This window comes from Eleutherodactylus coqui, chromosome 5 (genome assembly GCF_035609145.1).
Source record: "Eleutherodactylus coqui strain aEleCoq1 chromosome 5, aEleCoq1.hap1, whole genome shotgun sequence".
Taxonomy (NCBI): Eukaryota; Metazoa; Chordata; class Amphibia; order Anura; family Eleutherodactylidae; genus Eleutherodactylus; species Eleutherodactylus coqui.
Window position 1 is genome coordinate 164,746,756 of NC_089841.1, and position 60,967 is coordinate 164,807,722.

At 45.8% G+C, this 60,967-nt stretch overlaps 1 protein-coding gene and 1 long non-coding RNA gene across 7 annotated transcripts; both read left to right on the plus strand.

Moving 5' to 3' along the window:
* Nucleotides 1-15,859: 15,859 nt before the first annotated feature.
* PXN (paxillin) lies at nucleotides 15,860-54,581 on the plus strand. Of its 6 annotated transcripts, XM_066603655.1 has the most exons (16): nucleotides 15,860-15,993; nucleotides 37,983-38,197; nucleotides 38,282-38,355; nucleotides 38,448-38,587; nucleotides 41,067-41,262; nucleotides 41,336-41,471; nucleotides 44,100-44,828; nucleotides 45,096-45,359; nucleotides 46,362-46,820; nucleotides 46,956-47,033; nucleotides 47,248-47,373; nucleotides 47,470-47,646; nucleotides 47,728-47,901; nucleotides 50,524-50,605; nucleotides 52,623-52,771; nucleotides 53,369-54,581. In XM_066603655.1, exons 1-16 carry the CDS (start codon nucleotides 15,981-15,983, stop codon nucleotides 53,633-53,635), a joined length of 3,279 nt encoding a protein of 1,092 aa, XP_066459752.1. In that variant the 5' UTR covers nucleotides 15,860-15,980; the 3' UTR covers nucleotides 53,636-54,581. The 6 variants fall into 6 exon arrangements, with proteins under 6 accessions (XP_066459752.1, XP_066459750.1, XP_066459753.1 ...); XM_066603653.1 differs by having other exon boundaries at nucleotides 46,362-47,033; XM_066603656.1 differs by lacking the exon at nucleotides 46,956-47,033.
* A 36-nt stretch (nucleotides 54,582-54,617) lies between these two features.
* On the plus strand, nucleotides 54,618-56,377 carry LOC136628050 (uncharacterized). The gene is made up of 2 exons (XR_010792840.1): nucleotides 54,618-55,013; nucleotides 55,064-56,377. It is a non-coding gene; the product is annotated as an uncharacterized lncRNA (long non-coding RNA).
* The last annotated feature ends 4,590 nt before the right edge of the window (nucleotides 56,378-60,967 follow it).

A 60,967-nucleotide genomic window follows, 5' to 3' on the forward strand; every position in this document is an offset into this window, starting at 1 on the left:
GAATCTTTCCTTATATACTTCCCCTTTATGATCTTCTTTTGTCCTTGGCTTCAAATACTGAAGCAAAAGGTTACATGTGACTCTATCCCTTTTAGCCATGGATCGGAGTTTCTGTGGGTTTTGTCATGTTTTTCTTCCTTCATCTACTTCATTTTTCATGTGCTACTCACAGAGGCTGCACAGATATAAAAAGAAGCCAGACACATAGTTTACTGATAGCTCTACACATCTGCTAACCACATGGGTGTATTCGTAGTAACTGTCTGGTCGCAGCAATCCTTTACTTACTGTTGGAGGAAACCTTCTAAAATATGAAGACATTTTTCCCTATAGCTTTACTGGGATTTCACAGTGATAGATGTGTTTGTATTATAGTATCATAGAGGTTAAGTTACTAATATTAATAGCTGTTTGTGTGGTCTAGCCACTCGCCAGAGATGAGTGGGTCACGTGTCAGCGCTTCCGCACTATTTGAACCTATTTCAGAGGAGCCTAGAAACATGACATGTGCAATGCTGCTTACTGGCCAGAAGGCACAATGAGGGGATGGATGTTGTTATATATGATCATTTTTTTATAAATTCTTTATTTAACATTTTCATTATGGTTTACATTCAATCGATTTACCGTTAAATGGTTCCATCTGGGTACTAAAATATTTAGGTAACTTTGACAGGTATTACAGTAACAGCTTGTGATTACTCTAGCTGGTCCGAATTGTATTTCTGTTAGATATTGAGTCTTGTTCTCCTGGACCGAGTCTGTCTGAACTTTTGGTTTTCCAATAAACTTAGCTGTATAACTACTAAGGGTAACACCTTAATGAGAACTCACATTTATTGGGGGAGGAGGTGGGGCGGAAAGGTTCGGGGGAAGCGGGTGGGGTACACAAACGTCTCTAAGTAATCTCAAAGTTGGGCGAACTCTGTCGTGTTTTGAAATTCTATCCAATGGTACCAGGTCTTTCTAAATTTGTTTTGCGTACCTCTCAGTGTGGCCGTAAGGTCCTCCATCTCCATCGTCCAATTTACTGCGTTTAACCACATCCTTACAGTGGGAGGTTCTGTCTGTCTCCACATTCTGGGGATACAGGATCTCGCTGCGTTAATCAGGTGACGAAGCATTGAGTTCTTGTATGTAGAAATGGGTACCTCGCAGTGGTGCAGGAGGAAGAGGGCCGGTGTTTTGCTTAAGGTGTATGTGGTGAATTTGGATGTGATTCTCCACACCTCTGTCCAGTAACTCGTCAACAACGGGCAGTCCCAGAATATGTGCAGTAGCGTCCCCTGTTCTGATCCGCATCTCCAGCATAATGGGGAGACCGAGGGGAACATTTTATGTAGGTGGGAGGGCACCCTGTACCAGCGGGACAGGATCTTGTATCCTGATTCTTGTATCTGACTTGCTAGGGAGGTTGTGTGCGTCAATGTGTATATTCTCTCCCTTTCCTCTGGGCTGTATGTTGTATTTAGGTCCTCCTCCCACTGCAGCATGTATCTCGGGGGTGGGTTTTCTTCTTGCGTGTTTAACATATTATACATCCTTGACAGTGTGTGCCTAGAGGGACCTACTTCGCTACATGCTGTTTCGAATTGTGTCTTAGGGCGCGTGTACAGGTTGGCTTGGGGGAGGGATCGAAGAAAATGTCTTAACTGAACACTTTGCCAGAATGTTAGCCCAGCTAGGTCCCTCTCACTTCCCGGGTCCTCATCCGTACACCACTGGCCCTCTCTTAGGAAATGGCTTGCCCTGAAATTCCCTCTCACCAGCCTCTCTTGATATATTTTGCCCTCATTACCCGGTGGGAAATCCGGGTTGCCTAATATCGGGTACATGGGGGAGGGTCTAGGAGACACTCCCGCATCCTCCGTGATCCTTGCGAGACTCGTTAGTGTGGGGCCGATAGTTGGGTGGTTTGTCAGTTCTGTTGTGGCCAGGTTATTCCTCCATGGGAGTACCACTAGGGGTACCGATGTCGCCATCTGTTCTATGTCTATCCACTGTTTGGCTCCCCTGTGTCTGTGCCAGTCTATTATGCGTGCAAGATGCACCGCCTGGTAGTACCGGGGGAAGTTCGGCAGACCCATCCCTCCCTCCTTTTTTGATCTAGTCAAGATGTTGCGGGATACCCGGGTGGGTTTAGATGCCCAGATGAAATTAGACATGAGGGAGAGTAGTTGCCGAAAGAATTGCCTGGGTACGTGTATTGGTGGTGCCTGGAGTAGGTAAAGCACTCTTGGTAAGATGTTCATCTTAAATATGGCCCCCCTCCCGAACCATGAGAAGAGCCCCTTTGTCCAAGAATTCAGGTCTATGCGGATCTTATTTAATAGGTTTGGGTAGTTTGCGGGAAATAACTCTGTCACCTTGGGCGTCAAGTAGATCCCTAGGTATAGGATTTTGTCTCTCCTCCAGGGGAATGAAAATGCATCTTTGAGCTCTTCCGCGAGGGACCGTGGGAGTGAGATGTTCATTGCTGCGGATTTCTGGTAGTTGATCTTAAAGTTTGATAATTTAGTGTATCTATCGATTTCTGCTACTAAGTTGGGTAATGATATTCGCGGTTTAGTAATAAAAAATAGGAGGTCGTCCGCGTAGGCCGCTATTTTATACTCTGTGTCTTTAAGGGCTAGCCCCCCTATGTCTTGATTGGACCGGATATGGTTTAGGAGAGGTTCCAGACATATGACAAAAATCAGTGGCGATAACGGGCAGCCCTGTCTTGTCCCGTTTGTAATGGGAAAGGAGGACGAAAGCAGGCCATTTACCCTGATTTCTGCTGTTGGGTTAGAGTACAGACTCGCTAGCCACTGTGTCATGTGGGGTCCCGTCCCGAGTTGTGACAGGGTGGCAAATAGAAAGTCCCAGTCCACCCTGTCGAATGCTTTTTCTGCATCCGTTGACAGTATACACATGGGGGTGGATAATTTTTCCGCGAGATGGATCAGGTTTATGGCCTTTATCGTGTTATCTCGGGCTTCTCTCTGTGGGACGAAGCCCACTTGATCTTTGTGTATCAGTTGCTGCAGGTATGGGGATATTCGGTTTGCTAGTATCTTGGAGAAAATTTTTAAATCTGCATTCAACAGAGAGATGGGCCTATAACTCTGGCACTGCGCAGGGTCTTTCCCCTCCTTTGGGATCACAGTTATGTGGGCTCTCAGTGAGTCTCTGGGCATTTTGTGCCCCATTGTCAGTGAGTTGTAGGCCCTTAAGAACTGGGGTGATAGGATTTCTATGAATTTTTTGTAGTATGGTAAGGTTAGGCCGTCTGGGCCTGGTGCTTTCCCCGTGGGGGCTTCTGACAGAACTTTGGCTAATTCGTTCTTCGTTATTGGGGCGTCCATTACTTCTATTGCTCCTTGCGTAAATTTACCTAGTTTTGCTTGTTGGATGTACTCCTTGATCCGATTTTTACGTGATTCTCTGTCCTGCTCTGATTGGGGGGGGGAGAGGTTGTATAGTTTCTGATAATATTCCCTAAATGCCTCCGAGATCTGTTTAGGTATGTGCAGAGTCTTCCCTTTAGAGTTTGTGACTTGTGGGACATATGTTCTCTCCCTGGTGTTGCGTAATGCCCGCGCCAGTGTCCGGCTAGGCTTGTTGCCGAATTCAAAGAAGTTCCTTCTGCACTTTAACAAGTTAGTCTTCGCCTGGCCTAGACTTATTTTACGTACTTTGTCCCTCAATTGTGCTAGTTCCTCTCCTTGCGTCCTATCTAGTGATGATTTGTGGGCCAGTTCTAGGTTTTGTGTGCGTTTTAATAGCTCTTGTAGCTGTGCTCCTTTTTGTTTTTTGATGTGGGCCCCCAGGCTAATGAGGGACCCCCGTATAACGCACTTATGTGCTTCCCATACCGTCATGGGGTTTATTTCTGGGGTGTTGTTTTGTTCGAAGTAGTTTTGTAGAGTAAGGCTTAGTTTCTCTGCTACTGTCGGGTCTCTAAGCAGGGATTCGTTTAGTCTCCAATTCCATTCTCTTTTGTGTATAGTGGGGAGTGATAGTGTGAGGGTGACTAGGGCATGGTCCGAAAATGTGATGCTATCTATTTCAGCTGATATGAGCTGGGCCAGGGAGGAGTGGTGTACTAGAAAGTAATCGATTCTGGAGTACACATTATGTGGTGGGGAGAAGAAGGTATAATCCTTAGTGGTCGGGTGTAAGATCCTCCAAGCATCAATCAGCTGATGCCTGTGTAGGATCTTTTTGAACCTGCGGTGCGTGGATGTCGGGAGGGAGCTGCTTCCTCTTGATGTATCTACTTGTGGGTCTAGTGGCATGTTGAAATCCCCCCCAAGTATCAGGGTGCCCTCCTTGAATTCACCCAGGTCCTCCAGGGCCCTTTCCAGGAAGGACGCCTGGTTGGAGTTGGGAAGATACAAGGTTGCCAGTGTGACTTGTGTATTTGCGAGCTTACCCTTGACGTATAGGAATCTTCCTCCTGGATCACTGCGCGCCTCCCCATGTTCCCACGGGATGGTGTTGGATATTAGGATTGACACCCCCTTTGTTTTGGCCTCTGCGTTTGTGCTGTGGTACGCTTTCGGGAATCTCGCGTTCTCAAACCTCGGGACGGCGTCTGTGCGGAAGTGGGTTTCCTGTACAAAGACTATCTTTGCCCTTTTCTTCCAGAGGAGATGGAGGATGGAGGACTTTTTTTCAGGAATGTTGAGCCCCTGCGCGTTAATGGAAATCACCGAGAGGTTTGCGTGGTCTGTGGACATGGTCAATTGGCTAGGTAACCTGGAAGTCAAAGACAGTTATTAACGACTTGTGGTTAGTAACTTGGGTAGGTGTGGGGAGGGATAGGAGGGGAGGGTACAAAGGGGTGGTTAGTGGACAGGGGATTTGACAGACACAGTAAAAATAAAATATTAATCACTCTATACTTTAAGTTTATCCGGAGGCCTGGGCCCCCGTCCAAAGGGAGGCTGGGCCGAGGTCTCCGGCGCCCTATTTGGGGGATACGAGGTAAGGCTCTGGTCAGAGAAGAGGGCCGCTGGTCCGTTCTCTGTGGTGTTTCTCGGCAGTGTAGTCTTCACGGACCGGCGTAAGCGAAGGGTGGTTAATTCGCTCTATTATGGGTGTGAGCTGCTCCGCCGTAGCTTGTCTGTCCACGACTGTGGGGTCCCGACCTTTCAAGTGGGTTGTCCTTCAGCTCTTGGGCATGGCGGCTCTGATTGACGGGGGTTCCTTCTGTGGGGCCGCTTTATGCCCTTTAAAGGGCTATGTGAGTGGTATTTGCTAGGTCTATTTTCTTTGTGCCCGTTCGGGTATAGTGCCGAGTTCTGTGCTTCGGTGTGATATGACCCCGTAAAAGTTCTTTTTTTTCTTTGGGTTTCTGCGTTGAGGATGTTGATGATCTTTGTATGTCATGGCTGGTAACATTTTTCGATTGCTGGTAATTGCTGGAGTCATCGCCTTAATTGGATATCGCAGGTGAGTCTATTGGTTGTGTCCAGTCTGGGATAGGGACTGGCTGCTCTTCCAGGAATGCGAACGCCCCTTCTAGGTCGGATGGTGTTTTGACCGTGTACAGACGGCCTCTTTTGCGCAAGATCAGGTGGAAGGGGTGTCCCCATTTGTAGGTAGCGTCTGCTCTTCTTGCTGCGTCCAATAGGGGGCGGATCGTCCTCCGGCAATTTAAGGTAAATCTGGATACGTCTGGCAGGATGGTGATCTCGTTTCCCCTGAATCTGACCGGGCCTTGTTCCCATGCCAGTCGCATAATCTCCTCTTTTTGTCGGTAGAAATGTACCCGGCAGATGACATCTCTGGGAAAGTTCGTGTTCCGTGCTCTCCCCCCCAGTAGGCGATGGACTCTGTCGAGCTCTATCGCCCTGTCTTCTGATCGCTGTAGAAGTTTATTGAATATTGCCGTGACGCAGTCGTGCAGCGCTTCTGGCGGGACGTCTTCTGGGATGCCTCTCAGTTTTAAATTGTTGCGGCGGCCCCTGTTTTCTACATCATCTAAGTGCAGGGTTAGTTCTCTGATTTGTTTTTGCTGCTTTTCCATTGTTTCAGCAAGATGTTGAAAGTCCATACTCGGGGCGCCTGTTGTCTGTTCTAGGGTGTTGACCCGTTCCGTAAGTTCTTGTACTGAGAGCTTCACCGCTGATATGGCTACTTCTTGTTTCTCTTCGATACGCCTCAGGTGCGTTTCAAGATCCAACTTAGTGGGTAGTTCACGCATCATTTGCCATAGAGCCTTTAGGGTCTGGGTGTCATCTGACGGGGGTTCTTGCGGTTTTTGAGAGGCACTGGCTGGCGCTGTATATGCATTACTTGCGGTTGTGCTGCTCCCCACGCCCCTTGGGCCATCTGAGTATGGGGCTGCTGTGAGGATGGAGGGGGTAGTAGTTGTTCCATTTGCCCTGTACTCTGTGCTTGTTAGTTGTTGTGGGCACTCTGTGTCATCCTGGCTGGGGTGTTCTCTGCAACTAAGCCCCTTTCTCTGCATATCTTGAGCAGGTGCTTCTGCTTGCTGAGCTGTTCTCTTCATGGGGGTGCTCTGATTGCCCTCCTGCACTTGTGTTGGGCTGCCCCTGGGAGACCCTCCCGGTACCTGCGGTGTTGTGGAGCTTCCTCTGCCTGGTAGCGGTGACTGGCTCTCTCTCCCGTCTTTTCCCGCCGTCAGCTGGGCGCCTTCTTGTGTGGGGATGTCTGCGGGGACCTCCTCTGTCAGCGCTCCGCTCTTTTTCTTGTCCCCGCTCTGAGTCTGCGGCGAGGTCCGCGCCGGCGGCAGCGCTTTCCCAGCGGAGCTCGGGGACTGCCGCTCCACGTGTCTGCCCGGCGCCATGTTCCCTGACTTGCGGTCCGTCTCTGTGGCTCCCGCTCCTTGCAGGTACCTCCTCAGCGGCGTGTTTGTGGTTGGTGGGGGGTCTCCCCTGCGTCTTCCTCCCGGCATTTGGCTGGGTTTCTCCTTTGGGATGTCAGGGAGTTGTTCTGCTGCTGTTAACGGCGGAGGAGCACTTTCCCTGCTTCCTTACTCCTCCATGCCTAGGCCACGCCCCCATATATGATCATTTTTACTAACCCCTACTACTAGCATTTTGTTGGGGACAGCTCACTGTAAAACTGTATGAGGTTTACTGCACAGTTTTGGCCGTGTTCCACATAATTCTTATGTGTTTAGGCATCGTTAGAGCTTCTGTAACAATAAAAGAGCTTCAGGTATTTTGCAAAAATTTCCTCAGGGTAGGAAATGGTATAAAACAACAAAATAAATTACCCTTTAAAGGAGTTTTCCCCAGCTGCCTCTATCCCCCCCCCCCCAGTGTGTGTGTATATGTGTATAATATATATACACACACATTATATTGTAGAAGTGAGGTATACAGTATGGCCTGCAGAGGGCTACAAACAGGCATCCTGGAACCTGAGGGAGGGTTAACACTGTGGTAGAAAGTAAATATAAAAGTGTCAGTTCCTGCCACACTCAGCAGGAAGTAATAGCTCAGTGCAGCTGAAAGGGCTGCTAGCCTGAGGTTCTGTGTGGACCTGTGGAGGCCTTGAGTCAGACAGGTGCAACAACCCTTGACTCTTACCCTGGTGAGGTCCAGTGTGGACAAGTGGAGGCCTTGAATCAGACAGGGACGACAACCCTTGACTCTTACCCTGGTGGGGGTACAAATGAACTTTATGTGTATGATGTACATCTTTGCTGTAACGTGGAATAAAACTGGCAGGTGCCAGATTAAAAGAAAGACAAGTCTCCTGAGTGTTTCTACACATGTGGTGCCCATTTTCTGACAGAGAGGTTGGCGGTCTACAGGCGAGTAACCCCAGCTTGCCACAATATACTCTTTCCCTCACCCCGATGAGCACTTTATAGATCTAGCTCCCAATGTTCTCAATTTGTCAAGTGGGTGGTCCATACAACTCACACTTATTGGGTGACATCGGACTTGATTAATAGTCCATGTCACGAATTGAGTGAGCGGTAGGAACTGCCCACTTGACAGATTGAGAGTGCTGAAAAATGGAAGTGAGTATGCGGATCCTATGCCATAACATGTCGTCTTTAACCCCTTTTTCACATTTTCAACTGCAATATGTCAAATATGTGCAAACATACTGTACAAATTTTTGATAAGATATATATTTTTATCTGTTTACTTTATTCTGGAAGCACATTGGAAAAACTTTTTTTTTTTTTAATATCATTTAGGAGATGTATAAATTTAACATTTTGAGGAACATTTTGTTTTCCTACACCAAGTCAAGATTGCAAAGGCTCATAGGTGTCAGAATGATAGATACCCCCACAAATGACCCAATTAAAAAAAAACGACACCCCTTAATGTATTCATTGAGGGGTGCCATGAGATTTGACCCCACAGTTTTTTTTCCAGGAGTTAATGCAATTTAGAGGAGAAAAAATTTCCTATTTTTGCAAATATGTCATTTAAATTCCAGGTCCCGTTGCTCACTTATTGAGCCTTCAAGCTGCCAAAATGATAGAACGCCCCCCCCCCCCCCCCCCACAAGTGAACCCATTTTGAAAACTTGACCCCTTAAAGGGGTTGTCCCGCGCCGAAACGGTTTTTTTGTTTTTTTTAACCCCCCCCCGTTCGGCGCGAGACAACCCCGATGCAGGGGTTAAAAAAACAACCCGCACAGCGCTTACCTGAATCCCGGCGGTCCGGCGTCTTCATACTCACCTGCTGAAGATGGCCGCCGGGATCCTCTGTCTCCGTGGACCGCAGGGCTTCTGTGCGGTCCATTGCCGATTCCAGCCTCCTGATTGGCTGGAATCGGCACGTGACGGGGCGGAGCTACACGGAGCCGGCATTCTGCACGAGCGGCCCCATAGAAGACTGCAGAAGACCCGGACTGCGCAAGCACGGCTAATTTGGCCATCGGAGGGCGAAAATTAGTCGGCTCCATGGGAACGAGGACGCTGGCAACGGAGCAGGTAAGTATAAAACTTTTTATAACTTCTGTATGGCTCATAATTAATGCACAATGTACATTACAAAGTGCATTAATATGGCCATACAGAAGTGTATAGACCCACTTGCTGCCGCGGGACAACCCCTTTAATGAATTCATCTAGGAGTGTACTGAGCATTCTGACCCCACAATGTTTTGCACAAAATTATTACCAATTGTGAAAAATAAATAAAATTTTTTTTTTTCATAAATGTCACTTTCATGACCGTTTTCTTTGTTTGAGACACCTTTTTTGCTGGCTCCAGGTGAGGTTCTCATGTTGTTGTTTAATAAGGTCAATTGAAAAAAAAACAGAGAAAACAGGAAGAATCTAAGAGCTGCTTCTCCACAGGCACTGACGGACATAATGATGCTGCAGGTAGTAATACTGTGTGATTCTGCTACTACTTATTGGATACTGATCAGTGGGGGTTGAACACCAGATGTCACATGACTGGCAGCCATTACTGTGGAGTATACTATTCTGCTGTGCAGATAATGGTGACTAAGTTATATAAGCAGAATTTTACATACATGTATATAAGAAAATTGTATGATTTTGATCTGGATTATGATTTCTCCAGCAGGCTTTGGGGTATTTTGTCGCTTTCCGAATTGAGTATCGTGTGCACACATCGTCGACCAGAATCAGACACAAATGCTTGTCTAAAACCGGGAGAGTCTCTACCCTGTGTAGAGGCTCAGGCTTTTTATTATAACACATGACAACCGCCCTTCAATGGGCGTGCAACAGATTACATCAGTAACATATAAGATTCTCATTTGTTGGATCATATAGAATCCCCCACCTCTCTGCCCACCCCCTTCCAAGTGTTGAGGCAGCATGGACTTCGTCCTCTATGCAGGCAACCTTAAGCAGGTTCTGTATATGTGGCAACTCTTATCAACATGTGCTTAGGCTGAAGGAATTTCTTTGTTGTAGAAGATTCTGTGTAGCTGAAGTTATCTCCGTGTAGTGATGAATCATTGTTTACCTAGCTTCAGGATGAGAGTGGAAGGGGGCCTAGGTAAACACTCAGTATTGGACACAGAATCTACACATAACACTATGGCCCTTTAACTCTTAGAAACTGGTTGAGCAACTTCTATGTACTTAGAGCAAATACATCACCCATCCATTGGCTAGCAAATACCATGATTAGATTGTGTGTGTGTCCTTTAAACTCTTGAGCTAAAAGTCATTACAACAGCAAAATACATTTGGGTTATATTAATCGATAGACATTTTATAATAGCAATCATCATGTCTATCACAATTTCCTATTCTGTAACTTAAAAAATAAAAAGCAGAAGAGAGCAGACAACTCCTTTAATAAAAGTTAACATTTGACAACTAAAATGGTGGAGATGTATCAAAACTGGTGTAAAGGAAAGATCTATGAAGTTGAAAAATGATGCAGTGGTGGCATGTGCGGTGCCTCCCTTCTCCCTAAACCTGTGTCTGGGGCACATGCCCCCAAAACCACCCACCTAGCTATGCTCTGGATTCCTCTCTTACAATGAGTCTGAAATTTTGTGTGGTCGAGGCTTCTTTCCCACGAGCGTATATCAGCCGGTCGTTTTCACGGCCGGCTGATATACACTGTGATCTGATTAATTGGATTCCAATGCATCAGATCACATGGCCGTATTCCTGAGACGTAAAGGCACCTGGCGATTTTACATCGGGCACAAAAGATAGTCCTGGAACTATCTTTTGGGCCGGAATACGTCAGCTGCTGCATGGGCTCCTATGGGAGACCATGGCAGCAGCCGCAAGTGGGAGGGAGTTTAGCAGTGTGGCTGCAAAACACCCTCCCTCTGCTCTCCTCCCCCCGTGCAGGCTCATCTGTCCTCTCCTCCCCGCTGGCTCTCTACAATGGGAGGGGGCAGAACAGGGGCAGAGCTAAGCACCATCCCACCTCCTCCCATTGCTGGCTGAGGACAAGGGGCAGGACATGGGCGGAGCTAAGCTGCCACCCTCTCCCCGCCCCTTGTCCATAGCCATCAATGGGAGAAGGTGGGATGGGTTGGCGCTTAGCTCCTCCCTGCCCCTTCCATTGCAAAGAACGAGTGGGGAGGAGAAGATAGGTGAGCCTGCGATGGGGAGGGAGGGAAAAGGGGTGACGGTATGGTAGTCTCGGCGCATATGCGCCGGGACCCATGCCGTCTGAACAGGCGCACAAATGTTTGATTTGTTCGCCCGTTCACCAATTTTATCTCTCCCAACATAGCGTATATATCAGCCGGCGGTGAAAACGGCTGGCTGATATACTTTTGTGGGAAACAAGCCTCAAGGGTGTTTTCCAGGGAGAATGCTACTGATGACCTATCCTCAGGATGTCATCAATAGTTGAACAGCTGGAGTCCGTCGCTCGGGACCCCCGACCAATCAGCTGAGCTCTCATTGAAATAAAGGCGAGCTGTGCCTGCAGTAACAAGCGCCGGTCACTACACAGAGGTTGGGGCGGAGACTTCCCCTGCTTCCGCTCTGATCTCTGTGTATTTGAGACACTGGCAGTATGTGCCCACTCAGCTTGTTGGTCGGCGTCCCTAACGACGGATCCCAGCCGATCAACTATCGATGGCCTATCCGGAGAATGGTGATCAGTAGAATTCTCCCTGGAAAATTATATACCAGCTTCATGATTAGGTGGTTTCAAGCAGTAAAGCAAGTGTTTCTTATTAAGCACTTCTATCAGGCTGACTTCTTATATACTGGAATCACTGTGGGTATTCCGCAACTGAGTAAAAGCAGCAATTAGGCAAGAGTTTCACAGTGGCCAAATCCGCACCTAAAGGCTACATTCCCACGAACGTATATCGGCTCGAATTTCATGCCGAGCCGATATACGTCGTCCTCATGTGCAGGGGGGGGAGGATGGAAGAGCCAGGACCAGGAACTGAGCTTCCGCCCCCTCTCTGCCTCCTCTCCGTCCCTCTGCACTATTTGCAAAGAAAGGAGGCGGGATGGGGGCAGGGCTAAGTTTTGAGAATTAGCCCTGCCCCCATTCCACCTCTCCCCATTGCAATTAGTGCAGAGGGGCGGAGAGGAGGCAGAGAGGGGGCGGGAGCTCAGTTCCTGCTCCTGGCTCTTCCATTCCCCCCGCAGATGAGGACGACGTATATCGGCTCGGCGTGAAAACCGAGCCGATATACATTCGTGGGAATGCAGCCAAATGGTGCAGATTTGGCCGCGGTTTCACTTGTGTAACAGCTGCGGAATTCAACCTTTGGTTGAATTCCGCTGCATAAATACATGTGCTGCGGAATTAGGAACCTCAGCAGTTTACAAAAATACTGCGGATTGGTTGCGAAAATTTTTGCCCTATGTAGATGACTTGTACTGTAAATGCTGCGATTCTGATTCCGAAAAATCCACAGTGGATCCTGCGTATGTGAAGGGTAACATATGAGGGCTAGCGACTAGTGCCAAAACTCACAATTTATTGTTAATTTCCGGCTGCACCTGGACTTGCAACTTCATCCCGTCAGTTATGCAGGTATTATTGGAGGCGGTTCGAGTTCATGTAACAGTCCTGATTAGTTTAAGATTCTCTGTTCTCGTAGGAAAAGACAAGGATTGAACCCTTGTGAAGGCTCAGGAATTCTCCATGTGTGAAGTGTCTAGCCATCTATGGCCAACATCATAGCTGGCCACAAACAATAAATAGAAATCTCCCCTTAGGGTGCATTCAGATGACCGTATATCGGCCGTGTATTCACGTTGGCCGATATACGGCGTCCCTCTCTGCAGGGGGAGGAGGCTGGAAGAGCTGGGAGCAGTGCACTGAGCTCCCGCCACCTCTCTGCCTCCTCTCCACCCCCCTGCACTATTTTCAATGAGGAGAGGTGGGATAGGGGTGGGGCCAATTCCCAGAACTTAGCCCCACCCCTCTCATTGCAAATAGTGCAGAGGGGCGGAGAGGGGGTGAAGAGAATGCAGAGATGGGGCGGGAGCTCAGAGCACTGCTCCCAGCTCTTCAAGCCTCCTCCCCCTGCAGAGAGAGACGCTGTATATCGGCCGACGTTAATACCCGGTCGATATACGCTCGTCTGAATGCGCCCTAAGGGTAGGTTCACACAAGCGAGAAAATCGCTGATGCCCAAAAATAGCGGGAACAAAGATATGATTTTTCCACAATTTTCTCGTGGCAAAATTGCTAGCCCCTGTGTGAAACTAGGTGTAGGCTACCTACACACAGGTGAGCATATCAGGCCATGAAACTTGTCCCGATATTGCGCCTGTGAACGTGCGATTTACCCACAGATGCGAGGCATTTTTTAGGCGATGGAGGATCGGAAGTGTTGCATCGCACTTGCATGCACATTGCACGGCAGAGGCATAACTTGAAGCTTCTGGGCCCCAATGCAAAACCTGTAACAGGGCCCCCAACTATAATGCTTTACAAATAGTACTGGGCTCCCCATATGGAGCGGAGAGCCCTTATGGCCATATTTGGTATCTTCGTGTTCGTAAGTTTGAACTATTACAATATCACAATATCTATCCTGCATGGTGAAAGCCAGAAAAAAGTACTGAATGCAATTATTGCAGGTTATTTTTGTTATCCTGGCTACGAAAAAAGTTCAGTAAAAAGTGTTCAGAAACCTATTGTGTATCCCAGTATGGCACGAATAAAAAGTGCAGCTCGCCCCGCAAAAAATAAGCCCTCACACAGCCCAATCAATGAAAAAAATAAAAAGTTATGTGTCTCGGAATATGGTGACACAAAGCAATTTTTATTTTTAAAAAATTACTTTTTAAAAAGCAGAGAATTTTTAAATTTTTTTTAAACTATAGAAATTTGGTGTCACTGTGATCGTAATGACCCACAGAACAAAGTTCATGTCGCTTTTACTTTAGGGCTGGATTCACACGAACGTATATCGGCAGGGTTTTCACGCCGAGCCGATATACATCGTCCTCATCTGCAGGGAGGGGGGGAGGATGGAAGAGCCAGGAGGGGGAACTGAGCTCCCGCCCCCCTCTCTGCCTCCTCTCCGCCCCTCTGCACTGTTTGCAATGAAAGGAGGTGGGACGGGGCGGGGCTAAGTTCTGCGAATTAGTCCCGCCTCTCCCCATTGCAAATAGTGCAGAGGGGCGGAGAGGAGGCAGAGAGGGGGCGGGAGCTCAGTTCCTGCTCCTGGCTCTTCCAGCCTCCCCCCCGCAGAAAGAGACGACGTATATCGGCTCGGCGTGAAAACCGAGCCGATATACGTTCGTGGGAATCCAGCCTTATGCTGTAAAAACTTAAAGGGGTTGTCCCGCGCCGAAACGTTTTTTGTGTTTTTTTCAATAGCCCCCCCCGTTCGGCGCGAGACAAACCCGATGCAGGGGTTTAAAAAAAAACCCGGATAGTACTTACCCGAATCCCCGCGCTCCGGTGACTTCTTACTTACCTTGCGAAGATGGCCGCTGGGATCTTCACCCACGGTGGACCGCAGGTCTTCTCCCATGGTGCACCGTGGGCTCTGTGTGTTCCATTGCCGATTCCAGCCTCCTGATTGGCTGGAATCGGCACACGTGACGGGGTGGAGCTACAAGGAGCAGCCCCATTCAGAAGGGAGAAGACCGGACTGCGCAAGCGCGTCTAATCGGGCGATTAGACGCTGAAATTAGACGGCTCCATGGCGACGGGGACGCTAGCAACGGAGCAGGTAAGTGAATAACTTCTGTATGGCTCATAATTAATGCACAATGTACATTACAAAGTGCATTAATATGGCCATACAGAAGGGTATAACCCCACTTGCTGCCGCGGGACAACCCCTTTAAGTCCCAAAAGTGGTGCAATTGCAATTTTTTGAATAAATCCCACTTAACAATTTTTGAAAGTTTTTTAGTGTGTTATCTGGTACTTTAAAAAATACAAGTTGTCCTGCAAAAATACCAAGCCCTCCCATGGCTATGTCATTGGGAACATTTAAAAAAATGTTTTATGCCTCTTGGAAGGCCGGGACGAAAAAGGGAGAATTTTTTAAAAAGGAAAAATATCTGCAGTCCTGTTACATCACATAAAGAGCCCTAAGCCGCCTGCTGACGGACTGAAATTCCACGGTGGGAACAAACGCAAACCTATGCAGACGGCCGCGGTTTGGCCACGCGAAATCTCGCGCGGCAAACAAACTGCGGCATGTTCTATTTCTGTGTGCACAGAAACATTACTCACCGGCCGCCGGCTCCACTCTGCGCCGGCTGTCGGCACATGAAACATCTGGAGCTACGGGGCGCGGGTGAGTACGCGCTGCTCTCTGCAGGCACTCGGGCCGGGCACTGACGTTTAAATAGCACATGCTGCGGTTTGTTTGCCACGAGAGATTTCGCGCGGACAAACCGCGGCCGTCTGCCTAGGATTGTGTTTGCTAACGCAATCCTATGGCAGCTTCCAAGGGCGGAAATTCCGCGGGAAATCCCGCCGTGGAATTTCCGCCCGTCTGCAGGTGGCATATATATATATATATATATATATATACACACACACACACACACACACATACATATATATATATATACACACACACACACACATACATATATATATATACACACACACAAACACTACATGTGTGATCTGTTCTATCATTACACTCCTACAGTGCAGTACATGAACGTTGTGTATTGGTTTCTCACCTCTAACACAATATATTTGACATAAGACTATCAGTAACCCTCCGCTACACGCTTCTACGGCCGGGGACTGACTCTCCCGCATGGCAGACACGTGGTGCGGGCAGCCCGGCACATGGAGGCCGCATCCAGCACTGTCGGGCACCGTAGCGCATTTAGAATCCATTTATACAGTTATAATGGACGGACAGGGAAGGCTTGGACATGTAGTTCTACAACTGGTGTAGCACAGAGGAGTGTGCTAGCGGGTACGCGCATCCTGCAGACCGCCTACGAGACGCGGGGTCGCGCTCAGCTCGTGGGGTGTGGCTCGTCGGGTGCCGGGGACGCGCACGCAGGAGGCGGAGGCGCGTTCTTGCGTTGAAGTCAGAAAGTTGAGTCCGACTCTCGGGGACCGCTCCGGCTGAGCGGCGACATGGACGACCTGGGTGAGTGATGGTGGAGGGACCCGCGGAACTGCATGCAGTGGCCGGGTGTATGCGATGGGAGCCGCGCTGTGTGATCAGCCGCTCTCACTGCTCGCCATACAGCGGAGCTCGTAGTGCCGCCAGCCCGAGCTGTGCGCTAAGTCCCCCGTGCAGTGCGGAGTAGAGCAAGTGTCCCCCGGTGCAGTGCGGAGTGCTATCAGTATGTGGCACTGTTCCGTGCGGACATGTGGGCTGTATGGAGTATATACCCGTCCTGGAGGTGGCGCTGCGCTGCTATACAGTAACAATGCATAGAAGTCTGTAGAGTCTGGCAGCAATCCGTCTATAGAGGGTGATCAGTGAGTGGAACAAGTTGCCACGGGAGGTGGTGAGTTCTCCTTCAATGGAAGTGTTCAAACAAAGGCTGGACAGATAGCTGTCTGGGATGATTTAGTGATCCTGCACTGAGCAGGGGGTTGGACCCGATGACCCTGGAGGTCCCTTCCAACTCTACCGTTCTAGGATGTCAATGGATTTGTTGATTTCGTGCAACGTTCCCATTAAGCTCTATGGGTTGTAAAAGAGAAGTGTCCTCAGAACCTCACAAGTGTGCCCAGCTGGGTGCGGACGAGGGCCAGCCGTGTGATGCCACGGGACAACTGACATGTCTCTCTTGGGCTCATATCTCATGATCTTTCTAGAGGTTTCTTTGTAACTGACGGATTCTGCACAATGGAGAAGTGTGACCGCGCTGGTGGCTAGTGCGGCAGAGCTGCTTCACTATATTGCATTATGTCCTGAGTCAAGTGTTGCACAGCGAGTATGTGTCGTGTCTTAAAGGCTACTGTCTTGTACTTTTCCTCGATCCTCTTGGACTTGTTTGATGCCAGACCGCCCGCACAGCGCACAATGGAGGATTATGTCTAGCAGATAGCTGGACGGCTATTGAGTTGCCGCTGATGACCAAGTCACATTCTTGGTGTATAAAGGTCTCCGCACATCCTGTATCTGACGGATGGGAGTTACTGTTGGCATCACAAGTCTACTAGATAGTGTGTAGATGACAGGCGGGCAGTGTATACAGCGCCCGTGGAGGGAGGGCTGTGTATACAGCGCCTGCGGTGGACGCACAGTATATACAGCGCCTGTGGCGGGCGAACAGTATATAAGGCGCCTGCCGCAGGGCGACGCTTCATCCCTTTCACAGGAATCTATTTATAATTTGCATTTCTAGGAATATGCCCGCTGCCGTCATCCGTTTACGGCCGGCCTGGTCTCCTTCCAAGCACCCAGTGACGCTGGCACTTATTTTGAATCCCTGATGTTGTTTTTGTTAAAACTTATGCTTTCTCTGATTCCCTTAATTCCTATCTAGGGGGTCTTCTCTGGGTTTTACAAAAAAACTTTCCCGTTCTCTACCCTAGTGGTCCAGCACTTACTGGGTGTTCGTTTACTTGCAGTACTATTGGCATCACTGCTCATGATGTCAAGAGTATGTCGTGCGGCTACTAGCCGTATGAAATGTCACTGCTGGCCACATAGATGGAGGCCACGGCAGCTGCAAGTGTTCAATCACCAGGGCAGAGAACGGGCGAGTACCCTGTTGTGTGTTTTTAATTTATTTTTTTTGGGTGGGGAGTTGCTTTGTCTAAAATGAGATTTTTGTACTGAAATTCCTCCCTAAAATGCTGCCCACTAGGGGTCTCCCTGCCTTCCGATTTGCTGTCCTCTGCCTGTTGTCAAATGATCCCATCTCTAGTGACTAACAGGAAGTGGAGGAAGGTAATGTCTCATGATCCAGAATCCCCTGACCAGTGGCGCTGCGCTCACTACAGGCCACTGGGTGAAAGGCTACACTAATAGTGCGAAGAATTGGAAGGTGAGGGGAGCACTGGGTACTGTTGTATTATGTCTCCACCAGAATAATGAGTGGAGACCTTGAGTGACAGCTAAGGACTAGGTAACGTCCCCAAAGGTCCTGATTGGCTGGCTGCTGCAAGGTCCTAGCAGTGTGGGGATTTTGTTATGGCTGGGATGGAGGGTTAGGGTTAGTTTCAGTGTTGGGCTTACATAATTAGCTGTGAATCGTTCCATGTTACAGCGGGGCTGCAGTAACATGGAAGCATTTACAGCTAATTATGTAAGCCTTACGCAGAAACTAACCCTAACTGTAACCCTCAATCCCAGCAAAAAAATGTTTCCTGACGCTGTGAGCAGATTGCTGGCCGTGGATTGTGACACTTTTAGCACTGACTTTGCAGTGGCATCCGCCTGCTTCATGTAGATTGGATTCTGCAGGGTATCCAGCGCTAAAATTGACAAACTGCGCCTTTAAATTCCACGTTGCATGTCCGCTTCCGTACAGGCTTTGTGCAGCCATATTCTGCAGCATGTGGATGAGTTTGGGAATCTCCTCTGCTGGATTGCCAGTGTAAATGCTATGTATTTTCCACACGGGTCCTGCGTGGATAGCCCCGTGGCAGGTGATCCTTGTCCATTAGTCCAGTGTCTTGCGCAGCACACTGATGATTGCTGTCCTCCATAGTGCTAGCTATTCTCTGCACTGGCTGATGGAGGGGGTGCGGATCAGGAGCCTCTCTTCTACTTAGAATTTCACCCCATTTGGTCACACATTTAATTTTGACATCCCATGTATCCCGTTACAGTGATTGCAGTCTGGCCAGTGGGAAAGGTCCAGGGCTTTACCCAATGCCCGGGGCATAGAGAATGTCATCTGTAATAGGAGCCAGAGCTCGGTGTTATTTCAGGGGACGGCTTGTATATTTCTTGGCCTGCTGCTTCGTGTTTGTTTTAAGTAAAGCGTAATGTAGGCTTTTAATCTTGGCAGGATCCGCCGCTGCTCTCAGCCATGTCTGCTAGGTGCCAACCTCATGTAGTGCTGTGCGCAGAGCGCCACGGTTTGGGGAGGATTCTCCCTTTGGTCCGTACATATTCAGCTTGTCATTATTTTGTGGTGAATTTACACACATTCTCTACATCATTTACAGCCGGGTAATTACAGAGCCTGACGGATCCTAAACCCAGACCTGAGAATGGAGGGGAACGCGCTGCTTACCCCAATATCACTGCATTGTCCCACTGACACTCTTCTAGGTAGAGCACTATGTGGAGCCCACAGGAGAGCTGCTGTACCTCTGGCTGGGGTTAAATCCACATCTGAGCTTCCATTTGAAGCCACCTTCACTGATTTTTGGGGGAAACCCTGGACGGAATTCGGCAGCATGTGGCACTATGGACAGAGAAATGCCGGAATGGAAGCTGAATAGACCCCATTATAGTCAGTGGGTTTTGTTCGGCACCATTTGGTTTTGTCATAAGACGGATCTGTTTGGCCAGTGGATTCTCTTTTCCTGCTCTCCTAATACAAGCCCTTAAAGAGCTTCACCATTTTTTTGCACCCCTCTCAGGACAGCATAATGTAGAGCCTGTCACACTGATTCCAGTGATTTGTCTGTTGTGTGGATCTGTGCAGTAGTTTGGGAGAAACCTGCCTTTTATTAGTAGCAACACATGCATAGAGGACTACTTAAGGTAGTCCTGGATATTCATGAGCTGCAGGCTAGCAACGCCCATCCTGGCTTTCAGCCACTGATTAACAGCTGTCTGCCTATTACTGCGACTAGAGACCTGCCAATCATTGGCTGGAGGGAGGTGTGGGTGTGGCCAGCCTGCAGCTCATGAATATACAGGACTACTTCTGTTTCTCATGGTGCTGTCAGTGAGGGCTGCAAAAGGATGACCGATTTCCCCTTAGACCGGGCTCACACCACTAAGTGTAAAATGCTGCATGTAGCACGCAGCATCTTACCACTGCAGGCCTGGCCTATGGCTGCGCATGATGGCGTATCTCGTGCACGCGGTCATGCGCAGTCTTCCTGGCTTCTTTTTTTAGTTTGTTTCCCGCTCTGTCGTTTTGTGACTGTGCATATAAATGCCGCACATACACAATGTAATTGCATATGTACAGCGTTGATCATGCACCCATAGAGAACAGTTGCAGTTTTCCCACGGCTCCGCTACATTCACTGCGTGAAAGGGTGGAGGAAGGGTCGCCAAGGAGAGTCACAGCGGTCCGCTACAAGGCAGCGCAGGTGACAGCGGGACCAGCAGCAAAAGCTGTAAAGCCGAACAAGGGCTGCCAGGGACACGGACAGTGACAGCGGGCCTGCTGGGACGCCGACTACAGTCACTGCAGGGAAAAAAGCAGGACCTGTGAGCACGAAAAAGGGGATAATTACCTGTAGCCAATCAGGAACAGGGGGCGTCAACCCCCTGTCAAACACCTTGTGTCTTGGTTCCACCAGTACTTCCGTGGCGTCAAGTTACAATAATACCAGAGAATAATAGGGCTCTAACGCGCGTAATGCAAGGTAAAATAGAACATACTGCATTCTTTTTTGCGTGTATTATACACAGTGTATATTCACATGTGACTAGATCAATGAAAATCAATATACTTTCACTGACTCCATTCACCACTTAATACGCGGTGAAAATACACTCGTGAGCCCGGCCCTAAATGTTTAGTTACCAGTGATTTTATATGTTACTTTTCTGTAACTTGTGAACACTAGAGTTGCTGTTTTGTTCGGCTAGATTCACACGGCCAAGTGTGATATCAGGCTATGAAACTCGGCCCAATATCGCGCTCGTGCGATGTCCCTGCGAATGCGAGGTTTGTTGTGTCAAACGCCTTCCATCGCTTCAGTACAGCGCGGCTTTCCTTGGGGCGTGATGGGCTTTCCTTGGAGCGTGCAGGTCCTGGCAGGGCACTAAGGTTCTCCCTAACCATGCAGCCCAGGCAACAATCTATACAGACGCTGCTGCTGGGACCTTACACAAGTCACCCAATCGGGAGCTAGGGGTGTGACAGGGGCGTTCCTCCATGCAAGTGCTGTCAAACCCCTAGCTTCCTGGTGGTGACAAGATACAATAATACCCTAACGCACTTCTACTTCAGTTCTAAACCCCATCTACCCACCGGTGACAGCAGCTTAAGTAGAAGTAGTAGACGTGTAAGAGGAAGGTAGAATCTGGCTTTGGTTATTGACATTCTCTACTCTTTACCCCTTGTAGTAATGCCAGTGCCTGATCACACATACGGGCTGCTCTTTCAGTAAGTGATATTTTCCATGAATCGTGTAACTGATGTGCCAGATGTTTCCGATGAATGTGCTTAGTATGGCTGCCATCTCTTACAACTGTAAACCAGGGAGTATAGCTTTAGCTCGCACCATTCTAAGTCTTGCTGATGACTGTTCACATGCATTTCTCTGCACATTTGCCTTCCCATCGGGGGTTTTGGTGTATTTTGGCAACAAGAATATAGTCTGTAAGTGCTGTCATTGCTGTCAAAAATACATAAACGCTGTCCGTTTCCTTTACGGGCCTTTAAATGCACTTGAATATGGTTGATCACAGCTGCTTATGAATGATGGCTATGATATGTGAACAGAGCCTACCATTGTCATCCTGTCCTCCGTCTGCCTTATCTACAGTGGGGTAGGATGTTGTCAGCTGGTTCTGGGTCTGAGTATAGTGTACCTTTAAAGGGCTATTCTAGAGAATAGGAGAAAGTTTCAAACTTTCCCTAACATTTCCATTTCTTGCAATTATTACAAACATCCGTCCAGGTCGTCAAACTGAACTCCAAGTGCTCTTTTTTTTTTCTCTTCTTTTTACCGCCCTGCGTCACTGCTGCTTTCCAACCAGCTTCAGATTTCCGCGTTATTTAAAGTGGCCGCCAGCTGTAGAAACTGTCGTCATCACAGAATGTGAAGGCACTGAGCATGCCCGACTAGCAGAACAGCGGAGCGTACAGGTCGTACAGGTGGATACCAATGGAGAACTAAGCAGGGTCAACCACAGGGAAAGTAATGTCTCTGCAGCCTTGTAAAACAAGTCTTACTATTGTATTGCAAAATTGTTTTCGCCTTATGCAGCCTATAACTTTCACTTTGAATAACCAGAATACTGCTTTAAGGTACCTTTTACATGGGATCACTGCCAATCTGTAGTTCTGTTCTTTCACACAGCAGCCATAGTCCTTCAGGGAATGAAGGTTTAGTGGTCAGAGATCTCTACCGCCTCCATTCCCTGTGAACAGGCAGTTCATAAATGAGCGACTGCCTGTTTACACAGGCTGATGGTCGCTTGGTGTTTAGGTGAACTAAAAACCAAGCAACTCCCGACAAGTGAGTGATTTCTCGCTCTGTGCCATGTCTGTTCGTGGCTGTATAAAGAATGACTATTGCCTGTGCACAGGTAACTTTTTAAAGGGTTTTCCCACTAACACATTTGTCACCTATCCATAGATGATACATCTGACTGCTGGAACACCCCGGTATCACAAGAATGGCATCCCCCTAGTGAACGGCACAGTGGTGTGCTTGTGTGACCGCCACTCCATTCACTGTCTTTGGGGATAGCGAAGTGCTGCGCTTGCTAGTATATGCCATCGTTTTATGATCAGTGGGGGTCTGACCTCTAGGACCCCCACGGATCCTGAGAATGAAGGGGCTTCAGAATTTATTCAGTTTCTCCATGAACAGTGGTGCTTCCTGGGGGACAGAAGTGGAGCTCCATTCAAGTGAATGGTGTTGGCTGCGGTTCTACACAGCGGTAGTAGTGTATCTTGACGCCACCAGGAAGTCCTGTTGGCGTCAAGATACACAGTGGGGTGACGCTTGCTCAATGTGATTGGCTGCACAAGTGCTTTTGGCTGTAGGTCCTGGCAGGCCACTGAGCTAGGGGCATAAGGAGCAGCATTCAGCGGCGGCCGCAGTAGGCAGGGAGCCCCAGTCTTCAAGCCTTTTCCCCGCTGGGCGTCTGACAGCAGAATGGCCCTTTCCTTCCCCTGATGACCTGTTTAAATTTGGGCCGGCAGCAGAGCGAGCCATGCCCCCCTCCCTACGATGTGATGTACAGCTCACTGGCCTCTGCAGGGAGGCTAAAGCGGCAGCGGAATAGTTGGGTGACTGCAGAGGAAACGCAGCCCCCTTCCACAAATTTCGTGCTGTTCGGCACCCTCAGCAGGGAGGCAACAGCGGCGTCCACACAAACATTGCTAGCCGCTGGCAGAGCAGTACAGCAGCAGTCATGGGATGGCACACAGCCGCCGGAACATCGGCAGGAAGTGCGTGCAGGGGAGCGCCCGTCACCGACCTCAGAACCGCTGGGCTGCAGGGAGCAGCCAGCCGCCGGAACACAGTACATCAAGCTGCAGTGCGACCGGGACTGAGTCTCCATCCTCCGCTTGGCCGGAAGGGCAGGGCACAGAAGGCACGCAGGACCCAGCGGTGAGTGACATCTGCAGCGTCTCCATAGCTTGCAGCCGGCCCTGCTTCCTTACACTCTGGGCCGGCTGCAAGCAATGCACACTGTCCTGCTAGCACCTTACAGACTTGAGCCAATCGGGAGCTGGGGGTGTGACAGGGGCGTTCCGCCTGTCAAACCCCTAGCTTATGATGGCGTCAAGATACACCAATACCCTACACAGCCTGGTGGCCAGAAGCGCTGCTGTGCAAGAAATAACAATGAAGGCACGCAGAATCAGCGTTACAGCCCCATTGTATTCTGGGTCAGTGGGGATCTCAGAGGTCGGAGACCACCGATCACGAAGTGATGGCATATTGCTCGGAGATGGGAATAACCCTGTAACAACCTGTTGTCAATACAGAATGATATATTGCCATCTATATGTAAAATTGGGGTCCGTGCACACGACTTGCCACTTTACTGCACCATATTGAGTTCCCCCTGTCTGTATTACAGACCCCTGGGTCCTCTCTTGGATTCTGCGCAGTGTCTCTGTGAAGTACCGTACACCCCTTAGATGCGGTGCTTGCAGGCTGAATACTTTTTTAGTACAGCTTGTGTAAAAGCTCGTCAGACGTTTTTATACCTCCTTCTATATAAATCTGACAAAAATCTGCGTTCCTCCATGTAAAATCATTGCGGAGACCTTTTAGTCCTCCCCCGCGGTGAAATATAACTAGCGCTATTCCGTCGTGGCCATGGACAGGCTACCTTAGGAAGAGCCCTCTATGGATCTATTCCATTTAGCTTGAAAGCTCGCTATAACATCATGTATTTTGTTAGCCATTAAAAGGTATCATATCTACAAGATTACTTGGTTTCCCTTACTGAGAACAATCACAATTTGCTCTACTGGCTAACATCGTACTAAACCTTTTTTTCTTTCTAGAAGGGACTTGTGATGCCACTTCCATAGCTTCAGCTGCCCTCTTGGCTAGCACCCACCTATAAGTATGACTTTTACCCACCAGATCAGATGACCGATTGGCTTGCAAATTTTTTTATTTTTTGTGATGTTGCGTATATTATGTGCAACGTTGGAGATTTTAGCTATACTGTACAAATGGAGAAATCTGCATCCTTTCCAGATCAGTGTTATAGGGTTATTCTGTGAAGAAGCAGTATATCCAAGGCGTACAGAGGTACAGCAAGGTCCCATGTGAGTCTGTGGGAGCCCTATAACGGGGAGCTTGTACAGAACTGTGATATGGCCGTGTACGGGAGTCTTACTGCCTTTGGTGCAGAATTTCCATGGCAGATCCTCAGTAAATCTGCAGCATGTGAATAACCCCCGAGAGCTCCAGCGTTCTCCAGACTCGGAGCGTGCCTTTGTGAAATAAGGTGTGTATGGGAGCTGCGTGACATAGCTCAGAGGTGGAATTGTAGGGGGAAGGGATTTGGACTGCTGATAGATGGGTGTGGGAGGAAGGGCCTGCTTCCTTACATTGCTTAATTTTGCTTCCTTTCATTTCCAAATGTTTGCCCAGATGTTGAACCTCCAGGAGTTTCCTTGTCGGGACTGCTGCATTTTATTACGGCGTATACTGGAGATATATCTGTGCAATAGAGGAACAATGCCCTGTGCTTGTGAATGCTGACTGTCATCTCGCTTGTATTCCCCGTAATTGCATGTGGATAAATGCCTCCAATTATCTGCCCCCTAGCAACTACACGTCACTGCTGGCATATGCGCCCTTCTGCCTGGCACAAGCTGAGGATACCCGGTGCAAACCAGAAAACTACATTGTTGCTTTCAGAGTCCAGAGAATTAATCCACCACCTTACCGATGCAAGTTATACAATAGGCCAATCAATATGCTGGAAGCACATCCCAAATCTCAATGCTGGATAGACTGCAGATTGGTCTGTAAATTATTGAAACGCCAATCTGGCAGATCAGTTTTTGGATAATTAGTATCCATTATTGGGGAAACGAATATTTGCAGGAGTACCTGTGGCAGGCAAACCTAATCTGCTCTTATAATATATGCATTATCCAGTATTGCATTTATGATGACTGCTGATTTAGTACAGGTCATTGTCAGTTTGTAAGTGTTCAGCAGCTGAAGGATTACCAGCCGCATCTTGTCTACTTCCTGTGCCTTCTGGTAAATAGTGATTTGTCCTTCCATCCGCTGGTCTTCTCTGTTCTATGCAGTGTATAGACAGCCGTGCCATTCCTGTTACTCACGGAGTGGATGAGGTTACACTGGATTGGATTAGGGCTGAGCGTGGTGTGGGTACGAGGACACAGGGGGCTCTGTCTCAGGGCTGCAGGGCTCCGCTCTCTACAGCTGGATCTTATAAACAGCAGCAGATGCTGCAAGTTCTTCAACTCAAATTGATGTTCGTCGGCTGCAGTTTTGCCAATTTCACATTGATGCTTGTCATGTTCCGCCCTGAGTCATCTTAACCATGTGTTCACACAGTAGCCTTTTTATTCAGATTTCGTCAGACAGAAATGTGAAGTAAAAGGATTCTCGGGCAGATCCCAATAATATCACATAGAGCCTGATGCAGAATACTTTGTAAAGTGACTCGTATGTCTCAATTAGCAACGTACTTCTCAAAGTGGTTCATGTTTGCTAGCCATACACGTACGGGTCTGTTCACACTTGGTTTTTAGTTAGCTGTACGTCTGCAGAATTTCCCAGCATATGATGAAGATATGTTGTTGTACATGCGTATATTGATGGCTATTGCCAGCCATAGTGTAAAAATGCCATGTAGTCAACATTTTATGGTGTCTTTGTATAGAATAGTGGACTTGTGATTTCCTTTTAAAGATGTGTTCACACACAGCATATTTTGTGGTACAGATTTTGGCGCGGATCCGCACCAAAATGCCCATCAAAACCTGCTTGGTGCAGAATTTGATGCAGTTTTTAATGCAAATCTACAGCAGATTTCACTCTTTTAATTGATGGGCTGAAGTCTGCTGTAGATCTGCAAGGAAATCGGTACCCGTGGTGCAGATTATAACACCATTTTTGCTGAAGGATTTGCTTCTATTGGCGCAGATGTTTCATTGCAGAAAATCCACACCACTATGTGTGACGTACCCTAAGGCCTCCCTCACACAGGGCGTTTTATACAGCGTTTAGCGCTGCCTTTTCAGCCCAGCGCTAAACGCTGTACAACACTCCCATTCATATCAATGGGGCTGCTCACACAAGGCTGAAAACGCAGTGCCTCCCAATGCTGCGCTTTGACAGCGATGCAAGTTCTATTTTGGGGCGTTTTCAGCCCTGCGTCGCCCATTGAAATGAATGGGCAGCGGTTTTAGCACTGCTGAAAACGCGGCAACACTTGGTGCCGCGTTTTTGGCAGCGTTAACCGCTCGACGATTTTCGGGGTGAGGGCTTCCAGTAGAAGCCCTACCCCGAAAATCAGTCCCAGCTAGGTAGAGGAAAAAAAAGAAAGTTAATACTCACCTAGCCGCTGCAGTCCGGGTCGCGGCCGATGGTCTCTGCCGCTGATTCGGGCTTCCCAGGTTTGAGAACCCCGCCTCCGGCAATAGAGTGCTGTGATTGGTTATCGGCACGCTCGATGCCCAATCACAGCCCTTCATTGACTGTCTCAGCCAATCAGCACCGGCAAGCTCTGATTGGCTGAGACAGTCAATGAAGGGCTGTGATTGGGCATCGAGCAAGCACCGACAACCAATCATAGCACTCTATTGCCGGAGGCCGGGTTCTCAAACCTGGCCTCCGGCAATAGACTTGGGAGTGCCGAGGAAGCCCGGATCAGCGGCAGAGACCAGCAGCCGCGACCCGGACTGCAGTGGCTAGGTGAGTATTACTTTTTTTTTTCTTTTCAGCATTCTTGGCTGCATTTCCAGCCGAGCTGAAAACGCAGCCAAAGCGCTGACATAAAGTATGTCAGCGCTGCTGAAACGGGGCAGAATCTGCAGTAACGCAGCGTTGAAAAACGCTGCGTTTCTGCAGACGCCCTGTGTGAGGGAGGCCTAAACGAGTAAATGATGAATGCCCTATTCTCAGGATAGGTCATCAATGGTTGATTGGTGGGGTGCGCCACTCTGGATTCCCACCAGTCAGATTATTGAAGTTGCCGCGGCACCTGGGGGAATGTTGCCGCGGCACCTGGGGGAATGTTGCCGCGGCACCTGGGGGAATGTTGCCGCGGCACCTGGGGGAATGTTGCCGCGGCACCTGGGGGAATGTTGCCGCGGCACCTGGGGGAATGTTGCCGCGGCACCTGGGGGAATGTTGCCGCGGCACCTGGGGGAATGTTGCCGCGGCACCTGGGGGAATGTTGCCGCGGCACCTGGGGGAATGTTGCCGCGGCACCTGGGGGAATGTTGCCGCGGCACCTGGGGGAATGTTGCCGCGGCACCTGGGGGAATGTTGCCGCGGCACCTGGGGGAATGTTGCCGCGGCACCTGGGGGAATGTTGCCGCGGCACCTGGGGGAATGTTGCCGCGGCACCTGGGGGAATGTTGCCGCGGCACCTGGGGGAATGTTGCCGCGGCACCTGGGGGAATGTTGCCGCGGCACCTGGGGGAATGTTGCCGCGGCACCTGGGGGAATGTTGCCGCGGCACCTGGGGGAATGTTGCCGCGGCACCTGGGGGAATGTTGCCGCGGCACCTGGGGGAATGTTGCCGCTACTTAAGTCCACGCAAGGCACAGCGCCGTATCTTATATAGTGGTTGTACCTGGTGTTGCATCTCAATCCCATTCACTTCACTAGAACTGAGCTGATCTTGGGCCATGTGACCAATGAACACAATGTCACATGCCTGAGAAGAGGCTGAAGCGCTCAGTCAATCATCACTGCCTCTGTGGGTATACCAAGCGTTCACTGCAACGATCAACTGGCCTGTCCTCAGGACAAATCAATGGTTTTAGTGATGGAAAAACCCCTTAAAAAAACTATGCCACCCATGCCAAAAAGACATGTTGTCCTACTCTGGGTACAAGGGAGCCTATAAATACGTTTGGCCTGTGCACCAGGAGTCGTCTTGCGATATATGTTGAAGTTAAAATGTGAACAGGCCCTAAGATTAACTAAACACTTGTTCCACTGACTGTGGTCTCTCCTGACCTCCCCATACACACTAGACATGGCTGATCTTGCAGGGGTTTTTTTCAAACGGGAGGTAAGTCATATGCTTCTTGTAGCAGCTTATCTCTTAGCTGAGTAAAAAGCCTTCTGACAGATGTTGATTTTGAACTTGCTTGAGAGGTCCTCATACAAATTAGGGTATCGGCGACATTACTACGCCCCGTGTTCTCTGATTCCTATACACATACTTGCATTATATGTTGTGTAATCCACGGCTTCTCCCGTTGTGTTTTCTGAGCTGTTGCGGAGGTGCAGCGAGTGCCAGCATGCAGGGAATGTCAGGATTCCTTGAGACAGTACTTGGCAAGCTACACATTTTCTCCTGTGATAGGAACAGGCCCCAGGGCAGTACTGCAAGAATCACTGGGGAATGTGATATTACTGTATCCTCCATCCTCTACTAATGAAATGCTTGGGATTCGTTCACATGCCATTAGTTTGCTTGGCAAATTCATTTGTAGAAGATATTGAGATGCAAGGTAGTAATGCAGATGTTAGTTGAATATTACCGCTATTGAACTATGGCACATCATTATATAAAGGAGAATCGCTGACATGTCCATATCCCAGAAAATTAGCAAGGCTTAAAAAGAAGTTTTAGTTGCCTCTAGTTGTGAGCCAAGTAATGTCTGTAGGTAGGCTTCATGGTCATCAGCGTCTTGAGCCACACTACTTCTGACTACCTGATGCTGACTGTTCATTAGCATACATCAGTAGTCTAAGACACTGCATGCTGATCTGATTGGCCAGCACTGCTCACATGGGTAGCACTGGCCAATCAGAGCAGTACTCTACTGATGTAGAGTAATACACAGTACTAGATAGCCATACTCCTCTAGGAAGCCATAGGAGAGCGTTGCTCAAAACAGCATCACAGAATAAAGAAATGCAAATAAGGAAGATGGAACAATACTTCTGAAGCGCCACCTATTGGATGGCAGCATTCCTTCAAATCAATGTACGACTTTTTAACAATTCTTTAAAACAATGACTGGGAATAGGAAACCAAGCCAGAAACCATACACTAGAAGTCCACAATTCTGGTTAGTTATTCACTCGTTAGCTCGTGTTTAGACATAACGCTAATCGCTAACTTCCATTCTGAATTTTCAGCGCCAATTGTTGCATGTAAATGGGCTATTAGTTCTAGGTCTCCAGTCACATCATAATGGGCCACCTATACATTCTAGTTATTTAACTCTGTGAGGTTCTCTTGTAGCAGCAGACGCCCTGTAGGTAGGAGCAACCGTCTGTCAGGAAGTCCTGCCTCATTCAGCATGTTATGTGCTGTCTGATGCTCTTGTATTATAGGGGATGCCATCCCTTGGATGTTGCTGATTGTATTCTGGCTCTTGTGCTCCAATAAGTTGCTGCAGAGGCTAGAAAATGCTACATTGTAGTGAATCTCTGTTCACACAGTGTAGCTGAAAACTGCAGTCTTCAGGGCGGGCTGCTACAGTGTTTCCCCCAAAAAAGACTGGATCTCCTTGTATTTTTTTTCCCCCCGAAAGATGCTCTAAGGCTTATTTTCTGGGGATGCCTTATTTTGACGCGGATCAGCTGAGTCCCTTATCCAGCAGGCTCTGTGCAGGTCCTTCCCGCTGCTCTCTAGAGCCCCAGTGCGGTTCCCTCAGTAGCCCGCAAAGTATCACTTCCTGCTTACGGGATTCATAAATCCCACCTCCACAAATCGATAGCTGTGATTGGCTGAGCAGCTCTTGAAGAACCCATCACATCTATGGCTTTGTGGAGGCGTGAAAAATCATGCTAGGACTTTTTTGGGGGGGCAACACGGTATGTATCTTCCAAACCAAAATGTAGGTGAGATTTTTCCTGATCTCCCTTGTTTTTCATGTAACATCTGCATGCTGCAGTTTTCACCCTGCAAGCTAAAATGAAGCAAAATGTAAAGAGGCCTTTGCGTGACTGTGGCTCATCCAGTAAGAGTGGGACAGGGAAGCGATGCCTGCAGGGTGTTCTCATTGGTTTGTGTGTGGAGCTACAGACTGGGAGGACAGATGTATTGAATTTAGTTCTGCAGCTGTCAGAGGAATGTTAGACTGATTAGTTTCAGAACTCTACATGGAAGCCGGCTTCCTTCCAGATCCCACTACTTCTGCTTTTGTGGTTTTCTGCTGTTCTCATGAAAGGTTTTTCGGTTTAATAACTATTTTTAAAGAGGTATGCTCATCTGGGCCTCCGACCCCCATCCTGCTTTCATCTCGCCCCGCTGGCCTCAGATATGACTGGGTACGACCCCCATCCTGCTTTCATCTCACCCCGCTGGCCTCAGATATGACTGGGTATTACAACACCCTGCACAGGAAGCTACAATGTCTCCCTGACTTCTGAGTTGCAGAAACAACGAAGCTCATTTCGTACACTGTTCATGTAACTCCCATTCACTTCTGTGGGAGTTCTAGAAATGGCGTAGCACAGGGGTGTGGTGGCTCCGGAGGAACGGGTGGGCTGCTTTGTTCTAGAGGTAGGTGGGATTTTCCCTTTTCGGACATTTATGGCACATTTTGTGTATAAATGTCTGAGATCTGTCATATAGAAGCTGCAGTTCAATATCGTGGCTCAGTTTGGGCTTAGGAGTCCAGTAGGTGGACCTGTTTAGTGATTTGCCAGCCTTCCCTGTGTGACCGCATATAGACATAGTGGTCAGTCACTAATCCTGACTAGCTGCCTGCAGATTGCACTCCATTTTTAATTGGACACGATCACTTTAGGAATCTTTGCTTTTGATATGAATTTCTGTTACACTTAGTTTTTACTATCCATCATCCAACTTCAGCTAATGAGCTTGTTCACAAATGGCTTCCTTCCATTTTTCACATTTAATATTCAAGTGGCTAAATCAGGGCGCGCCTGCATAACTTAAGGCCTCAGACGTTTTAGACATCGATTAGCGGTATAACGCTCCCATTGTTTTCAACGGGACCGCTAAGGCAAATGATTAGAGTTGTGGTGTGATTAGATGAACAGTCTTGCCACCTGAGACCCTAAAAGTGTTCCACCCTTGGCCTATAGAGAGGCTCTGAGGCTACTTGTGTGTAGTGGACCTCTTTTTCCACTTTTATGTAGCTTGTTGACCACTAGACACCTCTGACGCAACTGAAGAGATTTCTCCCACTTATGAGAGGGGCGTGTTATTGGGATGTGATAAGCTGGAAGGTCCTATCAGTGAATTGCTCACCACTGGTCCGTTCTGACCGGACTGTTAAGAGGTGGTGGGACCAGTGGATGTGTGAGGATTCTTATACATAGTGACGGGGCTCAAGGCGCCTTGGACAGACCAGCAGTGGAAAGGATCGTCTGACAAACACGAGCAGATCCATCTGTTTCGTTGTCTGCCAAACAGACAGGTGGCGCCATCGTTACAGGCTCCTGTAGGACATTTGGTCTTAGGGCGCCCATTACATGTACTGACTTTGACACCCACCATCGTCTCCTTTGCAGTGGTGTCATGAATGATGAAACTGGACTTCCGCAATGAATCCAGGTTAGTTTGGGCACAGATGATGTCCGTGTTTGAGTCTGGAGAACTAGGGGTCAGCGCCTCAATCCTGCCTTTGCTGTGGAGCGACACACTGCCCCCACTCCTAGTGTGATGGTCTGGGGGCCATCGCACACGACAGTTGGTCACCCCTAGTAGTGGTACGAGGGACAATGACAGTCAGCGTTATGTTCAGGACATCCTGCAGCCATGTGTGTTCCTCTCATGGCGGCTTCCATGAGGCATTTCCCAGCAGGATAATGCTCAGGCGCGCACACAAGGGGGTCACAGGAGCCTCCACAACATTGTCACACTTCCATGGCTGCCCGGGCGCCAGATTTGTCACTAATTTAAGACTGCCTGCATACACGCAGGCCAGATTCCACATACGGAATCCCCCAGCGGAATCCGTCCCTAGCAGCAGCGGTGTCTGCACGTACCTGCCTTTCTTTTTCTTCATCTGTACTGTGGATTGCCCTCACAGCTCTTGGAGCATGCAGGAATTTTTCCTCCACAAACCGCAAGCATGTTATGGATGGTATTTGCTGCGGAACCCAGAGGCGGACACCCACTCCAGATTCCGCAATGCAAATCCGCCATGTGCTGGCGGACTTGCATATATGGGACCATCTGGGACAGCCTACAAATTTACACGATCCAGAGGCTCACTTGCAGCAAATGTGAAAAGATATTCTGAAAGATACCATACAGTAGCCCTCTGAGCTAGAGGCGATACAACAGGGTACTAGAGCCTCCCTAAAGTGTTCAGTTTTCTCCTGCATAGTGCAATATACATACCGTATGTATATTAAACTAATCTTTGGTATTTACATACATACCGATATGTAATATACATATTAACCCACATTTAATTTTTAAAAGATTGTTAATAAAATCATCACGGCAGTTCATTTTTATGTATTTCTGGTGAGTAACTACAAAGGAATCCACAATCCGCTTTCCCACCCAAAACAAATAAGAGCTGGGGAATGTGCTGGTAGCCGGGAAATTGTCTTGGAAAGGGTTAAGACAACTCCTCCTAGGTGTCTGGTATTTTTTGACAATGAGTGTATTTCCTTAAACCGACATGACAGGAAAGCAGAAAGGTACTTGATACCATGGCGAAAAACGCAGTGCAAAAAAGGTTTTGTTTTTTTTTTACTCACAGTAAAATCACCTTCACTAGTGGTTACAGAAAAACCAAGATCCTGTTCACCCTAGGCAAGTCATACGCTGCCTACAGGAGCGGAGCTGATCCTCGTTGTGATGAGAAGTATCCCTCAAAGAAGCGGTAGTGTCACGTGGCCCTCCACAGAGATTCTAATGGCGACCCATCCCTTGAGGCATTTATGTATTTCCTGTGGCGTACGTTATGATGTACTTCTGATTTTTCAATGATTTTTGAGCCAATAGTAGAGCACTTTGTGGGCGTGTGAATACCCCATTTTTGTTCTGCTGAGCATATAGAGGCGCATTAAACTACGGCCTGATAATGGCGCCATTCCCATCGAGTCTGCAAACGACTGGGTGATGGCTGTGTAGATGGAATGAAAAATAAACGACAAACTATGAGAGAGCGATTCATCGTTCAGGCGTTTACCATGTTTACACTGAACAAGCATTGTCCGTTTTTACGCATTTAAACGATTTTTTTGAATGATAATCGTACTGTGTAAAAGGACCTTAACCTGTATCAGTGGTGCGATCACACATGTAAAGTTTCAGGTGATTCCCACCACTCCTTTTCCATGCAAGTACAAAATATATTGGGACAGGCATCCTGATGTGACTTGTAAATGCATAAGGAGAAAGGCTGTTTAAGTACCAAATGTTTTGGCACCATAGGGCCTTTAATGGCATCTCTTACAACCCGGGTGATGGGTTTATGTTCTATCTCTAGACTTTGATATAACCCAAACCTGCCATCTGGGCTGTAGGATATACCGTTGACTAAGGCCTTATGGGGGCGAAACGTTTGGTATAAACCCCAGTAATTTTGGTCATCTCCTTTATTGTATTTTTCAGTAATAAAAGGGGAAAATGTAAAGGAACAACCTCTGAAATGTGAACATCCAGAAATGACGTTGGTTTCCATCTGTAGTTGTGACGCACAGTTCTTAGAACTGACTCGGTGACGGTAAATATGTTTGGCCCCCGGCTGTAGGTTTGCCTTTTATGTGTCTCCTTGGAGTTTCCTGGGTGTGTATCCAGTTGCTGAACTTTCCTCTTTGTCCTGCTATCTCTCATATCATTATGATTTGTGTGTGTGGCAGTTATGACTGTCCGGAAGTCTGATGAAGTGACTAACTCTGAGAACTGCGTGACTGGCTGTACACATATCAGCCATGTGATATGTGTCTGCATGCAGTATGTCTGCTCTGCGGCTGCTAATCTAGTATGACAGAAGAAAGGCCTTTTACTAAAACATCAAAGGTGCTACTGAAGAAACGGGCTTATTCTTTTCTGTACTTCCTCAGTTTGCTGATTCTGTAAAGTTAGTGCAGTTCACAAACTCCAGGGTGGAAAGACATGAAACTTGGATCAAACACATCGGTGCCCAATGTCTTTATACATTTGTGTCCGCATCTTTGTTTCTTTAAGGCCTCATGTGCACGGATTCCGTGTGGGGAATCCCGAATAGAAGCTGCCCGCTGCTGGCGACCCTGCTTAACTGTCATTTCTTCTGTATCGCGGATGTGGCGCAGTCGCTAGGGGATGATGCGGATCCCGCAATGCTCGTTGCAAAAGTGCCGCGGGACGGACTGCTTCAATTGACCTTAATGGAAGCCATCGCTGTGTATCCCACTCTAAAATAGAGCATGCTGCATTTTTTATTTTTGGCATGTTGTGTCCGCAAATAAAATCCCCTTGTGTGCGTGGAGAGGGGAATCTCCACGCAATCTATGGGCAAATTGAACAGCGGATTGCCCGCACCGATGACAAGTGTGGGATCCGCAATTTAATTTGCCCTGTGTGCATGAGATCTAAACATTTTCAACCATAGGTCGCGTACAATGACAAAATTGTTCTGCGCACTCATACAGGCGGTCATGCGCAGAACTTTTTTTTTTTTTTAAATTTCCCGCACCGATGCTTAGCGATGATGCCCATACGCAGTGTAATTGCTTATGGCCTGCTGGTACAAACGTGACAATAGAAAACAAAACGTTCTGTCGCATATGTACGTGGTAAAATAGAACATGCTGCACTGTATTTTCCGCTCGCGATTCCCGACACGCTAATGTGAGTGGAATTGCGTAAGGTAATGCAATTTGATTGCATTCGAGCTACCACGCATCACACGGACGGACAGAGCCCATAGAATATGCAATTCATACGCGGTCCTTTGAGCCGGGCCCTACTGTATCTGTAGCGACAGCTGTTGGCACAACTTGTATTACGATTTCCTCCATAGTATCAGGATCATAGTATCACAGTATCATAGTATCAGAGCTTGCCGATGCTGATTGGCTGAGACAGTCAATGAAGGGCTGTGATTGGGCATCGAGCAAGCACCGACAACCAATCACAGCACTCTATTGCCGGAGGCGGGGTTCTCAAACCTGGCCTACGGCAATAGACTTGTGATTGCAGAGGAAGCCCGGATCAGCGGCAGAGACCAGCGGCCGCGACCCGGACTATAGCAGCTAGGTGAGTGTATTCCTTTTTTCTTCTAACTAGCTGGGACAGATTTTCAGGGTAGGGCTTCTATTACAAGCCCTCACCCCGAAAATCGGCGAGCGGTTAATGCTGCCAAAAACACGGCACCAAGTGTTGCCGCGTTTTCAGCAGTGCTAAAACCGCTGCCCATTCATTTCAATGGGCGGCGCAGGCCTGAAAACGCCCCAAAATAGAACTTGCATCGCTGTCACAGCGCAGCGTTGGGAGACACTGCATTTTCAGCCCTGTGTGAGCAGCCCCATTGAAATGAATGGGAGTGTATAAAACGCCCAGTGTGTGGGGGGGCCTAAGTCAACGCCTATGGTGACAAGTATTCTCTGAATTACCACATGGGCCGCCCCAATGCCCATCAACACATTGTCTGATCCTATGTGAGAGGATCCATCGTTAATACTGCCTGTATTCGATGGACGCCATCTGCAGGGCAGTAACGCAGGGAATCTTATTTTCTTATCGGAGTAACTTCTGTTTGAAAGACAATGACCACCTTACGTCTCGTTCGCATCAGTGTCTTCGTGCATGGAACAAGAGTGACTCTTTTTAGGGCCATAATGTCTTGAAAAAGCCTAGCGGTATTGGGTTTACTGGCACTAACCTGGCGCACTTGTGCCAGATGGCAACAGCTCTATCAGGGGCTTGCATGGTGTTCTTTTATGATGGGTCACGGCTGTATTAATGGATAAATGGTAAAAAGCTTCTTGGAGGCGTTTTCAGTGTTTATCTAGTCAGCGCCTTCATCAGGATCTCTGTTATAGAAGCAGTGGGAACTGCAATAGGTTGCAGGTCAAATCTATCAGACTTTACAGGAGAGACAAAAAAAATTCCCTTTTTGCGCCTGTCTTGATTCGTGCCTATAGAAAGAGAGGGAATTTGTTTCGCATTGGTCTGTTGACATATAACATATTGCAGTTGGTGTAGTTCACTAGATTGGCCACTAGGGTGAAATAAACCAAAATTTGATTTTTTTTACTTTATTTTTTTTTAACTACATACCACCTATTGCAGTTTCCACAATGATATGCTGGAGGCCCGCAGCACCTGACAGACCCCATTGAGTATAATGCTTGGTCTGGTTAACCTCATGGTGTCTGGATTTTGGTGGGAAAAAAATAGTGCTGTATACTGCGTTACTTTCTTCAGTAAATTTAAAGGAGATGTCCCGCGCCGAAACGGGTTTTTTTTTTTTTAACCCCCCCCCCCCCCGTTCGGCGCGAGACAACCCCGATGCAGGGGTTAAAAAAACCACCCGCACAGCGCTTACCTGAATCCCGGCGGTCCGGCGTCTTCATACTCACCTGCTGAAGATGGCCGCCGGGATCCTCCGTCTTCGTGGACCGCAGCTCTTCTGTGCGGTCCACTGCCGATTCCAGCCTCCTGATTGGCTGGAATCGGCACGTGACGGGGCGGAGCTACACGGAGCCGCTCTCTGGCACGAGCGGCTCCATAGAAGACTGCTGAAGACCCGGACTGCGCAAGCGCGGCTAATTTGGCCATCGGAGGCCAAAAATTAGTCGGCACCATGGAGACGAGGACGCTAGCAACGGAGCAGGTAAGTAAAAAACTTTTTATAACTTCTGTATGGCTCATAATTAATGCACAATGTACATTACAAAGTGCATTAATATGGCCATACAGAAGTGTATAGACCCACTTGCTGCCTCGGGACATCTCCTTTAACAGAATCTGTGGCTCCTAACAGAGTCTCTGACTCTGATGTGAATGAGGGCTAAGGTCCAGTATCTTCTCGTTAAACAGTTTCTCTTAACTAGAGCTCTTCAGCTTATTTTTATCCATTAGGCTTCTTTACACCCGTGCTGGGGCTCAGTTCAGGGTTTCCATGTCTTTGCTTCATTTTTGGAGGAGAGAATCTGAAATGAAACAGGAAAAAAAAGAATTAGGTTCCCCCCACCCCTACCCCATTGATTTTAAATGCAATTTCAAAGAAAAAACAAAAAGAAAACTGGAAGGAAATGAAAAAAAAATCAGTTTGCTTCCGTTATTTTTTATTTATTTTTTTTACAGAAAAGTAGCGCAGTCTAAAGCGTTTTTCTTTCCCCCCCAAAAAAGAAAACCTGATGCAATGGAAGCATTTCCTTTGCTTTCACTTGATTGTTTTCTTTGAAACCCCACTGAAATGGAAGGGGGGAATTGAATATTTTTTAATTTTCTTGTTTTTTCCTGAACGGGGTCCTAACATAGGTGTGATGGCAGCCTTGCTCCCATTGCTTTCTGGCACTGTTGCGTGGATGGTCATACATGTAGGAGCACTTCCACTCTTGTGGAGGGAGCTGAACTGACTCTTTCTGCGTTGCTCTGCAGGAAATGTTCCCTAAGTATAAGTTGTGTAATACTGTAAAATAGGTTGGCTGCAAATGCATCTAATTTTGTGTTCTTCCTTTCTGCAGATGCATTGCTTGCTGACCTGGAGTCCACCACATCTCATATATCCAAGCGCCCCGTGTTTTTATCAGAGGAGACCCCATATTCCTATCCCAGTGGTTGCCATACATATCAAGAAATTTCGATACCACCTGCACATACCAGTGAGTCTCTCAATGGCACGGTTACTGACCCCCTGGATTCCTGGACTACCAGCTCCAATAAGTTTTCCCAGCAGCAGGTGAGCATCAACTGCAAGACGTTTGTATTGCATATTCAAGACTTGTGACAGCGGAAGGCTCATCCTTCTACTGCTCTTCAACAGAGTCCCGTCCTCAGTTCCATTGTGAAGGAGAGTGTGGGGTCTCCCACTGCTGGAGAAGAGGAACATGTATACAGGTAGGCCTGGTGCCTCTTTACTGGCATTACATGCACTTTCAGGTTTCAAAGTTACAAAAAGTTTTTTGTTTTTTTGGGGTTTTTTTTTTAAGTTTTCCCAACAAACAGCGATCTGCTGAACCTTCTCCCACGGTCATGGGCTCCTCTCTGGGCAGCAACTTATCTGAATTGGACCGCCTGCTCCTGGAGCTAAATGCTGTGCAGCAAGCCCCATCAAGTAGCCTTTCTGCAGGTAAAGTGTGTTACATGTGTATTCCTTTACGATACGTCAGAAACATCTAGATTAAATAAGTTAGAGCTCCATCTTTGCCTGCTGTTCTGTAAGTAGTATAAATACAGGGATATTACAAATTATCTTCCCGATTTGAAACCTACAACTGTTTCATGGCGCTCTGGTACATAAATTTGATGTTAATGGAAACAAACTCTTTCATTTAGAAAAACTCACTAATGGTAAGATGTCCTTGTTGTCCATAGCAACCAATCGCAGCGCAGCTTTCGTTTATGTAGCTGCTGAGGTAAAATGAAAGCTGCGCTGTGATTGGTTGCTATGGAGAACAAGGACATCTTACTCTTAGTTTTGCTAAATAAGGCCAAAAGGTTTTATTTTGCTGTACTTGTCGCTAGGGGGATAGGAGACAAAATGGCTGCTAGCGAAGACCGCGTGTTTTATGTCCATAACTTTAACGTCTACTAGTTATTGGTGAGCAACGTCCTTATCGGACAAATTTTGGAGAAGATCCACCCCGTGGGCACATAATTCTTAAGTGGTATTCCAATTTTAAGCAAAAGGGTTGCATTTGTAAGTGAAAATCATCCACCCCTCCACAGTGGAGCGTGTCCATGCAAGTTTCACACACAATCCTACAGATTCCCACCATCAGAGAAAGCAGAGAATTGGACGTCCTGCAGGTGACGGTGCAGATACTGCGCAAACGTTTGTGATGTTCTCCCTACAGACTGCAATTATGACAGTCCCTGAAACCAGACAGCAAAGCGAGGCGACGGTGTTTCTGCGAGAGAATGCAAACTGTAATGGAAAATAATGGTTTTATGGAATGTAAATGGAGGGTAAATCCACATGTCTACATGGAGCGTATGTGCGACTCCCCCAAGGTGAGTGTGTTTTGCGCTGTAACCTGTAGGACAGTGTACGACCCCCTCATTTTCCATGGGAATTTCATACCTGGACGCTACAGACATGGCTACTGCCACAGCTTGAACAGGAACTCTCGGTTTCCTCTTCCAACAGGACGGAACAGCTCCCTATTATCAATGAAGTCAGACGTAAGCTCAATACGCGACTACCAAACAGATGGATTGGTCTTGCAAGTTGTGGTGATAGTGAACTTCCTCCTTGGCCTCCATGTTCCTTGCACCTTATGCCTTGTAATCTTTTCTCTGGGGGGCATTGCTCTACATGCCACCCTTACCACCCACCATGCATGATCTGCGAAAACGCATCACAGAAGTCATGCATCAGTCAATCGTGATACGCTACAACATGTATGGCAGGAACTTGCAGGCTTTGTGTGTGTCGCATGACAAAGGGGGCTCACAGTGATCAGCTCTCATGTGGAAAACATTTTTGATGTTGCACAACAAAACTTTTTGTTTCTGTTTCCACTGATATCAAATGTATGTATCTGAGTGTCTTTAAATGGGAGTTATGAGTGTTTCAACTTTGGGAGATCATTTGTAATAACCCTGTATGCCATAATTGTCATATTTATCTAATTTTAAAAGTGGCTCCACACTGGAACATTGCTTTGACTTAGTATCAGTTTACACAATATTTTTCCCATGCGGCCTGGCACAAAAAAAAAATCTAGATTTATGCTGTCTAGCAGCCCTAGACGTCTGAGTCAGATGTATACCAAAAGTGGCATGCAGTTGTGTATGTTTGGCTATCTTTGATTGCATAAGCAGTATAATTTTTTTTTCTCAATTAGCCCTTTAAAGACCAATGATGGATATATAAATCACTCATGGGTCACAACGGGGTTATGAAGCAGACTAGGGAGCAAAGACTACTTTATACATGATTGATATCGGCTGCTTCTGGCAACTGACAGCCAACGCCATTGCAGCTAGATGAGGTTTATGTCAGAGTACCTTAGATTGCATGGCCAACTTCACTTTCTATGACTGATCTATGCACCATATGTTTGGGGAAGGGAGGGGACCAAGCTCACTCCATACCTGGTAACTATTAGCTTTTTCTGACCATTTACAATGGTCGCTAGAGAAATGCCAACCTCAGTATGTAGGCAGCTGGTCAGAATAGGTGGCCCTATGACAATCCCATTGTTCCCCCTCCACCCGTGACATGATCACAGGCTGCAAATGAGTTGTCATGACTACTTATAGGGACTTTGCATTTTTAGTATTTTTCCTTTTTAATATTGAAAAAAAAAACCTTTCCTAAGATCACGGTAAAAAAAACAAAAACAAAGCAATAAAAAAAAACAAACCAACATTGATATTAACACATACATAAAAGTGCAAAATATCACATCATTCTCAATGAACATGGTAAGAGGAAAAAAGTGATCAGAGTTGTATGTGCCCCATACTAGTGCCAAATAAAATTACAGCTCCACTGACTAAAAAAGTTATGTGGGTCCGAATATGTTACCACAATTGTGACCCAGCAATCATAAGAATTCAAGAGGTGTGGATTATTTGTGAATGTTTGATTCTACTTGCAGATGACTTGACTCGAAGCATCTCGCAGCCAGTGCCGATCCCTGTTTCTATATCCAGTATTTCTGATGGCCCCGGAATGAAGATTGGGCAATCCTCAAAGGAAAAACCTAAGCGAAATGGCACCCGGGGTATAGAGGATGTCCGGCCAAGTGTAGAGAGCCTTCTAGATGAACTTGAGAGCTCCGTACCTACCCCAGTGTAAGTACTGTTGTATTTAATTCTGCCACATGAATGATTATCTTTGGTACTGAGCATTCTTTCTCTTGTGCAGTCCGTCAGTCACTATATCTCATGGAGAAATGAGCAGCTCTCAGAGGGTCGCCCCCAGCCAGCAGCAAACCCGAATTTCTGCCTCCTCTGCCACACGTGAACTGGATGAACTTATGGCTTCTCTGTCTGATTTTAAGGTATCTGATCTTGACCTACGCGTACCTAGGGTATGAAATGTGCTTTCTATAGGTGATACATTAGTGGCTGGAGTAATTTGTGTGAGCAAGAACACAACTTTTGGTGGGCTGGCTACTTCTCTGCTGGAAATCCTCACCCATAAGTGGATATATATTTGACCTGTTCGTCCTCTGTGACGTACATGTACTTAAGAGGTGCAGGTTGGGTATAAAGCAGGCTTAGCAACTGTGCTGGCCATTTGCAAACTACAATGATCAGAACCAGCACTGATCACGGCTCATGCACGGTCGTTCCTGACGTCAGCCAGCCCTCCCTGTGGCTCACCACTGGCCGCCTGTGATGCAGTTGCTAATGCTGAATAGCTCTGGGCCTTTTCAAGGCTTCCAGGGTTACAATATATTTAACCCTATTAAAGTGAATATTAAAAATACAATATAATGCAATACCGAAGTACTGTAGCATGTTGTAGAAGCAATCAAATTAGGACAAATTCAAGTCATCGACGGGTACGAAAGATATAATAAATAAAATACTAAATCTATTTTCCCCACAAAACAATCTAAGCTATTTATGAAAGGAAAAAAAAGGTATTGTCGCATCTGAAAAAGCATGAGCTATCTAAGAATTGCATTGTTTATCTCGCACAGTGAACGCTGCCAAAAAGAGAACTGCATTTTTTTAAATTTTTTTTTCTGGATGTCTTGTCTCCAAATAAAAAATTCGAAAAGTGTTTAAAAAGTCATATGTATGCATGTATATATCCAATATGGTACCAAAAAAAAGAAAAAAACTACAGCTCTCCCTTTAAAAAGAGTCCCCTTACACCCCCATCAATGGAAAAATAGTTATGGGGATGAGAGTATGGCAGCAAAAGAAATTTTATTTTTTTTTTCCTAAGGGTTTTAAATTTTTAAAAGTGGTAAAATGTAAAAATAATCTATACACGTAGTATTGCCGTAATCGGCGCTCTTTTTTAAATTATATACCTTATTTGAATTTTCAAGAGAAAGCAGCAAAAGGCATTTAGGCTCCATTTACACAAAACTATTTGAACGAGGGAACGACATCAGAGTTCGCTTGCGCAGTCTGCTTATACAGATAGATACATCTGTGTGCAGCTGGCTTAAGTGAATGAGATCGGCTGAACGATCTGTATTTAAACCAAATGATTAATGAACGAGCTAACGATTTTTATGTGATTCGATCATAGACTTGCATTGAAAGATTATTGTTCGTTTTCACTCATTTGAATGATTCTTTGAATGAGGATGGTTCCATGTAAAGAGGACTTTAGGCCTCTTTGGTTCCAAAATGCTTTTAAGCCTTGTGGTGTCTAATGATGAGTGAGATAGTTACAGCCCTGAGTTCTAGGTTTACATTCTGCTTTTGGTATTCTTGTTTTTGTTCTTCCTCTTGTGCTGGGTGCGATTGTTCGCTATCCTCATTTGAGCAAAGCACTTGTCCTCCATTATGGTGCATGAACCGTCACAAATCTCAGGTCTCAACAATAAAAATGGTGGGCAGACTTCTGCACCAGAACATTTAGGGAGTTTTGTCTTTTTTTTTTTTTTTGTTTGTTTTTAAGTGAGAGATTAGAAGAAAGTTGTGTTGGCCTCATATAGTTTTGGGTAAATTCCTGTATATACTTTAGTATTAGCCGACCTGAGTATAAGCTGAGTCAATGAGTTTTACCACAAAAAACTGGTGAAACTTATTGACTAGAGTATAAGCCTAGCTATACTCAAGTATATACTAGGTAAAAAAAATAAATAAATAAAAATCAATACCACTCAGCTAGCGTCTGTGTTCCCGGCGTGATGTCCCCGGCGGTGCGGCAAGCTGCTTCAGACTTCTCCCCGGTGTCATTTCCCTGGCTTGGTTTTGAATTCCCCCGCTGTCAGGGCTGTGTAACAAAGCGCTGTGATTGGATCGAGCGCCAGCCAATCGCAGCCAGCGCTGATAGCAGGGGAATTCAAAACCGAGCTGTGGGGAAACCTAAAGCAGCTTGATGCATCGCGCCAGGGTCACAGACACCGGCTAAGAGGTGAGTATTGGGTTTTGGTTTTTTTTTTACCTTGAGTATAAGCCAAGGGGGACTTTTTCAGCACATTTTTTTTTGTGCTGCAAAACTCTGCTTATACACGAGTATATACAGTACTATAATTTTATTGGCAAGGGTTTTTGTTTGAGGGTGTTTCAGACATCTTGTCACTACTTTTACATGGCCCAATCCAGTAAAAGTAGTTTATTTTTTAATGAAAATATTTTTATTATTGGCCTGTAGCTACAATTGTGATAAATGACTTCAGCCGTCTAATTTGCCCTCCCCAACCCCATTCTGGCCGTAAGTGATGGTTGTGATTTACGGAAATGACCAAGTGGGCTTCGCTATGATCCCTTTGCTCCAATAAAAGTGAATGGGAGTTGCTTTGACAACATAAGATTGCCAGCTCGGCTGTTTCCGTAACTCCTCACCAATATATCTGTGCTTATATTTGCTTCCTACTTGGCTAAACTTGCAGTTGTTTGATAGATTTTCTCTGAACAGTGTGGTAACCCAGTTACATGTATATCGAAGGCATTGTCATTTTTGTAACCTATTTCTTGGGTTTTTCTGCTTCTAATAGACATGTCATAGTTGCTCTGAGCCTCTTTCCGAATGGTGTAAGAGTAGCCCTGCGTCCCCTCCAAGCTCTGTATGCAGCACCCCTCTGTATGCAAGACCGGAGAGTGCTTATGATGCTGTCTCGCCTAGTAGTTCTGCCGGTTTCCTACACATCCATGAGGATGAAAACCCAACCTTCTCATCCCCTCTCAGAAAAGGCATTGTCCTCCCCAGTCATGGTTTACAGATGGATTTGGCCTCTAAAGATCCGCCAGCGATCACTCCATTTAATGCGTATAGTCAGAGAACAGACATTTACCTTCCAAGCTTTTACAAGAAGTCTCAGACAAACCAGAAGGAACTTGATGATTATCTTGCGGAATACTCACGAGTGCCACATACTGTCCAGTTAGATGATCTAACTGATGGCCACGCAAGGCATGAAAAAAACTGTTCTGCTATGTGGAAGTCTTGTGAAAATCCAAAGTTGAATGAAGAAAAGCTCTATTCTGAAATGGCCCATGCTCCGGGTTCAGCCAATGAGATGTCAGAAGTCGCCCTAACCGCTACCGACAAACTTGTGATGGATGATAAGTTTACCGTATTTTCAGGAGGAGCTCCAAATGGACACTTAAAAGAGAGTTCAACATTTGGACTTCATCCTGACCCAAGTACAACTGACAGCTCTGGGATGGAAGATTCACATGAAATGACGTATCAAGAGGTTCCACGTATTTCTGCCTCGCGTCAGGCAAGCATGTTGTGTGGATTTGGTCCTGTGCATGGAACCAGTGCATGTCCTAAGTTTACTGAAGGTGCATGTAAATATGTATACATCATTGTAAGGTCATCTGGAAACTAGTTCTTGGAAGAAGTTGATTCTAATATGTTCTGCTGTGGTTTCTAATAACCAATTATGCCTGAAGCAACGAGTTGCACCTTTCCCGTGTGGTGGTGAAGTGTAAACCAGTGGCCGTATAATGCAATTGCCAGTGACAAGTAACATTTTGTTGTTTAGATGAAGTCTGTGATTAAAAGAACTAAAGAGACACCTAATGTACATCCCATGTCTCGGGACCTCTCTCCTCGTCGGAAGTTTGGACCCGCTATATACAACAAGAGTCCATCCCAAGACCGCCTCATTGAAGAGCTACATGGGCGGTTTGGCATAGACAAGCAAGAAATTAGCAAGATTCCAGAGGATAACTGGCTGACAGAGGGGGTGATCATTACAGCTCAGCCCACTAAAAATGTGCCGCAGTCTGAACAGAGGATAGAGAAGGTATAATGAGGGCAAGAAGAAAGTGATGGGTCTGCCCAAGGAGTGATGGATTCCTGAATCATTGGGGGATTTGTGGATTGCTGCTTGTCATTATGCATTTTATATCTACTATTTAGGCAACTTTTCCTAGGCGGTTTTACGCTTTACATAATGCACACTTTATTTAGGGCATGTAATGAACGACCATACTCTGCTGAATCCGCTGAAGGTGGATACCACCCTTTTGCAGTGGAGTCCATTGATGCATAATGGTGTCATTTGGGCTCAGTCATGGTTTTCATCGTTTTGACAGGCAGAATGAATTAGCATACTATATTATTTTCTTCTGCCAACAGAGGTTCCAAACTGACCTTATGGCAAGAGCCTAAGAGTAATCTCTGCTGCACTGTTTACTCAGTAATATTTAAAGAAACTCTGTTCCCATCTTTTTGCACCCCTCTCTGAGTGTAGCATAAGATAGTAAGTCACACTGATTACACCGATATGTCTGCTGTGTGGATCTGTGCAGTAGTTTGGGAGAAACCTGCATTTTATCAGTAGCAGCACATTCATTGAGGACCACTTACAGTAGTCCTAAATATTCATGAGTTGCAGGTTAGCTACATCCACCCTGCCCTCCAGCCAATGATTGCCACCTCTCTGCTTAGTACTGCGCCTAGATAGAACTGCCAATCATTGGCTGGAGGGCGGGGTGCGTGGGGCTAGGCTGCAGCTCATGAATATGCAGGCCTAGTTCTCTGTCTGGCTGCTACTAATAAAATGCTAGTTTCTCCCAAACCACTGCACATATATACCCAGCAGACCCATCACTGCAACCAGTGTGACTGTCACTACCTTGTGGAGTTCTCTGTGAGGGCTGCAAAAAGATGGTGACAGTCTCTTTAAATATGATTTCTCCAGTTCATGTTACTTTTATCCTTGTACTATATGCTAGTACTTATTTATCGCTCTTAAACATATTTTTTTTTTCTTGCTCTTCTCTTTTCTACATATCCTATTTAGATAATTATCCCTCCAGATTCTCCACAGCTCATGAGAAAAACTTTAATTACCGCATCTCCTCCTGGTACATTGCAGCTAACGAGGCTTGTGTCTAAATCCACATCCCCAGCACTACCACCAATACCTCCGTCAGTCTCTTCATTATTCCCACCTCCAGCCCCTCCTTTGCCCCAAGTCATCTCTCCCTTGCACAACATGCCTACATCAAGTACACTTCCGCCTCAGCCACCACCTTCCTGGAAAAGATACAGTGATGATTACCAGGACTTGTCTAGGGCTGTTTTTCCTCAAGAAGAATCTAGAAGTCCTTGTGCGGATGATCCCGCTATGCCTTGGATAGTGACCTCTGCTCCACTGAGAATGCTGCCTACGCCAACATCTTATGTGTCTGTGGGCTGTCAGACAGAATATAATCCACTCTTTCCACCTATTCAGGCAGGGAACGAAAATGTGTCCACGGTTAGTTTGTGTAGTAGTCTGTTACATAGCAGAGCGCTCGGGTCTCTGAGTTTTTGTCTTTGTGTTGGACGTCTTTGGAGTCGCACATTAATTTTTGTGATTTGTACTATAAGAACAACTTTAATCTTCTTGCAGATGATCTCCCCTGCTGCTTACTCTGGTGGTAAAGCGCTAACGGCACGGCCTCCTTTAAGCCGCTCTTTTTCTGATAAGGCAGGTTTACTTTTTTGTGTGCTGACAGTCTTATCAATGTTATAGTACAGTCTAAAGGACTTTGGTTTCTGAATCCTTCCCATTCGCATAGGTTGGACAGATGGTGCATGAAAACCGGCAGTGCTTTGTGACGCTTACTTGCATGCTGAATGGGCATACTGTGCAGTGAGGTAGTTGTCCGTTTTAAGTTACAACTTTTTGTATTGGTCTCCAGTCACTGGTTCCTTTCCCTCCGGCCTTTTCTGCGTGGCCTCTACAAGAAGACAAGTCTTTCGCTCCTGACTGTGATTACCGCAATGTCAACTCTAGGTTCCTGGCTTCAACAAATGAAATCCCTTTGGTATTTTAATTGGTCTGATTTTGTTTAACATTATAACCTATTAATTGGGAATATAGCATTTAATGTGTTTTGGCTCTTCCTTTTTGTCTTTAATAGTTCATGGCCCAGGGCCAAGGAAAAACGGTCAATAGTTCACCTCCTTCAAGTGCGCCAAAGCCTGGCAGTCAGCTAGACAATATGCTGGGAAGTCTGCAGTCTGACCTGAATAAGTTGGGCGTGGCAACAGTGGCTAAGGGCGTATGTGGTGCTTGCAAGAAACCAATTGCTGGCCAGGTAACTGTCATATTGTGGTGATGGGGTCAAAAAGCATTGATTTAATTGCAGTATGTACTAATAATATTTACTCTTATGCAGGTGGTTACAGCCATGGGAAGGACTTGGCATCCAGAACACTTTGTGTGCACACACTGCCAGGAAGAAATTGGATCGCGCAACTTTTTTGAACGAGATGGGCAGCCATACTGTGAAAAAGATTATCATAATCTTTTCTCCCCACGGTGTTTTTACTGTAATGGACCCATACTGGATGTGAGTTCTCTCAAATATCAGTGTAGTATGTTAGTATTTTCATACTTTAAAGCATACCACACTTTCAGATGGCTTTTCAAAATAAGCTGCCATGTGTGCTCATGAGGAGACACTATGGCATATGTATATGCATGTATTGCATAGGGGACGTTTTAATCAGTTTTTATAGATTTGCAGGCTGCGTCTTTAATTCTCAGTTTCATCTAAGTTAGTGGGTGGAGATCTGTTAGGTCTCCCATACACTTCACATGGAGAAAAGAGCAGATTATGCTCCCTAATGCTCGGTAGTGCACACAGAGAATGCACAGCTGTACTGAGCAGTGCTGCTGTGATTTCAGTAGCTGCAACACAGTAAATTACCATTAGCTGCAGCAGAACATCTGTGAGTTTCTTTGCCTCTGTCCCTCTATCTCTTCATAGAGTTCTATTGGTAACATAAATTGTCGCTCTTCTCCACTTCCTATTGTTGGACTTCACTTGATGACAGGCAGTGGACAGCAAATTGGAAGAAAGGGAGACCCCTAGCAGCTGCCACTTTAGAGGAATTTTTCATCACAAAAAAATGTTTTGTCAAAAAAAAAAAAAATCAAGCACCCAGAAGGAGTTGTCATTTTGCTGTAAAACTTGACATGCAGTTACATCTCAAGAAGATGTACAAGTGATTAGATGAACAGTTTTGCCATCTGTGGCCCTAAAAGTGGTTCCGCCCTTGGCCTAGAAAAAGTCTCTCGGAGGCTTCTTGTGTGTAGTGACCTTTTTTCTCCGCCTATGTAGCTTGTTGACCACTAGATGCCTCGACAGCGCAACTGAAGAGATTTCACGCAGTTAAGAATATGAGAACAGATGTAGTATTGGAATACGAGAAGCAGAATGGTCATATGGATTTACCGCCCGCCGCCTTAGCAGTTCTGACCAGACTGTTGGGTATTGGGACCACTAGATGTGTTGTGGGTGCATGCGCATAAGACAACTGGGCTCAGGATGCCTTCGACAGACCACCAGTAGAGCGTATTGTCTCATCATCTGTCCAACAAGCGTGATCCGCTCTAACTGTTCTGTTCTCGGTCACTCAGAAACAGGTGGCACCATGGTTACAGGCCTCTGTGTCTGATGGAACCATTTCCAGCTGCTTGACTGAAGGACATTTGCCCATTACATGTACTGCCTTTGAGACCCACCTACCACTGTCCCCGTTTGCCATGCTGTAGTTAACGAAGAAACTGGACTGCTACGGAGCGGAACTAGGTTGTCTTCAATGACTAATACGGATTTGCTTTGGGCGCTGACAACGTGGTGTTTATGAAGACTTAGGGGGTGAATGCTTCAATCCTGCCTTTGCTGTGGAGAGACACACTGCCCCTACTGCCGTTGTGATGGTCTGGCATATGACGGCCACCACAAATTGTGGTACAAAGGACAAAGACAACTCGGCAATATAGTCCGATATCCTGCAGCCACATGTGTTCCTCTCATGGCGGCTTCCAAGAACATTTCCCAGCAGGATAATGCTTAGCCGCACACACAAGAGTGTCACAGGATTGTCTCCACAACATTGTCACACTTCTGTGGCCGGGTCAGATGGCAGATGTATTGCTAATAGAACATATGAGACCATTTGGGACCCCAATATCAACATCCCACGAGTTTGTTCGATCTATAGGCTCAGTTACAGCAAATGTGGAGTGATATGCTGCAGGATACCATACAGAACCTGCATGCCTCCATGCCCATCTGTATCACATCTTGTATCCAAGCTAGAGGCGGTACAACAGGGTACCAGAGCCTCCCATCAAGTGTTCAGTTTTCTGCAATAAAGTATCCTTTTCCTTTGATATCGTAATCACTTGTATCAACGTTACAATCACAGAGAAAGATTGAATGTCATTCTGACAACTCCTTATAGCTACTTGATTGATTTTTTTTTTTTTGACAAGTGTATTTTAGGTAAATTGAATTGCACTTTTGCTAGTTATCACTTTTGTGATCATATTAATACAAGTTGTCTCAGAGTGTGGCGACAGTTTTAATAAATTTTTCCTTTTTAAAACCATACTTTTTATTATATGTTGAAGAATAATGCAAGCTTGTCATAATCCAGAAGAGAATATAGTATGAAGTCCAGTGTCCACGGGCGGGTTTGAATTGCGGAATCTGCGTGGAACACCTGCGCGGACAGTCCGCAGTTTAAGCCTCCCATAGGGAAGCAGTGAGCGTCGGCACTTCAATAAACGCCTGCGGATTTGATTTGCGAATGCCACACATGGAAAAGAAATCGCATTATGCTGCATTTTACCACGGATGGGCTCTATGGAAGTGAGCGATCCGCAATGCATCCACAATTCAATTGCAGATTTGTAGGCAGATACCTCACTGGTTGGAGAGGAGGGGAAGGCACTCACTTTGAGCTTGTGATTTTTTTTTTTTTTTTTTCTTCCCTCTCTCCTCTCTCCTCTCTTCCCCCCTTTCCCCCGCAGTGCATCCGCAATTGCCAGCAAGCATTTAAAATTTTCCGCACTGACACGCATGTCTTCTGCTTCGGGAATTTGCGCGCGCCGTGGACATTTGGCCATAGTCTGTCACCTCTACTAAAGAGTTTTATTTTTTTTTTCTTTCTGTTTTCAGAAAGTTGTGACTGCTTTGGACAGAACATGGCATCCAGAGCACTTCTTCTGCGCACAATGTGGGGCATTCTTTGGACCTGAAGGTAAAGCTGTCATTGTGCTCAGCAGGAAAAAAAATGATTTGCAAGCAAACTGCACAGTTTTTTTTTTTTGTTTTTTTACTTGTTTGTTGAGAATGAAAGAACATATCAAACTATATTACTCAGTAACAACCCATGGTTCAAGTATACGATGAAGAATCTTGTTGAGTTCAGGATGCAATTAGAAAAACCTATAAAGAACTATATAGTACTTGGAAGGGTCGAAGACCTCATTTGGTCAACCAGTTGCTGAAATGCATTTTAAACTGCACTGTTAAATAGAATTGGCATGTGTATATATTTAAGGGGTTATCCCAAAATTGACTTTATCGCTTATCCATAGGATTGGTAAGGGCCTCACTGCTGAGACCCCCTACCACTTCTAAGAATTTTGGTCTTGAGCCCCGACTCTTTTTCTCATTGCGGGCTCACTGCACCCACCTGCAGTAATGTCCACTTGAATGGAGCGGCTCCGATCCATTTGTTTTAATGGAGCTGATGGAAATAAAGTACGAGCTCTGCTATCTCCCTCGTCCCCCTTGAAGATAAATGGAGTGGCACCGCGCATGTGCGACTGCTTCTCTATTCAATCTTTTCCTCACTATGGTGGGTGCAGCAAGCCTGCAGTGAGGAGGAGGGGGAAAACGGGATCCTCATTCTTGGGGTCGGGGGTCTCAGTGGTGATATCTTCAGCGGTCAGAATTTTGTCATCTCTCCTATAGAGAGATAATTAAAAAGCAATTTTGGTACAACCCCTTTAATATATATTTTGTGTCACACTTAAGGTGAATGCAGACATTCACTGCCAGCCAAAAAATTTTGGATGACATTTCCTAATTGCCCATTACATGCTAGAATGTTGGCAAGGTGCACTGGTAAATATATAGTTTCAAAACACCTTTAAATTATACACAGGGCTTGGATACTGAAGCCCAGATGGATGCTATCAGAACACAGATTTTAGACAGATCTCTTATGATCTATTGTATCAGCAACATTCAAAAAGAGACCCTGTAGAGGAAGGCACCAAAGTGCTGGTCAGGTCACAGAACTGCTCAGCAAATCCTGCTTAAAACTGTGACCTTAAAATGCTGATAACTGTGGCTTAAACTGCTGATTTAGAAGTATCAGAATTACATTTGAATCTATGGCAAGGGTATTGTTTGCTCTTCGTGTTGACCGAGAGATCTCCGCAGCAGAAAGACAGCTTCAAAACCTGCACCGTTTGTCAGGTTTGAAGCGTCTTGTCCGCCTCTGTTCCACTGCAGGAATCTCTTCCCATAGAGAGGAGAGAGTCCGAAGCGGAAACGGCGATGAAATTGACTTGCCGCGGCTTTGAACTCCGCGCGGCATGTCTGTTTCAGCGTGGCTTGACCGCAGCGGACTGTCCGTAGCATGTGGATGAGATTTTTGCAAGTCTCTTCCACTTTGCTGCTTAGTCTCAGGTTTAAGATTGCAGGTAGGATTTCCGTGCAGAAAGTCCCCACTAAAATTCCACGGCAATTCCGTCCTGTGTGAACCCAGCCTTTAGAGTTCAGTTTTAGATAGCTGTAAGGCAATTTTGGCCATATTTACGATCACTGAATTCGCTAACAAACAAATTTCAAAAAGTTGATAGGAGATTATTAATGTAAAATTATATTTTAAGGGTCTTAATGGCTTCAGACCGCAATACCATATATTTTAAAAGCGCTGACCTCTTCAAGAATATGAGAGAGTAAAAAATGGCTGGTGCACATTGGGAACAATTGATGCAAAAATAGTGATTTAAAAATTTCTGTACATCCAGATGAAAACATAATAGCAACATTTTGGGGGGGAAAAAGCACTTTATTAAGCTAGGCAGCTCTGTCTTGGACTCTTTAGTGCATTGATTGGATGGACTTTGCAACATACGTTGGCTTTTCACTTTGTGGACTTCATAGGGCCACAGATGGTGTGGCTCTGCTGTTGCATGTTATCTGGGGGTATTACTACCAATATTTTTTGTTTATCAACTGTATGTTTTCTGATTTTACAGGTTTCCATGAGAGGGATGGAAAGGCTTATTGCCGTAAGGATTATTTTGATATGTTTGCCCCCAAGTGCGGCGGCTGCACCCAAGCAATCCTGGAGAATTATATCTCTGCTCTCAACACACTGTGGCATCCGGAGTGCTTTGTCTGTAGGGTAAGAATACACTTGATAAAATCAAGGGTGCTGTTTGTTTCCATGTTTTGTCAATTTAATCCTGGCATGTAAAACCTCAAAGGCCATAAAATGACATGTATTAAAGCTTTGCCTTCTCAAATAATACACACTTAGAACATTTTCCTTGAGATTCTACTTATTAAAATAAAGTCTTTTGTATGGTGGTTGTGCAACTGAGGTGTTATGTGACTTTATTTCCCATTGCTTATAGAGTACCAGCATGTTCCACAGCACTGTGCAGAGATAATAGGGGACAATCTAAATTCTTACTTCAAACATATATACATACTACTATAACCATATTCTCAGGAAGCCAATTAACGCGTCTTTGTTTTGTGAGAGACCATACTAAATAATCTTGAGGAAACCTACATAAACACAAGGAGAACATATAACCTCCATGTACACTTTCTGCTTGGTCATATTTGGATGCCAGTGCTGCAGAGCAATGGTCCCAGTCATAAGAACTAGTCTAAGTAAATATGCCCCACAGTGTGTAAACCCAGCCGTGATAGTTGGCAGTTTACTCCTAGTTTAAAGAAAATTGTTTTTAATACCAAAACTGTTTGTTTTCAGGAATGTTTCACTCCATTTGTGAATGGAAGCTTCTTTGAGCATGATGGACAACCATACTGTGAGGTGCATTACCATGAGCGCCGTGGTTCACTCTGTTCCGGCTGCCAGAAGCCAATCACCGGCCGCTGTATCACCGCTATGGGGAAGAAATTCCATCCAGAGCATTTTGTTTGTGCCTTCTGCCTTAAGCAGCTCAACAAAGGAACCTTCAAGGAGCAGAATGACAAGCCGTATTGCCAGAATTGCTTTGTCAAACTCTTTTGTTAGATTACTGCACTGTATCTAAACACTTCAGTCCTGATAGTATGGGCAGCTCTTGTGTGCAGCCAGGGTGGTTGGTGACACGTGGACTTCATGAGGGAAGGGAGGCTAAGGATCCTTACTCATTTCACCTTATTTTTTTTTTCAGTTCCTTGTAAGGTGCTGAGCTTTATATTGCCCACCTAAACTTCAGAAAGCCACCTTATCATTTCAGAGTTGGCAGCACAAGGCTGCCTGTGGGTGGAATCTGTGAACTCCATGTCTCCTAGGTTTGACAACCTCATGGGCTACATGGCATGTTCATTTTGTGCTGTGGCTATGCGGCACATAAAAGGAGACAATCTTCTATGCAGCAATGGCTTATCAAGGTTTTAGGAAAGACTGCTGCTACTTTTCTAAGGTAAAAAGTAAGGGAAATGGCTCTCATATCCATACTAGACTGAGATTGGCAGCTTTCATTATATGGGTTAAGCTGCGTTTATAAAAGGCCTGATTTGGGAATTACAGCAATAACTTTTTCTAATGACGGTTACTGGTAACTTGTCACCTGAATGCAAAGTAGCTGAACTTCAGCATTTTTTTGCTTATTAAAAAAAAAAAAAAAAACACAAAAAAAGAAATCCTCTTCTCATTTAAGATTGTGATTTCTAAGACTGGTTCAGTTTTAATGACAAAATCTGCTTTTTAAAAAAAATATACACAAATATATTTACTTTTAAAGTAAATCCAGTGTTACTGGATCTTTTTGTGCTTTAACTAAACCTGCATTATTAACATTTCAGTATTTTTAGTGTGAAATTATTAACAATTTTGGACATATGTTAATTGAAAAGCAGTATTTGAAAATTAAGTTACTTCAATCAAACAACACGAGATGCCAAATGTTGCTTTTTTTTTAAATGTAAATCATGTACTTTAATCAGAGAAATAAACTTTATGAAGACGCCTGCCACTTTATTCTCCTTTTGATGTAAACGGGAGGGGGGGGGGGGGGGTTGTGTAAGAGCTTTGTGGCAGAATTTTTGTATTTTGACACATACCCAAAGGTTCTATAGTTTTCCATAAAGAACGATAATATTGAGCGCTAACTTTTTTAAAGTTCTACTTTGACTCCACCAATCTACCTTAATCCCACAAGATCGTTCCCCAGGGACTGATTTGTGATGTGGAGTTTATTTCTCAGTTGGTGCTAATGCGTTAATAGATTACAGGGGGTTGTCCAAGATAAAACTGGTCCCCCATGTGAAAAACCTAATGAAGAGCTCCTACTCCCCTCTGCCCACAAGTCCTCTTTTGGCGGCTTTGGGTCTCCTTACGTGATGTATTCTATACAGGTAGCCTGTAAACAGTACGTCCCTCAGAGGTGACAGGAGAGGACTTGCAGGCAGAGAGTAGGAGTTCTTTTTTTTTTTTTTTTTTTTTTTTTTTATGCAGGGGATACGGTTTTAGAAAGTTTTCTCAGACAACCCCTTTAAATTTAATTTAGTAGATTTAAAAAACAGTATAATCAGCATGTATTGTATTATATGATTGTGTGAAATGCCAAAGAAACTGATTTTGATTACTGTGGCCTTTACTTAACAATGTCATAAAACATCCTTATTTTTTTAATTGTATACAAATACATTGAAAGAATTTTTGCATCTATTGAGTGTCTTGTGTATACATACTGCTCATTGAAACCCGCTTAAGAAATTCATATTTTTTTGCTTTTTAATGCATTTTGTATGAAAAACACATTGGATGAAAAAATGTTACTGCTGATGTGTGTACATTTTAATACAGAATTATGCAATTGTACCAAGCGGCACAAGTAATGTCTGCTATATAATGTAGCTCTGTACACGGGTGCTGGCCAAATTGTGTATACTGGCGTGTTGCATAAGGGTAGCTACAAATTACAGTACAGTCTATGTGAACAAATATTACCCACATCATGTGGAATTCTCCTGCACAGAAATTGACCTGAAATGTGAGTTTTTAAACCTGTTGCTAAATCAGATTTACAGTGAACTATTTTTCTGCATGTGCGTTTTTCTCCCCCTCCCATTTCTATCAGCCACGCTTTTCTTCCTTTTGTGATTTGGTATTGTATTTCAGTTCCATTCACTTGAATGAGGACGAGCTGCAACACCAGATACTTAAAGCGACTGCAGTTTTGAGAAAAAATTCTATCCTGGGATATATTGCCTGCAGTTGTCTGCCATCTCTGCAATCCTATGGGTCCTGTGTTTGGCCATTCAGGATGGCCGACACAATTTTCAAACAACCTAGTTTCTACAGTGCATTGGTGGTGGTAGACTACTAATGCACTACACCTGTTCTCTGATTGGCCAGAGCTGCTCATGAGATCAGGACTGACCAATCAAAACTGTGTGCATTAGGTAGATAACAATTGCAGTCATTTTGGGCGACTGAAATTAGACTCCAAAATGGTGTGAATCAGTGGGGCTGCAAATAATAACTGAGTAATATACCTGTCCCCCTCCCCCGTCCCGGGACAGAATTTTGTCCAGAAAGCAGAGGGTCAATTTAAATCCTTTTAACACTTTTATATAAAACATTCCCCAGAGTAATATCTGCACACGATTGCAACCTGACTTCCACAATTGCTTCAGAGGTATGCCTCTTCCATAATAAATGAGCCAACTCGCTCTTGGGCCTTCGTGTGGTATACTTTGTTTAAAGGCCGGGTTTCTGCCGAGTAAGGGCAGCTTCACGCGGGCGTAAGCACAGTTGCACACGACTTAGTGCAACTTTTTTACTATAAAAAGGAGGCTTTTTTTTCGGCGTGTATTACTATAGTTCTACCCACATGTTCATTCGCGTGTGCCAAACAAAAGCACTAATTTGAAATAGAATGATAATAGTGCCGGAATCAAAATAGCGCCCCTTCAGTATAAATGGAATTGTGGAGATGAGTAAAATTAAAATATGGGACTTACCCGGCACTAGGTGAGGATCCCAAACCGTGGGATTCCTCACTAGTACCTCCAAATCCTGGATAGCCTGTAAATTGATAAATCCTTCTTCCCAATCCTGGCTGGAGAGCTGCTTGGATGTCTGGGGTCCCTAATGATAGGGAACCCAGTGTAGATTAGAATCCAAAAGGGAGAAAAAAATCCAAAAGCGCTTCACGGGATGAAGAAAAATAATAATGTGTATATACAGTATATTCTCTCACCACTAGGTGAAAGAATATATATACACATTATTTTTCTTCATCCCGTGAAGCGCTTTTGGATTTTTTTTTCTCCCTTTTGGATACTAATTTGAAATAGTTATAGACGTGTGTTCCAGCAGAATTGCGCAGTTTCACGCATCTTCTTGCGCATTTGCCCTCCAGCCCCCGTTGACTTCTATGGGGACCTTTGGTGCAAATCACTGGGTTCTGTTTACTCCATATTGCGTGTGCAAATACATCCGTGTGAAGAAGCCCCTAGAAAACAGCAGCATGCCCTAGTTCTTGAGAAAATGCTGCAAATTTCAATGAGTAAAATGCTTGGCAAGGTCTGTAATGAGATCCACTGTAACACGTGGTTTTCCTAACAGGTTCAGCATATTTGAGATAGTTGAACCCAGCCCTAAACTTTTCCTTGGGAGAAGCTCTATTCTCATTCTCCTTTCCTCGTTCTGGGTGAAGTAGGATGTGTGAACCCAAGTGATGTTTATTGTATGTAATGTAACGGTTTCCTTGTGCTGTTGAAAAATTGCGATCACACTTTGCCTTAAAATGACAGGTCTAAGGGATTATTTTAGACACAGCAGTGTATATAGAAATACATGCACTGTACTACCTTTGACAATTACGGTTTATGTGCCTGGCCACTCGGAGTACAGTAAGTACAACCTCTACTGCAATGTTTTTTACAGAACACATCAGTTTTCTTCGTGTACACTATGTAACTTTTTTTTTTTTTTGCTTCTGTGAAAAATGCTAATAAACATTTCAGCTATTATGTTTAGTTTCCTGTGTTGAAATGACACTTTTTAATGGTGTAAGTGCATTCACAACTTACTTGGGGTGCAATGAGCACAAAGGGCTGTGGGCATCGTCCTTGCGGGAAAATGTACAACTTGAATTCCACCTCTTTAAACCAGCTTTTAGTTGTCCTGTACATAGATGAATCACCCAGCTGTTTATACATATTTTACTGTGTGGTTAGCGGTTTCTAAGGATGTGGGGAGATGGGTTACTTGAGCTGTTGCATCACTTTTGGCATATTCATCATTGCACTCCAAGCATGCAAAACAGAAACCAGGACTGTCCTACTGGGCAGTGACTGCTGTTAGCGCTCTCTTCCCTGACATCTCTGTCATTAACACTCCCCATAACAAGTGTGCTCACTGGATTAACCCTCTGAAAGTAAATACCCCCTTGGAGTTTTGGGACCTCTGTATAAATGCACCCTTCAGAGGATTATTCCGCACAGGTCCAGTGAGCACCCTTGTCATGGGGAGGTGGAGTACAGCCAGCCGGGAGTGTGAGGGAGAGAGCAGACAGCAGTTGCCGCCTATTACTACAATACTGGTTTCTATGCTCCGAGCATGCTTGGAGTGTAATGATGAGTGTGCCATTTGCTACACCACTGCTGGTCGATCATATCTCATTGCAGTGTTAATAGCTAGTCTGAAGGTTGATTATCTACTGGAAGTGTTTTCTGCTTCATGGCGTCAGAGCCTGTGAGCACTTAATGTACAAAATCATGTTAATTAGATGTAATTAAGTTCTGATGGCTTTCTATCCAAGGCATCCAGAGACAAGACAGCACATACTTGGAACACCATGAACATTGTTTGTGGTTGTGCTGCATATAAACACATACAATAGTGCCTTCAGCAGATTTTCACATCCTAGGTTCTATTTCTAAAATTTGGGAGAACTTGTTGCTGCAACAACGTTGATATCCTTATATCATTAATAAGGGTGTTCCCCTCTCTGCCAAATATGGCCACAAAGGGGAGATTGTTCTATACAAGGTGGTTGGGAGGACGGAAACTGCTTAGTGTGCCTAGGCTACCCGGTTTCCTGAACTCCTAATAGAAGTGAATGGAGATTCTACAAATGGTGTAGAACAGCAAATGTAAGCAGTTTCTAGGAGTTACGGAAACAACATGGCTCACTGTTTGCATTAATACCATTGACTTCTGTGGGAGTTGGGCTGTGTATTCTAATGGCTGGGAGCAAGTTGAGCATGAGATCCTCGTATGCAACTCATGTACAGCAAGCTGACATCCCATCCGTATGCTGTGCACGACACTCCACATTACAAGTCCTAATCTCGTGCGAGACTCACATGAAAATAAAACATAGTGGTTTTTCAAATTCTCAACATTGGTCAGAGTGAAATGGCGCTTGTGTGAAGGAACCCATTCAAGTGATTGGCTTTTTTTTCAGTGCAAGTTCTGTCCATTTCAGACACGGACAAGAATAGTGGCTGTTTCTGTATTTATGGCCACCTTATACAGCTTGAATAGGACCCCCAACTAGATACAGGTGTGGGTCCCAGAAGTGGGACTCTCACCCAACTTGACTTTCATGGCTTACCCCTTTAGAGTACATCTACACAGGCTACGTTCAGCATATCGGATAGCACACGGACAGGATGTTGGATTGCTGCCCGATGCGAGTTGCTCCTGAGAATCTCGAGTGCAACTTGTAAAATGCACTTGTGCGTGTACACTTAAGATTAAACAAGACGTAATGCATAATTGGTAGTGCTGTAAAGTTACTCGGACATTTTGCATGGTTTCCACCAACAATCTGATGTAGGTAGGGGCATTACAACTGTCTTGAGTTGGGGATGAGTGCGTGTCTTCTAGGTTGGACATCTTGAATTTACGCACATCCCATGTTTTGTCTTGCTGGAAGATAAATCATTTCTGGCAGCAGCTTGTTTACTTCACCTGTAGTGAATAGGTTGGGTGAAGCATGTTTATAGGGAGGTTGGAGGAGATATCTGAAAAGTGGTAGTAACTGGCAATGCCAATAGGCAGCTGCACAAGCCAACCTGTTCATGAAGATATATAGTAGTGTGTCAATATATATCTTGAATATGAGGTATAGTTTTGGGCATTGCTCTGCAACTGCACAGAGTTGAAGAGTTCTCTTTTGCAAAGACCAAGGGAAATTGGTGTTAGCAATAATCCTAGGTCTGATGCTTATATTATGAAGTGTTACATGCACACTGCACATTATATATTGGCTGCAGCCCAGTATGTTTACCACTTCCCACATTTCTCATATTAGAAGTTCTCGTTCTGTATTCAAATTCTGCATTTCAACAGTACACGGTTTCCTTTCCTGCCCACATCAACGTTGTGGCCATGCACACTGAAATGGGAGGAATGGGTATCATTACTATGTACAACTACCTACTATTTATATCCAAAGTAAATGTTTTTTTCTTGTTACCCCCTGTTTAGGTTTACTCCTATTTTTGGCTGGAAATGGTTCAACTAAAGGGTACATGCACATAGGTTTTCTTTTCCGTCCGATTTTCAGAATGAAAAATTGGCCCAAAAATCAAACAGCCATGGCACTCGCTCATTTGGGTGTATGCACATGGGCCCAATGTCCACGGGCGGATATTTGCTGCAGAATCCAGAGCAGGTGTTCTGTTCCGCAGCAATAAGCCTCCATAGCATGCCATGATAAAAAGATCCTTCGTGTCCACGAGTGGAAACCAATTGCTGTTTCTACTTGTGGATAAGAAATCTCAGCATGCTCCATGTTGCTGCGGTTCCCGCATGGACGGCTTCCATTGAAGTCAATGGAAGCTGTCCGATCCACGGCCTGTCCGCTTTTGACATTGCAGATTCTGCAGGAAAGCAGGAGTTTAAAAAAAGAAAAACTACTGCGTATGTGTGCTGGCCGGCGCTTCTGCACATATCTGCAATATAGAAAAAAGACCCAAATAGGTAAGCGGGGTCCTCGACCACGAGCAGGGTTGGATGCAACTGCGGACTTCCACATGCAGAATCTGACCTGCCTGTGGACCTGAGGCTATAAAAAGAAAATAAAAAATTGTGGCATGCCCTATTAAGTTTTTGGATGAGAGTAGCACATGCCAATGTGTGGTCTCCCTTACATCGAACAGCACACAGATTGTCCGATCGGAGTTCTGCAACTCAGGTGCAACTTTAATGCCCATGTGAATGTATCCAAACAAGGATACATAAAGGAGCAATCCCCTTTGATGAGGTTTATACATTTATATTGCATTGTATATTTATAAAGAGGTTAGCCACAGTCTGGATCCCAGATCCCATACCAAACCTTCTGAATTCCATGCATCTACCCAAGGGATCAAGTATTCATTCACTTCTGCCAATGGA

What these genes read in the sequence shown, in the direction of transcription:
- PXN (XM_066603653.1), top strand. An exon ending in ATAAGTTTTCCCAGCAGCAG is followed by an intron (nt 38,198 to 38,281) that starts GTGAGCATCAAC and finishes GCTCTTCAACAG; the next exon opens with AGTCCCGTCCTCAGTTCCAT. An exon ending in GTAATGGACCCATACTGGAT is followed by an intron (nt 47,902 to 50,523) that starts GTGAGTTCTCTC and finishes TTCTGTTTTCAG; the next exon opens with AAAGTTGTGACTGCTTTGGA.